At 37.7% G+C, this 72089-nt stretch overlaps 1 non-coding gene across 1 annotated transcript; it reads right to left on the reverse strand.

Annotated features, from left to right (window-relative positions):
• Window positions 1-22302: 22302 nt before the first annotated feature.
• LOC112718504 (small nucleolar RNA R71) lies at window positions 22303-22411 on the reverse strand. Its single transcript, XR_003160842.1, has one exon. It is a non-coding gene; the product is annotated as a small nucleolar RNA R71 (small nucleolar RNA).
• Between the last annotated feature and the right edge of the window lie 49678 nt (window positions 22412-72089).

Consider the following 72089-nt stretch of genomic DNA (forward strand, 5'->3'; position numbering starts at 1 on the left):
TCTGGAGTTAAACGCCAGAAAAACGTCATGATCCGGAGTTGAACGCCCAAAACACGTCATAACCTGAAGTTTGACGCCAAGAAAGGCCTTTGCACGTGGAAAGCTTTAGTCTCAGCCCCAGCACACACCAAGTGGGCCCCAGAAGTGGATTTCTGCACCAATTATCTTAGTTTATTCATTTTCTGTAGCCCTAGGTTATTAGTTTACTATTTAAACAACTTTTACAGACATTTCTTGTACCGGATGACATTTTCAGATCTGAATTACATACTTTGTGACGGCATGAGTCTCTAAACTCCATTGTTGGGGGTGAGGAGCTCTGCAGCGTCTCGATGATTTAATACAATTCCTTTGTTTTCCATTCAAACACGCTTGTTCTTATCTAAGATGTTTATTCGCGCCTAACTGTGGAGAAGGTGATGATCCGTGACACTCATCACCTTCCTCAATCCATGAACGTGTGCCTGACAACCACCTCCGTTCTACATCAGACTGAATGAATATCTCTTAGATTCCCCAACAGAATCTTCGTGGTATAAGCTAGATGGATGGCGGCATTCATGAGAATCCGGAAAGTCTAAACCTTGTCTGTGGTATTCCGAGTAGGATTCCGGGATTGAATGACTGTGACGTGCTTCAAACTTTAACCTGCTGGGCGTTAGTGACAGACGCAAAAGAGTGATTCTATTCCAGTAGGAGCGGGAACCAACCGGTGATTAGCCGTACTGTGACAGAGTGCGTGCATAGTTTTCACTGCGAGGATGGGAAGTAGCCATTGACAACGGTGACACCCTACATAGAGCTTGCCATGGAAGGAACCTGCGTGTGAGAAGAAGATCTCAAGGAAGAGTTGAAATCAGAGGACAAAGCATCTCCAAAACTCCAACATATTTCCTAGTGCTGCAAATCAAAGTAACATTGTTCCCTCTTTTATCAATTTCAGTAATTTCACTTTTAATCCAATTAATCCTATTGATATCCTGACTAAGATCAATAAAATAAATCTTGATTGCTTCAAACCAATAATCTCTGTGGATTCGACCCTTACTCACGTAAGGTATTACTTGGACGACCCAGTACACTTGCTGGTCAGTTGAACGGATTTGTGAGCTTCTCTAATCAGTTAGTTAAATTAGTTCTCCTTGGCACATGCCAAGGAGCCATTAATTAAAGATCACAATTTCGTCCACCAAGTTTTTGGCGCCGTTGCCGGGGATTATTGCGTTTGGACAATTGAAGGTTTATTTTATTTCTTAGATTAGGAATAATTTATTTTTATTTTTATTTTTATTGTTATAGAGTCATTAAATTTTGATAGGATAGTTTCTTTTCAAGAACATCTGCATCAAGTGTCATATTTATTCCCAATTGGCTAAAGCATTGGCTTATATTCTTGATAAGGGAGCACCAGTACTTTTGAAAATCTTTTTCAAAAATAATTTTTCTTGATTTAATCTTGTGCCAAACTCTAAGTTTGGTGTTTTCTTGTTGATCTTTCTTTAATTTTCGAAAACTTGTCTTGATTTTCTAAAAATTCTAAGTTTGGTGTTCTTTCTTGTGTTCTTGGTGTTCTTGTGAATCTTCAAGGTGTTCTTGAGTTTTTCTTGTGTTTTGATCTTAAAATTTTTAAGTTTGGTGTTCCTTGGTGTTTTCCCTCCAAAATTTTCGAAAATTAAGGAGCATTAGATCTAAAAATTTTAAGTCTTGTGTCTTTTGTGTGTTTTTCTCTTTCATCATAAAATTCAAAATTCAAAAATTTTTATTTTTCTAACTAATTTTGAACAATTTTTTTTTTTCGAAAATCTTTTATAAAAATTCAATTTTCAATTTCAAAATATTTTCACTTTCTTTTATTTATTTCGTTTTTATTTTATTAAAAAAAAATTTAATTTTTATAAAATAAATAATATCAACATATATACCCTTTCTTTTGGTCCAACACGGAAGCACCTATGAATGAACAGTCCAAGAGGACTTTGGGGTCATATGCCAACCCCACTACTGCTTCATATGGGAGTAGTATCTGTATACCCTCCATTGGAGTTAGTAACTTTGAGCTGAATCCTCAGCTCATTATCATGGTGCAGCAAAACTGCCAGTATTCTGGTCTTCCACATGAAGAACCTACAGAGTTTCTGGCACAATTTCTGCAAATTGCTGATACAGTACATGATAAGGAAGTGGATCAGGATGTCTACAGATTACTACTGTTTCCATTTGCTGTAAAAGATCAAGCTAAGAGGTGGTTAAATAACCAGCCTAAGAACAGCATAAAAACATGGAAACAGCTGTCAGAAAAATTCCTGAATCACTATTTCCCTCCCAAACGGATGACACAGCTAAGGCTAAGCATCCAAGGCTTCAAACAAGGAGATAATGAATCCCTTTACGATGCATGGGAGAGATACAGAGAGTTGCTAAGAAAATGCCCCTCTGAAATGTTTTCGGAATGGGTGCAATTAGACATCTTCTACTATGGGCTTACAGAAAAAGCTCAGATTTCTCTAGACCACTCAGCTGGTGGATCTATACATATGAGAAAAACAATTGAAGAGGCTCAAGAGCTTATTGATACAGTTGCCAGAAATCAACATCTGTACTTAAGCAATGAATCTTTCATGAAAGAAGAAGCTAAAACAGTAACTGCAGAACTCAGTCCAGTGGATCAGGCTAATGAATTCAATCAGCAATTGGACTTTCTAACTCAACAGCTAGCCGAATTCAAGGAAATATTACAGGAAACAAGAATGGCTAACAGGAACATGGAAGTACAATTAAAGCAGACAGAAAAACAACTGTCAAGACAAATAACAGAAGAATGTCAAGCAGTTCAATTAAGAAGTGGGAAAACATTAAATACCTCACTTCAAAGCAGCAGGAAACCAAGAAATGAACAAGTGGATACTCAAAATCCTCCCGAAGACAGTCCGAGCCCAGAAAGGGACAAAGCTGGCGTTGAACGCCCAGACCATGCTCATTCCTGGCATTCAACGCCAGAAACAAGCATGAATCCGGCGTTGAACGCCCAAGGGGAACATGGTTCTGGCGTTCAAACGCCAGTAACAAACAAGGAAGGGGCGTCTAACGCCACTCCAGCTCCCACCACTGGCATTCAAATACCAGTGGGGAATCAGTCACATACAAGTGCTGATAACAACCCTTCTAAAAAGGCTTCCCAACCCACTTCTGTAGGTAATAAACCTGCAGCAACTAAGGTTGAGGAATACAAAGCCAAAATGCCTTATCCTCAAAAACTCCGCCAAGCGGAACAGGATAAGCAATTTGCCCGCTTTGCAGACTATCTCAGGACTCTTGAAATAAAGATTCCGTTTGCAGAAGCACTTGAGCAAATACCCTCTTATGCTAAGTTCATGAAAGAGATCTTAAGTCATAAGAAGGATTGGAGGGAAACTGAAAAAGTTTACCTCACTGAAGAATGCAGTGCAGTCATTCTGAAAAGCTTACCTGAGAAGCTTAAAGATCCTGGGAGCTTTATGATACCATGCACATTAGAGGGCACTTGCACCAAACAAGCTTTGTGTGATCTTGGAGCAAGTATCAACCTAATGCCTGCATCTACTATCAGAAAGCTTGGTTTAACTGAAGAAATCAAACCAACCAGGATATGTCTTCAACTTGCTGATGGCTCCATTAAATACCCATCAGGCGTGATTGAGGACATGATAGTCAAGGTTGGGCCATTTGCCTTTCCTACTGACTTTGTGGTGCTGGAAATGGAGGAGCACAAGAGTGCAACTCTCATTCTAGGAAGACCTTTCCTAGCAACTGGCCGAACCCTCATTGATGTCCAAAAAGGGGAAGTAACCTTGAGAGTCAATGAGGAAGAGTTCAAGCTGAATGTTGTTAAAGCCATGCAACATCCAGACACCCCAAATGACTGCATGAGTGTTGATATTATTGACTCTCTGGTAAGAGAGGTCAATATGGCTGAGAGTCTCGAATCAGAGCTAGAGGAATTTAGACTCAATGCTTTCGAAAATGCAAAGATTTACAAAGAGAAAGCGAAAAGATGGCATGATAAGAAATTGTCATCCAGAGTCTTTGATCCGGGGCAGAAAGTTCTGCTATTCAATTCTAGGCTCAGATTATTCCCTGGGAAATTAAAATCCCGGTGGAGAAGTCCATATGTCATTACAAACGTATCACCATATGGATATATAGAGCTTCAGGATAATGACTCTAACAAAAAGTTCATTGTTAATGGACAAAGAGTCAAACATTATCTTGAGGGCAATTTTGAGCAAGAATGCTCAAAACTGAGACTTGATTAAAACTCAGTCCAGCTAATGACATTAAAGAAGCGCTTGCTGGGAGGCAACCCAGCCACTCACAAAATATAATTTTATTTGATCTAGTTTTACAGGTAGATGCTAGAGTATCTTCAAAAGGTGAAATAGCAATTGATTGAAGTCACAGAGTTACAAGGAAAATTGGAAGCTCACTGGCGTGAAAAAGCCAGTAAGAAACAATTTGGGCGTTGAACGCCCATGAGAAGCACCCACTGGGCGTTTAACGCCAGTAAGGGTAGCATCTGGGCGTTAAACGCCAGAAAGATGCATCAGCTGGGCGTTGAACGCCCAGAAGAAGCAGCATTTGGGCGTTAAACGCCCAAACCATGCAGCAGTTGGGCGTTTAACGCCAGGATGGTGGGGAGGAGGTAAAAATTCGTTTTTCTCCATAATTTTTCTAATTTTTTATGTTTCAATTCATGTTTTCTTGCATAAACATGTTTCAAATTATCATTCCTCAAATCAAATTAGTGTTCTAAAAATCCTAATTTCTAAAATCCCTTTTTCAAAAATTATCACATGTATCTTAATCCATAAAAACAAATTAATTTTCAATCCAATCAAACTCTTTTAAGTTTGTTCTAAAAACTCAATTATCTTTTTAAAATCTTTTTCAAATCTTTTTCAACTCATCTTATCTTTATTTGACAATGCCTTTCCTTCTACTCCTCTCCTTTCCTTTCTTTTGCTTGAGGACAAGCAAACCTCTAAGTTTGGTGTGATTTGCCATGATCACTGAGCTAAAACTCAGTAAGACCATGGCACCTAAGAGAACAGGAAGAGCAAGGATGTGAACTTAAGGGAGCTGAAGCGTCAGAAATTAATTCTTGAAGGCACCCCACAGACTAGAGGAACATCCACTTCCCAAAATACAGGTTGTTAAGTTCTAATTCTAGCTTTAACTCTGTGATAGTATTATTATAGGATTTTACCTTAGAAGTTATATAGGAGTAGTAGTAATTAGCATATCTATTTTGGTTTTATTTCCAACTAAGTTATAATTTATTTTTCCCATCATCATCAAACATGAATAAAATAGTAGATTTGTAGAATAAAGAGGCAATTTAATTTTTTTTTCGAGTTCTTAATAAGGAAAATTCTAATTATTTATATGTGGTGGCAATACTTTTTGTCTTCTGAATGAATGCTTGAACAGTGCATATTTTTGATCTTGTTGTTTATGAATGTTAAAATTGTTGGCTCTTGAAAGAATGATGAACAAAGAGAAATGTTATTGATGATCTGAAAAATCATGAAATTGATTCTTGAAGCAAGAAAAAGCAGTGAAAAAAGCAAAAGCTTGTGAAAAAAAAAAAAAAAAAGTGGCGAAAAAAAATAGAAAGAAAAAAGAAAAAGCAAGCAAAAAAAAGCCAATAGCCCTTAAAACCAAAAGGCAAGGGTAAAAAGGATCCAAGGCTTTGAGCATCAATGGATAGGAGGGCCCAAGGAAATAAAATCCAGGCCTAAGCGGCTAAATCAAGCTGTCCCTAACCATGTGCTTGTGTCATGAAGGTCCAAGTGAAAAGCTTGAGACTGAGTGGTTAAAGTCGTGATCCAAGGCAAAAAGAGTGTGCTTAAGAGCTCTGGACACCTCTAACTGGGGACTCTAGCAAAGCTGAGTCACAATCTGAAAAGGTTCACCCAGTTATGTGTCTGTGGCATTTGTGTATCCGGTGGTAATACTGGAAAACAAAGTGCTTAGGGCCACGGCCAAGACTCATAAAAGTAGCTGTGTTCAAGAATCAACATACTAAACTAGGAGAGTCAATAACACTATCTGAATTCTGAGTTCCTATGGATGCCAACCATTCTGAATTTCAAAGGATAAAGTGAGATGCCAAAACTATTCAGAGGCAAAAAGCTACAAGCCCCGCTCATCTAATAAGAATCTGAGCTTCACTTAAAACTCTGAGATATTATTGCTTCTTTATTTCTGTTAAAACCTATTTTATTTATCTAGTTGCTTGAGGACAAGCAACAGTTTAAGTTTGGTGTTGTGATGAGCGGATATTTTATACGCTTTTTGGGGGTAATTTCATGTAGATTTTAGCATGTTTCAGTTAATTTTTAGTAAAATAATATTAGTTTTTAGGCAAAAATCATATTTCTGGACTTTACTATGAGTTTGTGTGTTTTTCTGTGATTTCAGGTATTTTCTGGCTGAAATTGAGGGAGCTGAGCAAAAATCTGACTTAGGCTGAAAAAGGACTGCTGATGCTGTTGGATCCTGACCTCCCTGCACTCGAAATGGATTTTCTGGAGCTACAGGAGTCCAATTGGCGCGCTCTCAACGGCGTTGGAAATTAGACATCCAGGGCTTTCCAGCAATATATAATAGTTCATACTTTGAGCGAGGATAGACGACGTAACTTGGCGTTGAACGCCAAGTTCATGCTGCTGTCTGGAGTTAAACGCCAGAAAAACGTCATGATCCGGAGTTGAACGCCCAAAACACGTCATAACCTGAAGTTTGACGCCAAGAAAGGCCTTTGCACGTGGAAAGCTTTAGTCTCAGCCCCAGCACACACCAAGTGGGCCCCAGAAGTGGATTTCTGCACCAATTATCTTAGTTTATTCATTTTCTGTAGCCCTAGGTTATTAGTTTACTATTTAAACAACTTTTACAGACATTTCTTGTACCGGATGACATTTTCAGATCTGAATTATATACTTTGTGACGGCATGAGTCTCTAAACTCCATTGTTGGGGGTGAGGAGCTCTGCAGCGTCTCGATGATTTAATACAATTCCTTTGTTTTCCATTCAAACACGCTTGTTCTTATCTAAGATGTTTATTCGCGCCTAACTGTGGAGAAGGTGATGATCCGTGACACTCATCACCTTCCTCAATCCATGAACGTGTGCCTGACAACCACCTCCGTTCTACATCAGACTGAATGAATATCTCTTAGATTCCCCAACAGAATCTTCGTGGTATAAGCTAGATGGATGGCGGCATTCATGAGAATCCGGAAAGTCTAAACCTTGTCTGTGGTATTCCGAGTAGGATTCCGGGATTGAATGACTGTGACGTGCTTCAAACTTTAACCTGCTGGGCGTTAGTGACAGACGCAAAAGAGTGATTCTATTCCAGTAGGAGCGGGAACCAACCGGTGATTAGCCGTACTGTGACAGAGTGCGTGCATAGTTTTCACTGCGAGGATGGGAAGTAGCCATTGACAACGGTGACACCCTACATAGAGCTTGCCATGGAAGGAACCTGCGTGTGAGAAGAAGATCTCAAGGAAGAGTTGAAATCAGAGGACAAAGCATCTCCAAAACTCCAACATATTTCCTAGTGCTGCAAATCAAAGTAACATTGTTCCCTCTTTTATCAATTTCAGTAATTTCACTTTTAATCCAATTAATCCTATTGATATCCTGACTAAGATCAATAAAATAAATCTTGATTGCTTCAAACCAATAATCTCTGTGGATTCGACCCTTACTCACGTAAGGTATTACTTGGACGACCCAGTACACTTGCTGGTCAGTTGAACGGATTTGTGAGCTTCTCTAATCAGTTAGTTAAATTAGTTCTCCTTGGCACATGCCAAGGAGCCATTAATTAAAGATCACAATTTCGTCCACCAAGTTTTTGGCGCCGTTGCCGGGGATTATTGCGTTTGGACAATTGAAGGTTTATTTTATTTCTTAGATTAGGAATAATTTATTTTTATTTTTATTTTTATTGTTATAGAGTCATTAAATTTTGATAGGATAGTTTCTTTTCAAGAACATCTGCATCAAGTGTCATATTTATTCCCAATTGGCTAAAGCATTGGCTTATATTCTTGATAAGGGAGCACCAGTACTTTTGAAAATCTTTTTCAAAAATAATTTTTCTTGATTTAATCTTGTGCCAAACTCTAAGTTTGGTGTTTTCTTGTTGATCTTTCTTTAATTTTCGAAAACTTGTCTTGATTTTCTAAAAATTCTAAGTTTGGTGTTCTTTCTTGTGTTCTTGGTGTTCTTGTGAATCTTCAAGGTGTTCTTGAGTTTTTCTTGTGTTTTGATCTTAAAATTTTTAAGTTTGGTGTTCCTTGGTGTTTTCCCTCCAAAATTTTCGAAAATTAAGGAGCATTAGATCTAAAAATTTTAAGTCTTGTGTCTTTTGTGTGTTTTTCTCTTTCATCATAAAATTCAAAATTCAAAAATTTTTATTTTTCTAACTAATTTTGAACAATTTTTTTTTTCGAAAATCTTTTATAAAAATTCAATTTTCAATTTCAAAATATTTTCACTTTCTTTTATTTATTTCGTTTTTATTTTATTAAAAAAAAATTTAATTTTTATAAAATAAATAATATCAACATATATACCCTTTCTTTTGGTCCAACACGGAAGCACCTATGAATGAACAGTCCAAGAGGACTTTGGGGTCATATGCCAACCCCACTACTGCTTCATATGGGAGTAGTATCTGTATACCCTCCATTGGAGTTAGTAACTTTGAGCTGAATCCTCAGCTCATTATCATGGTGCAGCAAAACTGCCAGTATTCTGGTCTTCCACATGAAGAACCTACAGCGTTTCTGGCACAATTTCTGCAAATTGCTGATACAGTACATGATAAGGAAGTGGATCAGGATGTCTACAGATTACTACTGTTTCCATTTGCTGTAAAAGATCAAGCTAAGAGGTGGTTAAATAACCAGCCTAAGAACAGCATAAAAACATGGAAACAGCTGTCAGAAAAATTCCTGAATCACTATTTCCCTCCCAAACGGATGACACAGCTAAGGCTAAGCATCCAAGGCTTCAAACAAGGAGATAATGAATCCCTTTATGATGCATGGGAGAGATACAGAGAGTTGCTAAGAAAATGCCCCTCTGAAATGTTTTCGGAATGGGTGCAATTAGACATCTTCTACTATGGGCTTACAGAAAAAGCTCAGATTTCTCTAGACCACTCAGCTGGTGGATCTATACATATGAGAAAAACAATTGAAGAGGCTCAAGAGCTTATTGATACAGTTGCCAGAAATCAACATCTGTACTTAAGCAATGAATCTTTCATGAAAGAAGAAGCTAAAACAGTAACTGCAGAACTCAGTCCAGTGGATCAGGCTAATGAATTCAATCAGCAATTGGACTTTCTAACTCAACAGCTAGCCGAATTCAAGGAAATATTACAGGAAACAAGAATGGCTAACAGGAACATGGAAGTACAATTAAAGCAGACAGAAAAACAACTGTCAAGACAAATAACAGAAGAATGTCAAGCAGTTCAATTAAGAAGTGGGAAAACATTAAATACCTCACTTCAAAGCAGCAGGAAACCAAGAAATGAACAAGTGGATACTCAAAATCCTCCTGAAGACAGTCCGAGCCCAGAAAGGGACAAAGCTGGCGTTGAACGCCCAGACCATGCTCATTCCTGGCATTCAACGCCAGAAACAAGCATGAATCCGGCGTTGAACGCCCAAGGGGAACATGGTTCTGGCGTTCAAACGCCAGTAACAAACAAGGAAGGGGCGTCTAACGCCACTCCAGCTCCCACCACTGGCATTCAAATACCAGTGGGGAATCAGTCACATACAAGTGCTGATAACAACCCTTCTAAAAAGGCTTCCCAACCCACTTCTGTAGGTAATAAACCTGCAGCAACTAAGGTTGAGGAATACAAAGCCAAAATGCCTTATCCTCAAAAACTCCGCCAAGCGGAACAGGATAAGCAATTTGCCCGCTTTGCAGACTATCTCAGGACTCTTGAAATAAAGATTCCGTTTGCAGAAGCACTTGAGCAAATACCCTCTTATGCTAAGTTCATGAAAGAGATCTTAAGTCATAAGAAGGATTGGAGGGAAACTGAAAAAGTTTACCTCACTGAAGAATGCAGTGCAGTCATTCTGAAAAGCTTACCTGAGAAGCTTAAAGATCCTGGGAGCTTTATGATACCATGCACATTAGAGGGCACTTGCACCAAACAAGTCAAAGATTTTCAAAATCATATCTTTTTTTTTTAGTCAAGTCAAAATTCTAATTTCAAAAAAATTGATCTTTTCAAATCTTTTTCAAAAAAATCAAATCTTTTTCAAAATAATTTTAATCATATCTTTTTAATTGATTACTTAATTTAGTTTTCAATTTGCTTTTATTTTATTCTCTTTTGGTTTTGAAATTCTTATTTTATTTTCCATTTATTTTATTTCATTATTTTCAGTTATTTAAAAAAAAACAATTTTACTTTACTTGTGAATCCATATCATATTCCCTTTCTCCATAATGGACCTAAGTGAAATTGAGCAGTCCAGAAGGACTCTGGGGTCATATGCTAACCCCATTACAGCTGCATATGGGAGTAGCATCTGTATACCTCCCATTAAAGCAAGCAGCTTTGAGCTAAATCCTCAACTCATTATCATGGTGTAGCAAAATTGCCAGTATTCCGGTCTTCCACAGGAAGAACCTACTGAGTTTCTAGCACAGTTCTTACAAATTGCTGACATAGTACGTGATAAAGAGGTGGATCAAGATGTCTACAGATTATTACTGTTTCCATTTGCTGTAAAAGATCAAGCTAAGAGGTGGTTGAATAACCAACCCACAGCAAGCATAAAAACATGGAGACAGTTATCAGACAAAGTTTTGAATCAATTTTACCCTCCAAAAAAGATGACACAGCTAAGGCTGGACATCCAAGGCTTTAAACAAGAGGATAATGAATCCCTTTTTAATGCCTGGGAGAGGTATAGAGGTATGCTAAGAAAATGCCCTTCTGAAATATTTTCAGAGTGGGTACAGTTAGACATCTTCTACTATGGGCTTATAGAAAAAGCTCAGATGTCTCTAGACCACTCAGCTGGTGGATCTATACATATGAGGAAGACGATTGAAGAAGCTCAAGAGCTTATAGATACTGTTGCTAGAAATCAACATTTGTACTCTAGCAATGAGTCCTCTACAAAAGAAGAAGTTATGGCAGTAGCCACTGATCCTACTCCTCAAGAACAGATGGTTGAGCTTAATCAGCAATTACACCTGATGACAAAATAGTTAGCAGAATTTAAAGAGATGCTCCAAGAAACTAAAATTGCTAACAAGAACATAGAATCACAATTGAATCAGGCAAAACAGCAGTTATCTAAATAGATAACAGAAGAATGCCAAGCAGTTCAACTGAGGAGTGGGAAGACATTGAATAACACTGCTCAAAGTAGCAAAAAGCCAATAAAGGAACAATTGACAGAGGATAACCAAACCACTGTCCAAAATCCCTCTGAGGACAGTAAGAGCCCAGAGAAGAATACTCTTGGCGTTCAAATGCCAGAAAGGGGGAAAAGCTGGCGTTAAACGCCCATTCCCTGCCCAGTTCTGGCGTTCAAACGCCAGAAAAGGGGGAAAAGTTGGCGTTAAACGCCCATTCTTCACCCAATCCTGGTGTTCAAACCCAATGGGGAATCAGACACCTGAGAGTGCTGGTAGTAACCCCTCTAAAAAGGCTTCTCCAACCACCTCTGTAAGGAATAAACCTGCAGCAATTAAGGTTGAAGAATATAAAGCCAAGATGCCTTATCCTCAGAAACTCCGCCAAGCGGAACAGGATAAGCAATTTGCCCGCTTTGCAAACTATCTAAGGACTCTTGAAATAAAGATTCCGTTTGCAGAGGCACTTGAGCAAATACCCTCTTATGCTAAGTTCATGAAAGAGATCTTAAGTCATAAGAAGGATTGGAGAGAAAATGAAAAAGTTTTTCTCACTGAAGAATGCAGTGCAGTCATTTTAAAGAGCTTACCAGAGAAGCTTAAAGATCCTGGAAGCTTTATGATACCATGCACATTAGAGGGTACTTGTACCAAGAAAGCTTTATGTGATCTCGGGGCAAGTATCAACCTAATACCTGTATCCACTATCAGAAAGCTTGGCTTGACTGAAGAAGTCAAACCAACCAGAATATGCCTCCAACTTGCTGATGGCTCTATTAAATATCCATCAGGCATAATTGAGGACATGATTGTCAAGGTTGGACCATTTGCCTTTCCCACTGACTTTGTAGTGTTGGAAATGGAGGAGCACAAGAGTGCAACTCTCATTCTAGGAAGACCTTTCCTAGCAACTGGACGAACCCTCGTTGAAGTCCAAAAAGGGGAATTAACCCTGAGAGTCAATGAGGATGAGTTCAAGTTGAATGTTGTCAAGGCTATGCAGCATCCAGACACATCAAATGACTGCATGAGCACTGATATTATTGACTCTTTGGTGGAGGAGGTCAATATGACTGAAAGTCTTGAATCAGAGCTAGAGGACATCTTTAAAGATGTTCAGCCTGATCTGGAGGAACTAAAGGAAATAAAAGAACCTCTGAAAATTCCTCAGGAAGAGGAGAAACCTCCTAAACCTGAGCTCAAACCACTACTACCATCCCTGAAATATGCATTTCTGGGAGAGGGTGACACTTTTCCAGTGATCATAAGCTCTGCTTTAAATCCACAGGAAGAGGAAGCACTAATTCAAGTGCTAAGGACACACAAGACAGCTCTTGGGTGATCCATAAGTAATCGTAAGGGCATTAGCCCAGCAAGATGCATGCACAAGATCCTATTGGAGGATGATGCTAAGCCAGTGGTTCAACCACAGAGGCGGCTAAATCCAACCATGAAGGAGGTGGTGCAGAAAGAGGTCACTAAGTTACTAGACGCTAGGATTATTTATCCTATTTCAGATAGCCCCTGGGTGAGCCCTGTCCACGTTGTCCCCAAGAAGGGAGGCATGACAGTGGTTCATAATGAAAAGAATAAACTAGTTCCTACAAGAACAGTTACAGGGTGGCGCATGTGTATTGACTACAGAAGGCTCAATACAGTCACCAGAAAGGATCATTTTCCTTTACCATTCATAGACCAGATGCTAGAGAGACTAGCAGGTCATGAATACTACTGCTTTTTGGATGGCTATTCAGGTTACAACCAAATTGCAGTAGACCCTCAGGACCAAGAGAAAACAACATTCACATGTCCTTATGGAGTATTTGCCTACAGAAGGATGCCTTTTGGTCTATGCAATGCACCTACAACCTTTCAGAGGTACATGCTCTCTATCTTCTCTGATATGGTAGAAACGTTCCTGGAAGTCTTCATGGATGACTTCTCAGTATTTGGAGACTCATTCAGCTCATGCCTTAACCATCTAGCACTTGTTCTGAAAAGATGCCAAGAGATCAACCTAGTTTTAAACTGGGAAAAATGTCACTTCATGGTGACTGAAGGAATTGTCCTTGGGCATAAAATTTCGAACAAAGGAATAGAGGTGGATCATGCTAAGGTGGAGGTAATTGAAAAATTACCACCACCTGCCAATGTTAAGGCAATTAGAAGCTTTCTGGGGCATGCAGGATTCTACAGAAGGTTTATAAAGGATTTTTCAAAAATTGCCAAACTTCTGAGTAATCTGCTAGCTGCTGACACGCCATTTATCTTTGATAAGGAGTGTCTGCAGGCGTTTGAGACTCTGAAAGCTAAGCTGGTCACAGCACCAGTCATCTCTGCACCAAATTGGACATTACCATTTGAACTAATGTGTGATGCCAGTGACCATGCCATTGGTGCAGTATTGGGACAAAGGCATGGTAAGCTTCTGCACGTCATTTATTATGGCAGCCGTATTCTAAATGATGCACAGAAGAACTACACAACCACAGAAAAGGAGTTACTTGCAGTGGTTTATGATTGACAAGTTCATATCTTATTTAGTAGGATCAAAAGTGATTGTGTACACTGACCATGCTGCTCTTAAATATCTACTCACAAAGCAGGATTCAAAACCCAGGCTCATAAGATGGGTGTTGCTTCTGCAAGAGTTTGATATAGAAATAAGAGACAGAAAATAGACAGAGAATCAAGTAGCTGATCACCTGTCCCGGATAGAACCAGTAGCAGGAGCATTCCTCCCTCCTACTGAGATCTCTGAAACCTTTCCGGATGAGCAATTATTTGCTATTCAGGAAGCTCCGTGGCTTACAGACAGTGTAAACTATAAGACTCAAGGTTCCCCTTCTGTAACCATGGAAAGGAAGCATGAAGAGCTTCTCTCAAAACAGAGTCAAACAGAGCCCCCACAGTCAAACTCTAAGTTTGGTGTTGGGAGGCCACAACCAACTTTTAAGTTTGGTGTTGAACCCCCACATTCAAACTCTAAGTTTGGTGTTGGGAGGTTCCAACATGGCTCTGAGTATCTGTGAGGCTCCATGAGAGCCCACTGTCAAGCTACTGACATTAAAGAAGCGCTTGTTGGGAGGCAACCCAATGATATATTTATTATTTTCCTTTGTTATTTTATGTTTTCTATAGGTTGATGATCATGGAAAGTCACAAAATCAATTGAAAAAGCAGAAATAGAATGAAAAACAGAAAGAAAAATAGCACACCCTGGAGGAAAACTTGCTGGCGTTTAAACGCCAGTAAGGGCAGCAAATGGGCGTTTAACGCCCAATCTGGCACCATTCTGGGCGTTTAACGCCAGAAAGGGGCACCAGACTGGCGTTAAACGCCAGGAATGGGCACCAAGCTAGCGTTAAATGCCAGAAATGGGCACTAGCCCGGCGTTTAACGCCAGGATTGGCAGAAGGTGCATTTTTGCTCACCACTTGGTGCAGGGATGAATTATCCTTGACACCTCAGGATCTGTGGACCCCACAGGATCCCCACCTACCCCACCACTCTCTCTCTTCTTTCTTCTTTTGCTCGAGGACGAGCAAACCTTCTAAGTTTGGTGTGGTAAAAGCGTTGCTTTTTGTTTCTCCATAACCATTTATGGCACCTAAGGCCGGAGAAACCTCTAGAAAGAGGAAAGGGAAGGCAAAAGCTTCCACCTCCGAGCCATGGGAGATGGAGAGATTCATCTCAAGGGATGCACTTTCCTCCACAAAACTATTGGGAGCAAATCAACACCTCCCTAGGAGAATTGAGTTCCAACATGGGACAACTAAGGGTGGAGCACCAAGAACATTCCATCCTCCTCCATGAAATTAAAGAAGATCATAGAATCATGAGAGAGGAGCAACAAAGGCAAGGAAGAGACATTGAGGAGCTCAAGCACTCCATAAGATCTTCAAGAGGAAGAACAAGCTGGCATCACTAAGGTGGACCCGTTCTTTAATCTCCTTGTTCTTTATTTTCTATTTTTCGAATTTTTATGCTTATGTTTATCTATGTTTGTGTCTTATTACATGATCATTGGTATCTTAGTGTCTATGCCTTAAAGCTATGAATGTCCTATGAATCCATCACCTTTCTTAAATGAAAAATGTTTTTATTACAAAAGAACAAGAAGTACAGGATTTCGAATTTATCTCTGAAACTAGTTGAACTAGTTTGATGTGGTGACAATACTTTTTGTTTTCTGAATGAATGCTTGAACAGTGCATATGTCTTTTGAATTTGTTGTTTAAAGAATGTTAAATTTGTTGGCTCTTGAAAGAATGATGGAAAAGGAGAAATGTTATTGAGGATCTAAAAAAATTATCAAATTGATTTTTGAAGCAAGAAAAAGCAAAAAAAAAATAAAAAAAAGAAAAAAAAAAGAAGAGAAGAAGAAAAAGCAAGCAGAAAAAGCCAATAGCCCTTTAAACCAAAAGGCAAGGGTAGAAATAAAAAGTGATCCAAGGCAAAAAGAGTGTTCTTAAGAACCCTGGACACCTCTAATTGGGGACTCTAGCAAAGCTGAGTCACAATCAAAAAAGGTTCACCCAGTTATGTGTCTGTGGCATGTATATATCCGGTGGTAATACTGGAAGACAGAGTGCTTTGGGCCACAGCCAAGACTCATAAAGTAGCTATGTTCAAGAATCATCATACTTAACTAGGAGAATCAATAACACTATCTGAATTCTGAGTTCCTATAGATGCCAATCATTCTAAACTTCAAAGGATAAAGTGAGATGCCAAAACTGTTCAGAAGCAAAAAGCTACTAGTCCCGCTCATCTAATTGGAGCTACGTTTCATTGATATTTTGGAGTCTATAGTATGTTCTCTTCTTTTTATCCTATTTGATTTTCAGTTGCTTGGGGACAAGTAACAATTTAAGTTTGGTGTTGTGATGAGCGGATAATTTATACGCTTTTTGGCACTATTTTTAGTATGTTTGTAGTACATTTTAGTTAGTTTTTAGTATGTTTTTATTAGTTTTTATTTAAAATTCACTTTTCTGGGCTTTACTATGAGTTTGTGTGTTTTTCTGTGATTTCAGGTATTTTCTGGCTGAAATTGAGGGACCTGAGCAAAAATCTGATTCAGAGGTTGAAAAGGACTGCAGATGCTGTTGGGATTCTGACCTCCCTGCACTCGAAGTTGATTTTCCGGAGCTACAGAAGCCCAATTGGCACGCTCTTAATTGCGTTGGAAAGTAGACATCCTGGGCTTTCCAGAAATGTATAATAGTTCATACTTTGCCCGAGATTTGATGGCCCAAACCGGCGTTGCAAATCAGCTTCAGAATTCCCGGCGTTTAACGCCGGAACTGGCACAAAAATTGGAGTTAAACGCCCAAACTGGCATAAAAGCTGGCGTTTAACTCCAGAAAAAGTTTCTACACATGAAAGCTTCAATGCTCAGCCCAAGCACACACCAAGTGGACCCCGAAAGTGGATTTTTACGTCATTTACTCATTTCTGTATACCCTAGGTTACTAGTTCACTATTAATAGGATCTTTTGACATTGTATCTTCACCTCATGACACTTTACACGTTTCTTATTGTATCTTCTATGGCATGAGTCTCTAAACCCCATGGTTGGGGGTGAGGAGCTCTGCTGTGTCTTGATGGATTAATGCAATTACTACTGTTTTTCATTCAATCACGCTTGCTTCTATTCTAAGATATCACCTGTTCCTCAACTTGATGAATATGATGATCCGTGATTCTCATCATCATTCTCACCTATGAACGTGTGCCTGACAACCACCTCCGTTCTATCTTAGATTGAGTGGATATCTCTTGGATCCCTTAATCGGAATCTTCGTGGTATAAACTAGAATTGATGGCGGCATTCAAGAGAATTGGAATGTCTAAACCTTGTCTGTAGTATTCTGAGTAGGATTCAAGGATTGAATGACTGTGACAAGCTTCAAACTCCTGAAGGCTGGCGTTAGTGACAGACGCAAAAGAATCAATGGATTCTATTCCAACCTGATTGAGAACCGACAGATGATTAGCCGTGCTGTGACAGAGCGCGTTGAACATTTTCACTGAGAGGATGGGAGGTAGCCATTAACAACGGTGAAACCCTACATACAGCTTGCCATGGAAGGAGCCTTGCGTGCTTGAAGAAGAAGACAGTAGAAAAGTAGAGATTCAGAAGATAGAGCATCTCCAAAACCTCAGTCTGTTCTCCATTACTGCAAAACAAGTATTTATTTCATGTTCTTCTACTTTTCATAATTAAACCTGAGAATTATTAATATCCTGACTAAGAGTTACAAGATAACCATAGCTTGCTTCAAGCCGACAATCTCCGTGGGATCGACCCTTACTCACGTAAGGTATTACTTGGACGACCCAGTGCACTTGCTGGTTAGTTGTGCGGGATTGCAAAAGTGTGATTGTAATTTCGTGCACCAAACTGGATCTTAAATCAATCTTGGAAAACACTCCAGCTCCATACAGTTCATCCATCAGGTCATCTATCCTTGGCAGCGGGTACTTGTTTTTCATAGTCACTTTGTTCAACTGTCGGTAATCCACACACAGTCGCATTCCTCCATCCTTCTTCTTCACGAACAAAATTGGCTCTCCCCACGGTGATACACTCGGTCGAATGAATCTCTTGTTCAGAAGCTCCTCCAACCAAGCCTTTAATTCAACCAGCTCTATCGGAGCCATTCTATACAGTGCAATCGACACTGGTCCGGCTCCCGGCACCAATTCAATCGTAAATTCAATTTCCCTCTGAGGTGGAAATTCAGGAATATTGATGAGCGGATAATTTATACGCTCTTTGGCATTGTTTTTAGGTAGTTTTTAATAGGATATAGTTACTTTTAGGGATGTTTTCATTAGTTTTTATGCTAAATTCACATTTCTGGACTTTACTATGAGTTTGTGTGTTTTTCTGTAATTTCAGGTATTTTCTGGCTAAAATTGAGGGACCTGAGCAAAACTCTGATAAAAGGCTGACAAAGGATTGCTGATGCTGTTGGATTCTGACCTCCCTGCACTCCAAATGAATTTTCTGGAGCTAAAGAAATCCAAATGGCGCGCTCTCAATGGCTTTGGAAAGTAGACATCCAGAGCTTTCCAGAAATATCTAATAGTCCATACTTTATTCGTGATTAGATGATGTAAACTGGCACTCAACGCTAGTTCCATGCTGCATTCTGGAGTCAAACACCAGAAACACGTCACGAAGCAGAGTTGAACGCCAAAAACACGTTACAACTTGCCGTTCAACTCCAAAAGAAGCCTCTGCACATGTAAAACTCAAGCTCAACCCAAGCACACACCAAGTGGGCCTCGGGAGTGGATTTCTGCATCAATTACTTACTTCTGTAAACCCTAGTAGCTAGACTAGTATAAATAGGACATTTTACTATTGTATTCAGTGTCTTTTGACCACGTTACATCTTAGGTCTCGGTTTTAATTTATTATTCATCTTAGGAGACTATTGATCACGTTTTGGGGGCTGGCCATTCGGCCATGCCTGAACCTTCATCACTTATGTATTTTCAACGGTGGAGTTTCTACACACCACAGATTGAGGGTGTGGAGCTCTGCTGTACCTCGAGTTTTAATGCAATTACTACTATCTTTTATTCAAATTCAATCTTATTCCTGTTCTAAGATACTGCTCGTACTTCAACCTGATGGATGTGATGATCCGTGACACTCATCATCATCCGTCCCTATGAACGCGTGCCTGACAACCACTTCCGTTCTACAAGCGAAAGCTAGAGTATGTATCTCTTGGATTCCTGATGCACGATGCATGGTTGCCCTCGCCTGACAACCGAGCCTTCCATTCCGTGAGATCAGAGTCTTCGTGGTATAAGCTAGAATTGATGGCGGCATTCATGAGAATCCGAAAAGTCTAAACCTTATCTGTGGTATTTCGAGTAGGATTCAGGGATTGAATGGCTGTGACGAGCTTCAAATTCGTGATTGTTGGGCGTAGTGATAGACGCAAAAGGATCAATGGATCTTATTCCGACATGATCGAGAACCGACAGATGATTAGCCATGTTGTGACAAGAGCATTTGGACCTTTTTCACTGAGAGGATGGGATGTAGCCACTGACAACGGTGATGCCCTACATACAGCTTGCCATGGAAAAGAATAAGAAGGATTGGATGAAAACAATAGAAAAGCAGAGATCCAAAAGGAACACAGCATCTCCATACACTTATTTGATATTCCCGCCAATGATTTACATGAGTAACTTTATCTTTATTTTCTGTTTATTTATTATTATTATTCGAAAATTCCATAACCTTTTATAATCTGCCTGACTGAGATTTACAAGATGACCATAGCTTGCTTCATAGCAACAATCTCCGTGGGATCGACCCTTACTCACGTAAGGTATTACTTGGACGACCCAGTGCACTTGCTGGTTAGTTGTGCGGAGTTGTGACTAAGTATGATTCACGTTTGAGAGCGCTTCCAAGTTATTAGAGCCATTGTTGATGATCACAATTTCATGCACCAAGTTTTTGGCACCGTTGCCGGGGATTGTTCGAGTTTGGACAACTGACGGTTCATCTTGTTGCTCAGATTAGGTAATTTTCTTTTTATTTTATTTTCAAAAAATTTATCCCTATTTTCGAAAAAAATTAATTAAAAATAAATTATTCGATGGCTTCAGAATTTTTAAGAATGGATTCTAGAGTTTCATGAAGCATGTTGAATCCTAGCTGGCTGAAAAGCCATATCCAAATCCTTTTGGAATGAGACTTCAACTAATCACCTCAATGCATGTAATGCCATCCTAAAGCTGGCTGGCTATTAAGCCATGTCCAACCCTTGGATTGGAGCTTTAGGTTAACATTGAAAGATTCCTGGAATTCTTCTTAAAAAATTTTGAATTTCTTATTTTCTTTTTCCTATATGTTTTTCGAAAAAATATAAAATAAAATCCAAAAAAATAAAATAAAAAAATAAAAATTTTGTGTTTTTTGTTTGAGTCTTGAGTCAATTTTTAAGTTTGGTGTCAATTGCATATTCATCTTGTTCTTGCATTTTTCAAAAATTCATGCATTCATAGTGTTCTTCATGATTTTCAAGTTGTTCTTGGTAAGTCTTCTTGTTTGATCTTTAAATTTTCTTGTTTTGCGTTGTATGATGTTTTTCATGTGCATTTTTGCATTCATAGTGTCTAAACATGAAAGATTTCTAAGTTTGGTGTCTTGCATGTTTTCTTTGCATAATTTTTTTTTTAAAAAAATATGTTCTTGATGTTCATCATGATCTTCAAAGTGTTCTTGGTGTTCATCTTGACATTCATAGTGTTCTTGCATGCATCATTGGTTTTGATCCAAAATTTCCATGTTTTGGGTCATATTTGTGTTTTTCTCTCTCATAATTAAAAATTCAAAAATAAAAAAATATCTTTTCCTTTTTTCTCTCAAAATTTTGAAAATTTGGGTTGACTTAGTCAAAAATTTTTAAAATTAGTTGTTTCTTGTAAGTCAAGTCAAATTTTCAATTTTTAAAAATCTTATCTTTTCAAAACTTTTTCAAAAATTAAATCTTATTCATTTTCCTTATTAATTTACGAAAATCCTTTAAAATATTTTTCAAAAAAAAATCTTTTCCTTAGTTTTATCTTTATTTTCAAAAATTATGCTAACAATTAATATGATTGATTCAAAAATTTGAAGTTTGTTACTTTCTTGTTAAGAAAGGTTCAATCTTTAAATTCTAGAATCATATCTTTTAGTTTCTTGTTAGTCAAGTAATTAATTTTAATTTTAAAAATTAAATCTTTTCCATCCATATCTTTTTAATCATATCTTTTTATCATATCTTTTTTAAAAATTTTATCTTTTTCAAAAATTTGATTTCAAAATATCTTCTTATCTTCTTATCTTTTCAAATTTAATTTTCAAATCTTTTTCAAACTAACCAATTAACTGTTGTTTATTTTTTTATCTTTTTCAAAACCACCTAACAACTTTTCTCTCTCCAATTTTCGAAAATACCTCCCTCTTTTTCAAAAATTCTTTTTAATTAATTAATTATTTTAAATTTTAATTTTAATTTTATTTCTTATCTTAATTTTTGAAAATCATTAACTCCTTTTCAAAAATTATTTTCGAAAATTTCTCCATCTCTCATCTTATTCTATTTATTTATTCATTTACTAACACTTCTCTTCATCTCAAATCTATGCCCCTATCCTCAACCTTGTGTTTGGATTATTCATTCTTCTTCGCTCTTATTCCCTTTCTTCTTCTACTAACATAAAGGAATCTCTATACTGTGACATAGAGGATTCCTCTTCTTTTTCTGTTCTCTTCTTTCTCATATGAGCAGGAATAAGGAAAAAGGCATTCTTGTTGAAGCTGATCCTGAACCTGAGAGGACTCTGAAGAGGAAACTAAGAGAAGCTAAATTACAACAATTCAGAGACAACCTTACTGAAATTTTTGAACAAGGATATGGCAGCCGAACCCAACAACAACAATGCAAGGAGGATGCTTGGTGATTATACTACACCTACTTCCAAGTTTGATGGAAGAAGCATCTCAATTCCTGCCATTGGAACAAACAATTTTGAGCTGAAACATCAACTAGTTGCTCTAATGCAACAAAACTGTAAGTTTCATGGACTTCCATCAGAAGATCCCTACCAGTTTTTAACTGAGTTCTTGCAGATCTGTGAGACTGTTGAGACTAATAGAGTAGATCCTTAAGTCTACAGGCTCATGCTTTTCCCTTTTGTTGTAAGAGACAGAGCTAGAACTTGGTTGGACTCACAACCTAAGGATAGCCTGGACTCTTGGGATAAGCTGGTCACGGCCTTCTTGGTTAAATTCTTTCCTCCTCAAAAGCTGAGCAAGCTTAGAGTGGATGTTCAGACCTTCAAGCAAAAAGATGGTGAATCCCTCTATGAAGCTTGGGAAAGATACAAGCAGATGACCAAAAAGTGTCCTTCTGACATAATTTCAGAATGGACCATGATAGATATATTCTATTATGGTCTGTCTGAGTTCTCTAAGATGTCACTGGACCACTCTGCAGGTGGATCCATTTACCTAAAGAAAATGCATGCAGAAGCTCAGGAACTTATTGAAATGGTTGCAAATAACCAATTCATGTACACTTCTGAGAGGAATTCCGTGAATAATGGGACCCCTCAGAGGAAGGGAGTTATTGAAATTGATGCTCTGAATACCATATTGGCTGAGAACAAAATGTTGACTCAGCAAGTCAACATGATTTCTCAAAGTCTGAATGGATGGCAAAATGCATCCAACAATACTAAAGAGGCATCTTCTGAAGAAGAAGCTTATGATCCTAAAAACCCTGCAATGGCAGAGGTAAATTACATGGGTGAACCTTATGGAAACACCTATAATTCTTCATGGAGAAATCATCCAAATTTCTCATGGAAGGATCAACAAAAGCCTTAACAAGGCTTTAATAATGGTGGAAGAAACAGGTTTAGCAATGGCAAGCCTTTTCCATCATCTTCTCAGCAACAGACAAAGAATTCTGAGTATAGCACCTCTAACTTGGCAAATATAGTCTCTAATCTGTCTAAGGCCACTTTAAGCTTTATGAGTGAAACATGGTCCTCCATTAGAAATTTGGAGGCACAAGTGGGCCAGCTGAGCAAGAAAGTCACTGAAACTCCTCCTAATACTCTCCCAAGCAATATTGAAGAGAATCCAAAAAGAGAGTGCAAGGCTATTGATATAATCAATATGGCCGAACCTAGAGAGGAAGGGGAGGACGTGAATCCCAATGAGGAAGACCTCATGGGACGTCTCCCAACCAAGAAGGAGTTCCCTATTGAGAACCCAAAGGAATCTGAGGCTCATATAAAGACCATAGAGATTCCATTAAACCTCCTTCTACCATTCATGAGCTCTGAAGACTATTCTTCCTCTGAAGAGGATGAAAATGTAACCGGAGAGCAAGTTGCTCAATATTTAGGAGCTATCATGAAGTTGAATGCCAAGTTATTTGGTGATGATACTTGGGAAGGTGAACCTCCCTTGCTCATTAGTGAACTAGATACCTGGGTTCAGTAAACTTTACCTCAAAAGAGACAAGATCCTGGAAAATTTGTAATACCCTGCACCATAGGCACCATGACCTTTGAAATAGCTCTGTGTGACCTAGGGTCAGGTATAAATCTTATGCCACTCTCTGTAATGGAGAAACTGGGGATCATTGAGGTATAGCCTGCTATATTCTCATTACAAATGGCAGACAAGTCAGTAAGACAAGCTTATGGATTGGTAGAGGACGTGTTAGTAAAGGTTAAAGGCCTTTACATCCCTACTGATTTCATAATCTTAGACACTAGGAAGGAGGAGGATGATGCATTCTGACCACAGCCAAACACTAAGTTTGGTATTGAATCCCCACATCCAAACTCTAAGTTTGGTGTTGGGAGTCTACAACATTGACCTGATCACCTGTGTGGCTCCATGAGAGCCCACTGTCAAGCTATTGACATTAAAGAAATGCTTATTGGGAGGCAACCCAATTTTTATTTATCTAATTTTATTTTTCTTTTTATTATTCTTTTATCTTTTATTAGGTTCATGATCATGTGGAGTCATGAAAAAATACTAAAATTAAAAACAGAATGAAAAACGGCAGAAGAAAAATCACACCCTGGATGAAAGACTTACTGGCGTTCAAACGCCAGTAAGGAGCATCTGGCTGGCGTTCAATGCCAGAACAGAGCATGGATCTGGCGTTGAACGCCAGACACAAGTAGCATCCTGGCATTTGAACGCCAGGAATATACCCTAAGGAGAGCTGGCGCTGAACGCCAGAAACAAGCATGGAACTGGCGTTCAACGCCAGAAACATGCTGCAATTGGGTGTTGAACGCCCAAAATAAGCATCACTTCGGCGTTTAAATGCCAGAATTGTATTCAAAGAAGTTTTACATGCCTAATTGGTGCAGGGGTGTAAATCCTTGACATCTTAGGATCTGTGGACCCCACAGGATCCCCACCTACCTCAACTCACCTTCTCTCCACTTCTTTGCATAAACTCTCTTCCCCATAAACACTCTTTCCCAAAAACCCTTCACCAATCACCTCAATCTCTCTTTCCAATTACCCCCTTCACCACTCACATCCATCCACTCTTTCCCATAAACCCCACATACCTTCAAAATTCAAAATTTCTTTCCCACCCAAACCTACCCTAAATAGTCGAACCTACCCCCTCTCCCCTCACTATATAAACCCCTCCATCCTTCTTCATTTTCACACAAAACAACCCACTCTTCTACACCTTGGCCGAATACACCTTCCCCCCTCTCCTCCATATTTTCTCTTCCTCTTCTTCTTTTCTTTCTTCTTTTGCTCGAGGGCGAGCAATATTCTAAGTTTGGTGTGGTAAAAGCATAGCTTTTTGTTTTTCTATAACCACCTATGGCAACTAAGACCGAAGAAACCTCTAAGAAAGGGAAAGGAAAGACAAAAGCGTCCACCTCCGAGTCATGGAAGATGGAGAGATTCATCTTCAAAGCCCATCAAGACCACTTCTATGATGTTGTAGCCAAGAAGAAGGTGATCCCTGAGGTCCCTTTCAAGCTCAAGAAAAATGAGTATCTGGAGATCCGACATGAGATCCAAAGAAGAAGTTGGGAAGTTCTGACCAACCCAATCAATAAGTCAGAATCTTAATAGTTCAAGAGTTCTATGCCAATGAATGGATCACTAGGAACCATGATCAAAGTATGAACCCGAATCCAAAGAACTATCTTACAATGGTTCGGGGGAAATACTTAGATTTTAGTCCGGAAAATGTGAGGTTGGCATCAACTTGCCCATGATGCAAGGAGATGCACGCCCCTACACAAGAAGGGTCAACTTTGATCAAAGGTTGGACCAAGTCCTTATGGACATATGTGTTGAAGGAGCTCAATGGAAAAGAGACTCCAAAGGCAAGCCGGTTCAATTAAGAAGACTGGACCTCAAGCCTGTGGCTAGAGGATGGTTGGAGTTTATCCAACGCTCCATCATCCCCACTAGCAACCGATGCGAAGTTACTGTGGATCGGGCTATCATGATTCATAGCAACATGAATGAAGAGGAAGTAGAAGTTCATGAAGTCATCTCCCTTGAATTCTACAAAATATCCAAAAAGTCCTCCACCATGGCAAGGCTAGCTTTTCCTCATCTTATTTGCCATTTATGTTACTCAGCTGGAGTTATCATAGAAGGAGACATCCCCATTGAGGAGGATAAGCCCATCACTAAGAAGAGGATAGAACAAACAAGAGAGCCCACTCATGGATCCCAAGAGACGCATGAGGAAGCTCATCACCAAGAAATCCCAGAGATGCCTCAAGGGATGCACTTTCCTCCCAACAACTATTGGGAACAACTCAATACTTCTCTAGAAGATTTGAGTTACAATATGGATCAATTAAGGGTAGAACATCAAGAGTACTCCATCATTCTCCATGAAATTAGAGAAGATCAAAGAGCAATGAGGGAGGAGCAACAAAGGCAAGGAAGAGACATAGAAGAACTCAAGGACATCATTGGTTCTTCAAGAAGAAATCGCCACCATCACTAAGGTGGACTCATTCCTTGTTCTTATTTTTTCTGTTTTTTAGTTTTTATGCTATATGTCTGTTTATGTTTTGTGTCTCTACTTCATGATCATTAGTATGTAGTAACTATGACTTAAGGCTATAAATAATTCCATGAATCCTTCACCTCTCTTAAATGAAAAATGTTTTAATACAAAAGAACAAGAAGTACAAGAATTTTGAAATTATCCTTGAATTTAGTTTAATTATATTGATGTGGTGACAATACTTTTTGTTTTCTGAATGAATGCTTGAACAGTGCATAATTTTGATCTTGTTGTTAATGAATGTTAAAATTGTTGGCTCTTGAAAGAATGATGAACAAAGAGAATGTTATTGACAATTTGAAAAATCATGAAAATTGATTCTTGAAGCAAGAAAAAGCAAAAGCTTGCAAAAAAAATGGCGAAAAAAATTAGAGAGAAAAAGAAAAAGCAAGCAGAAAAAGCCAATAGCCCTTAAAACCAAAAGGCAATGGTAAAAAGGATCCAAGGCTTTGAGCATCAATGGATAGGAGGGCCCAAGGAAATAAAATCCAGGCCTAAGCGGCTAAATCAACCTATTCCTAACCATGTGCTTGTGGCATGCAGGTCCAAGTGAAAAGCTTGAGACTGAGTGGTAAATGTCGTGATCCAAAGCAAAAAGGGTGTGCTTAAGAACTCTGGACACCTCTAACTGGGGACTTTAGCAAAGCTGAGTCACAATCTGAAAAGGTTCACCCAGCTATGTGTCTGTGGCATTTATGTATTTGGTAGTAATACTGGAAAACAAAGTGCTTAGGGCCACGGCCAAGACTCATAAAAGTAGCTGTGTTCAAGAATCAACAAACTTAACTAGGAGAATCAATAACACTATCTGAAATTCTAAAGTTCCTATAGATGCCAATCATTCTAAACTTCAAAGGAGAAAGTGAGATGCCAAAACTGTTCAGAAGCAAAAAGCTACAAGTCCCGCTCATCTAATTAGAACTAATATTCATTGATATTTTGGGATTTATAGTATATTCTCTTCTTTTTATCCTAATTGATTTTTAGTTGCTTGGGGACATGCAAGAATTTAAGTTTGGTGTTGTGATGAGCGGATAATTTATACGCTTTTTGGCATTGTTTTTAGGTAGTTTTTAATAGGATGTAGTTACTTTTAGGGATGTTTTCATTAGTTTTTATGCTAAATTCACATTTCTGGACTTTACTATGAGTTTGTGTGTTTTTCTGTGATTTCAGGTATTTTCTGGCTGAAATTGAGGGACCTGAGCAAAACTCTGATAAAAGGCTGACAAAAGGACTGCTGATGCTGTTGGATTCTGACCTCCCTGCACTCGAAATGAATTTTCTGGAGCTAAAGAAATCCAAATGATGGCAGCATTCATGAGAATCCAGAAAGTCTAAACCTTGTCTGTGGTATTCCGAGTAGGATTCAGGGATTGAATGGCTGTGACGAGCTTCAAACTCGCGATTGTTGGGCGTAGTGACAGATGCAAAAGGATCAATGGATCTTATTCCGACATGATCGAGAACCGACAGATGATTAGCCGTGCTGTGACAAAAGCATTTGGACCTTTTTCACTGAGAGGATATGATGTAGCCACTGACAACGGTGATGCCCTACATACAGCTTGCCATGGAAAACAATAAGAAGGATTGGATGAAAACAGTAGAAAAGCAGAGATCCAAAAGGAACACAGCATCTCCATACACTTATCTGAAATTCTCGCCAATGATTTACATGAGTAACTTTATCTGAAATTCTCGAAAATTCCATAACCTTTTATAATCTGCCTGACTGAGATTTACAAGATGACCATTGATGCCAAGTCATCTTAGCCTAGTTTCACTAGTCTTTTTCTTTGTTTTCATTAGGTTTTATGCACTTTCCTGCATTCTAAGTAAGTAATTTGGAATGAAAATGCATGACTTCTTTGAATCAAACAACCACCATCTAATTGATGCTAAATCATGAGGTTTAGGCTAATTTAATTGATTTTTAATGATTTATAAACCTTGTGAATTTGGTGATACTTTGATTGGTTGTTTTGATTAATTGTAGGTGAAGAAAAGAAGAAAAGAAGAAAGCATGGCCTAAGAAACGTGGCCCAAGGAAGAAAAAGTGTGGCCAAGGAAGGAAGAAGTGTGGCACAACAATGAAGGAAAACCATGAAGTTCTCTCCAAGAGCACTATGCTCACCAAGGGAGCGCTACATTTTCCCTCAAGGGACCAAGGCACAATGCTCAGCTTACCAAGTGAGCATTATCGAGCTCTCACAAGAAATAAATCAAAGAAAATAAGTTGCCAATGCTTGCTCCAAGGATTGAACCCATGACCAAAGAGGGTTGGGGGAGCGCTACTCACAAGGGGAAATGAGCCAAAAATGGCCAAATGCACCCTCTAAGGTTCGAACCAAGCACCTAGAGGAAGCAAGGAGCAAGGCGCCACTTCCTTCACCAAGAGAAAAGCTTCAGCGCATGCTTCCCTCAAGTTTCGAACCAAGGACCTTCCCTTGGATGCCTTAATGCTCAACTCACTTGGTGAGCAGAGCACTACACTTGGTGCATCACTCAACACAAGACACGGACCAAGGGAGGGCAGCGCGCAACAAATGACACGGTCCAAGGAAGGAATATGTGCACAAGGCCTCAATGCTCAGCTCAACTTGTGAGCTGAGCATTCCCGTGATACCCCCCTCAACATTGCACGCTACAAGGGAATCCACACAAGGCCTCAATGCTCAGCTCAACTTGTGAGCTGAGCATCCTCTTGGAACCAAATTCTTCATGGGCTGAAAATTGAATTAAAAATCCAACTTAATTCATTTCTTCACCAAATCAAAAGCCCATCCAAATTCCAAAATCCAAGAATAGAAAGTGTATAAATAGGAGCTAGTTTGATGTAATTAGGATCTTTAGAATCACTTTTGAATTTTCTTTTAACTTCCATTTTCATTTTTGAGCTTTTACTTTGGAATTGAGTTCTTAGAGAATTGGGGAGGAGAATTGATTTCTCTTCTTCCTTGTTCTTGCTTGAGCACTCTTTACTTTTTATTTTGGATCTTGGGTGAAGAATTGAAGAACTTGTGTTTCAATTTCACCTTGAGATCCCTTGCTTGAATTTTCTGCATAATTGAATTTCAATTTCCATTCACTGCTTCATCTTCTACTCTTTCTGCAATTTACTTTCCTTTATTTCTTTTGCAATTGTTCTTGTTGGATCAAGGAAGGATTTGAGATCTAGACTTGTTATCTAGTCTCTTCCACTCCTGAGATCTTCAACCTCTTTTAAATTGCTGCAAATTAAGCATCGCTCACTTTCTGTTCTTAAATTTTCAAAGCATTTTTACTCTTCTGTTTGAGGTCTACCTTAATTCAATTCATCGTCTACTTGTCTGTTTATTGCAATTCACTTGTTCTTGTTTAATTTCTGCAATCCCAGTTCCCAATCCCTTTTATAATTAAAGCAAATTTACATTTCTTGCACTTTAAGCTTCAGCCATTTATATTTCTTGCAAGCTAAGTTTCTGAAATTTTATTTACTTGTTCTTTAAGATTCAGCTTATTTACTTCATTTGCTCTTTAATTTACTGCAATTGCCCCTCTCCCTTTACATTTCAAGCAATTTAGCTTCTGTCAATTACAAACCACTCAACCAACATTTGATTCGCTTGACTAAATCAACCACTAAACTAAAATTGCTCAATCCTTCAATCCCTGTGGGATCGACCTCACTTATGTGAGTTATTATTACTTGATGCGACCCGGTACACTTGCCGGTGAGTTTTGTGTTGGATCATTGATGATTGGATTTTTGACGGTTTAGAATTTCACAAATGAAATCTCGTTGAAGTATAGTCTCTAAACCAACAATAATCCTTTCATGCAAAAATTTGTTTGTCACAAGTACAAACCCCTAAAATCTATAAACCAAAGTATTTAAACCTTGGGTCGTTCTCCCTAGGATTTACAATAAAGTGTCTTGTTATTGGTTGTGAGTCATTTTTGGGGTTTTGATAAGAAGCATGAAAGATAAATGGTAAGAAAGTAAACTAAGGCCTAAAAAGGTCTTGGCAAGGGTTGGTGGTCAAGGATCTCTATCCTAATCAGTAACCACAATATGAGAATTGGCAAGGATTAATCTCATTAAATCATCCTCTAACTAGTAGTAAAGAAAAGTCAAATGAGCTATATCAATCCTAGTCCATAAGTCCTAACTCTCCACTAATTCAATTAGTGAGAACTAGAGTCAATGGATCCCAATCATCAATTACTTGGACATTAGTAACTCAAGAGTTCCTAAGTTACCTTTCCAAGCCAAGAACATAAAACTCTACTCTGAAATCCAACCAAGCATTTCATCAAACACTTGGAAGGCATAAAAGGAAAGCATAGTAAAATTGCAAGAAAAGTAAATCTACACTACTCAATTGCAAGGAATTAAACAACAACAAATCAAATGAACACAATTATTATGAATTACCTCTAATTGAATTGAAAGAGAATAGGAGGAACAAAAGTAGATCTACAACAAAGTACAAGAACAACATAAAGGAAATTACAACAAAAGAATAGAGGAAGATGAATGTAACAACAAAGAATTGAAAGGTAGAAGTAGAAGAAGATGAATCTAAATCTAGATCTAAGAACTAAACATAATCCTAATCCTAATCCTAGAGAGAAGTGAGAGCTTCTCTCTCTAGAAACTAACTCTAACTACTACACTAAGCTAATGATTAAAAGTATGTAAAAGTATGTTGATTTCCCTTCAATCCTTGGCTTAAATAGCATCAGAAATGAGTTGGATTAGGCCCACAAGGCTTTAGAATTCGCTGGCCACGTTTTGCTTTAAGTGGGTCATGTGCCACCATCGGCGCGTCTGCGTACCGTGCGCGCCCCTATGCGCGATGCAACTATGGCAAATCTTATATCATTTTGAAGCCCCGGATGTTAGCTTTCCAACTCAACTGGAACCGCATCAATTGGACCTCTGTAGCTCAAGTTATGGTTATTTAAGTGTGAGGAGGTCGACTTGACAGCTTTCCAGTTCTTTCATTTCTTCATGAGTTCTCCAACCTTTCATGCTTTCTTTCTTCATTCCCTTGATCCAATCTTTGCCTCCTAACCTTAAATCACTTAGAAAACATATCAAGGCATCTACTAGAATCAAGATGAATTAAATTTAGCTATTTTGAGTCCTAAAAAGCATGTTTTCACTCTTAAGCACAATTAAAGGAGAATATACAAAACCATGCTATTTCATTGAATAAATGTCGGTAAAAGGTGATAAAATCCCCTAAAATCAATACAAGATAAACCCTACAAATAGGGTTTATCAATCATTTTCCACACATCAAGTTTTTGGCACCGTTGCCGGGGATTGAAATAGATTGACAATGATTAAGTGAAGTGTAGGTCTAGATCAAGCACTTTTTCTTTTCTATTTCTTTAATTTTTAATTAACCCACTAACTGTTTGAAGATTTGCCTCTATTAACACACTAACTGTTTGAAATTTTGTCTCAACTAACTGCACTCAATTTTCAAAAAGTATCACTGTGTGTTCCTTGTATTGGTTTGCATGTCACAGGAAAGAAGAGAGGTTCCAAATTCTGAGGGTCAAGACGAACAGACTATGAGAAGGTTGAAAAGAGAAGTCAAAGGGAAGGCTATTATTGAAGAAGAAATCTATGCGGAAGAAGAATATCATGATATGAAGCCACAACTCATTACACTAATCAAGAATAATTGTTCCTATGGTGGAAATCCATTGGAGGATCCTAAGCAGCACATATCCACTTTTCTGAAGACTTGTGGTGCTGACAAACCCAATGGTATAGATCAGGACACCTATAAGCTCTTGTTATTCCCCTTCTCACTAAGGGATGAAGCTACACAATGGCTTGAAACCTTTTCCCAAGGATGTATCACTAGTTGGGACGATTTGGTTACCAAATATCTAGCCAAATTTTCCTCATCCCAACAGATTATCAAGCTGAAAGAGGGGGTACATCCATTCATACAAGGAGGGGAAGAACCACTCTTCAAAGCATGGGAAAGATACAAGAAAGCAAGTGACAAAGTGGGTCTCCAAGCTTTCTATGAAGGATTAACCCCAGAAATAAGAGAAGTGGTGGACTACTTCTCAGATGGCCTACTCAAAGCGACAACAACCGCCCAAGGAACTGCAAGTTTCAATGATAAAGGAATCAACAATCAACACTCGTTTGAGAAACCACAGAATGCAATTTCAGAAAAGGAAGAGATGAATCTTGAAGGAGTGAAGGCAGTCATGAATCAAAACAAGCAACTACACCATCAAACTCAGCAACAACTGGAGCTGGTAGCTAGAAAAATTGATTGTCTACATTCTGCTACAGTGAATGCATAATTTCCACCATGGAAGTCACATTCTTATCTAAGAATGGAGGAGTACCAACATCAAGAACAAGGAAGTTTCAACCATGGCAAATTCATGAACACAAACAACCAAAATCACCCATCCAATAATGCCAATCAAAACCAATGCTCACAAAACATGCACCCTCAGTCTCATAACAACTCACAAAACCAACAGAATACCTCTGCAACACACACATTTTACCCACACAATACATGTGGAATTCCTTCGCAAGGTTTTCTACAGCCACCAGTCCATCTCATACATTTAAACCACTCTCAGAGGATCACTAACTTGGAGATCTTAATAGAGAGAATGATGAAGCACCAAGAGGTGACAACAAAGAACCAGGAAGCTTCAATCAAAAGAATTGAGAGGCAGATGGAACAACTAGCTAAGCGCTTTGCAGAAACGGGTGAGAAGAGGGCAAACACTTTCCCAAGAGCCACTGAAAACAACCTGAAAGATAATGAAAAAGTTGCTAGGTGGGAGAAATGGAAAGCAATCATAGAAGGAAGTGAGAAGGCTATGGAAAAAAAAACAACCATCAAAGAGAAGCACCATAGAGAAGTTCCTCAAGAAGAAATAGAGGAAAGAAAGCCCACAGTAAGAGGAGAAACTCAAAGGCAACAGAGTTCTCAACTTCCATGATCAGAGGATGGAAAATGTCAAGCTAGTGACAATAAAGAAGCGCTTGTTAGGAGGCAACCCAACCTGAGGTATTTTTCTTTTCATAGCTATTTTAATAAAAAGGTTAATTAGCTTTATCTATATTGCAAGAAGTTACGTTTGGTGTTGCACACCAAAACAATATAAGGGAGAATGAAGGATTCTAAGTTTGGTGTTCCACCAAAATCTCATCATAAAACATATTCTCACCTCCTGCATAATGCTAGCTTCAAGCATTTAGTTAAACTAGTTAACTATTTTGCTATTTCCTAGTTTTCAGTTTTGTTACTTTTAGCAAAGAAAAAAGAGTTCACATATGATTGATTTGATGCATGAGAACCACTGGCAAGGTACTAAGTTTGGTGTTCCCACACCAAAGTAAATTCAAAAGCCCACAAATAATTAATGCATGCTAACCATTTTTTTTAAGTGCTTGGGGAACAAGCAACTTCCAATATCACTGCAGAGCCTCGTACAAGTCTTTGGAAAAATTAAGCATCATCAATCAAAGAGATGAAAGAGGAATGTGAAGACTAGCAATGATGATGATGAGGACGGGGAAAGCAAGTAAACTCCAAAAGGTTGTATTATTAAGTGATTATTTTACATCAGATATTGTTGTGATTGAGAGTGATTTTACACCCTTGTCTGTCTGCATAGTATAGTTTTTCTGTAATTCAATAATTGAGATGCTTGAATAATCACAACCCTATACTCTCCAAACTTGCTTGCACTCAATGTCTCAAGAAGACATCACATGACAGTTCTTTGAAAAGAAGGATTGAGGAATTAAACAATTTTGAGGCAAGCAAAAGATTAGGAGAAGTGGTGGTTCTAGTTGTATAATTATGTATTGAGGTTGCATGCTTATGAAAACTTGCATGGGAGCTCATAGGCAGGGCGTAGAGTTCAAAGAAGTATTGTGAAGATTCTCAAACATTTATTGATCCAAGAAGCAGCAAACAAAAGAAAGAAAACACAAAAATGAAAGAACATGGCCCAAGGCTCTGAGCATCAATTACTAAGCAGAAAAAAAAAGGGAAGAAACTTATCCTAGTAAATGCTTGTGGTCGAATTGTGTCAAAGAGAGAGGCTTGAGCAAATAAATCCTTAGGGGTGCTTTAACACCTAATACCTTAAAACCAATTGGTTTAGGAGTATTGATTGAAAGCTTACCTAAAGAGCCACTTTGAGACATGACACTTAGAGTCAAGGCCAAAGCACATAAACTATAAGCTGCTTCAAGGTGATTACCTATAGAGAGATCTCCATGATACCATTTGGATGAAAGTCCTAAGACATAAGACTTCCAAAATGTGGGGACTAGTAAGCACTGAAACCCTTGCATGAGCATATAATTTAGAGTTCACCCCACTGTCACTTAATCACTTCACTCACACGATAGCACATGTTATTCATGGAATCTATTCTGATTGAAAGAACCTTTGAGCATAATTCTTTTCTTGCTTGGGGACAAGCAAGTTTTAAGTTTGGTGTTGTGATGACAAGTCATCTTAGCCTAGTTTCACTAGTCTTTTTCTTTGTTTTCATTAGGTTTTATGCACTTTCTTGCATTCTAAGTAAGTAATTTGGAATGGAAATGCATGACTTCTTTGAATCAAACAACCACCATCGAATTGATTCTAAATCATGAGGTTTAGGCTAAATTTAATTGATTTTTAATGATTTATAAACCTTGTGAATTTGGTGATACTTTGATTGGTTGTTTGATTAATTGTAGGTGAAGAAAAGAAGAAAAGAAGAAAGCATGGCCTAAGAAACGTGGCCCAAGGAAGAAAACGTGTGGCCAAGGAAGGAAGAAGTATGGCACAACAATGAAGGAAAACCATGAAGCTCTCTCCAAGAGCACCATGCTCACCAAGGGAGCGCTACATTTTCCCTCAAGGGACCAAGGCACAATGCTCAGCTCACCAAGTGAGCATTATCGGGCTCTCACAAGAAATAAATCAAAGAAAATAAGTTGCCAATGCTTGCTCCAAGGATTGAACCCATGGCCAAAGGGGGTTGGGGAGCGCTACTCACAAGGGAAAATGAGCCAAAAATAGCCAAATGCATCCTCTAAGGTTCGAACCAAGCACCTAGAGGAAGCAAGGAGCAAGGCGCCACTTCCTTTACCAAGAGAAAAGCTTCAGCGCATGCTTCCCTCAAGTTTCGAACCAAGGACCTTCCCTTGGATGCCTCAATGCTCAGCTCACTTGGTGAGCAAAGCACTACACTTGGTGCATCACTCAACACAAGACACGGACCAAGGGAGGGCAGCGCGCAACAAATGACACGGTCCAAGGAAGGAACGTGCGCACAAGGCCTCAATGCTCAGCTCAACTTGTGATCTGAGCATTCCCCTGATACCCCCCCTCAACATTGAACGCTACAAGGGAATCCACACAAGGCCTCAATGCTCAGCTCAACTTGTGAGCTGAGCATCCTCTTGGAACCAAATTCTTCATGGGCTGAAAATTGAATTAAAAATCCAACTTAATTCATTTCTTCACCAAATCAAAAGCCCATCCAAATTCCAAAATCCAAGAATAGAAAGTGTATAAATAGGAGCTAGTTTGATGTAATTAGGATCTTTAGAATCACTTTTGAATTTTCCTTTAACTTCCATTTTCATTTTTGAGCTTTTACTTTGGAATTGAGTTCTTAGAGAATTGGGGAGGAGAATTGATCTCTCTTCTTCCTTGTTCTTGCTTGAGCACTCTTTACATTTTATTTTGGATCTTGGGTGAAGAATTGAAGAACTTGTGTTTCAATTTCACCTTGAGATCCCTTGCTTGAATTTTCTGCATAATTGAATTTCAATTTCCATTCACTGCTTCATCTTCTACTCTTTCTACAATTTACTTTTCTTTATTTCTTTTGCAATTGTTCTTGTTGGATCAAGGAAGGATTTGAGATCTAGACTTGTTATCCAGTCTCTTCCACTCCTGAGATCTTCAACCTCTTTTAAATTGCTGCAAATTAAGCATTGCTCACTTTCTGTTCTTAAATTTTCAAAGCATTTTTACTCTTCTGTTTGAGGTCTACCTTAATTCAATTCATCTTCTACTTGTCTGTTTATTGCAATTCACTTGTTCTTGTTTAATTTCTGCAATTCCAGTTCCCAATCCCTTTTATAATTAAAGCAAATTTACATTTCTTGCACTTTAAGCTTCAGCCATTTATATTTCTTGCAATCTAAGTTTCTGAAATATCATTTACTTGTTCTTTAAGATTCAGCTTCTTTACTTCATTTGCTCTTTAATTTACTGCAATTGCCCCTCTCCCTTTACATCTCAAGCAATTTAGCTTCTCTCAGTTACAAACCACTCAACCAACATTTGATTCGCTTGACTAAATCAACCACTAAACTAAAATTGCTCAATCCTTCAATCCCTGTGGGATTGACCTCACTCATGTGAGTTATTATTACTTGATGCGACCCGGTACACTTGCCGGTGAGTTTTGTGTTGGATCATTTTCCACACATCAACCATAGCTTGCTTCATACCAACAATCTCCGTGGGATTGACCCTTACTCACGTAAGGTATTACTTGGACGACCCAGTGCACTTGCTGGTTAGTTGTGCGGAGTTGTGATTAAGTGTGATTCACGTTTGAAAGCACTACCAAGTTATTGGAGCCATTGTTGATAATCACAATTTTGTGCACCAAATATCCTCCGGGAATACCTCCGGAAAGTCTCTAACTACCGGAATCTAATCTAAGTTCTGAGTATCGCCCAAAGCATTAGCAGTTAACAAGATGTAACCCTGACATTCTTCCCTACAGGTTGTATATCCTCGTTGGATATGCGTGCGCACCAGCTGTGCTAGCGCTCAAAACAGGAAGCCTTCCCCTGCGTGTGTATATGCACAGGTCTGTGTGTGCGCACAGGTTTAAAAATTTTGCAGAGTTGTGCGTACGCACAAGGCTGTGCATGCGCACATATCGGATATCACAAAATTTTGCAACTTTGCAGAATTTTAGATTTTGACACCAAACTTTGAATGATCATAACTTCCTCTAAAAAAACTCCAAATTTTACAAACCTTATATCGATTCAAATAATTTTCAATAAACTTTAATTCTAAACCAATTCCAACAAATTTTGAAAACTGAGGCAAAAGTTATGATCAGACAAAGTTCACCAAAAACTAACTTTTACCAAAAGTCTCACAACCTCAATTTTACCAAAACTTCTAATTCAAAACCAAATCAATCACAACCCAAGCAATAGCAAAACAACATAAAATTCCATACCCTTCCTTTTTCCAACTCAATACCATCAAATTCCTTACTCATCAACATCCAAAACCATCATAAATACTCATAACCATCTTCAACCAACAACAAACATCAACAACCACTACAAATTCTCATTACTTAACCTCAACATTATCAACCATTATCCACATTCATATTACCACACTCAACATACACACTCACCATCATCAACCGATATCAGAATTTCTAATTAACACCAACAACATCAATATTCATCATCAATCATCAACTATATCAACAAACCCTCATTAACAATAATAAATCACTCATTCATCTTTAACCTTCATAATAATTAAAATACCAACAATCATCATTGAACTCATATATTTCTCATACCAAAACTCCATATCATCATCACTATCATACAAGTTACCCCCAATATCAATATCACATACAATTAAGCATACACCCAAAACATTCAACCCTATCTTAGTAGTCAACCAGCCTAAGTTTCCAGAAACATTACATATTACATAAAGGAAACTGAAACCATAGTTTGGCTGATTTCCAAACACACCAAACACCAAAATGAAGCCACCAAGCTTGATCCAAAGCCTCAACCAACTCCAACAAACACCAAAACTCAATCTAACAACACATATATCACAAAAATCAAAACATAAGATACACAAAATAACTAAACACAAGGGTTTAGTGAAACCTTACCTTAACCAACGGGATTAGGGGTAAAATCCAACAATTATCCGCTACTAGAGATCACCTAAACAAGCAAAACCACAAAATCTCCTCAAAAACCAAACCACAAAAATGCAAAAACTTGGGGCCCGAAACTGGAGCATGAAGAGAGAGATCTTACCATATTTCTTAGATAGAAAGGAAGAGCACATCAAGAACTTCTCGTGGCCGTAAACGACTTGTCAATTAGTGCTCCGGATCAAAAGTTATGGAGCTTTGAAGGAGGAGGTGAATAGTAATTGATGACAAGTCATCATATACCTATTTTTCTATGTTTTTTCATACAAGAAATTGATGATTAGTGCTTAAATATTGCATTCTTGTGTACTTAATTGGAAGATTTCCTTGATCTTTTAATTTTATAAATCTTGTAGGAAATAAGAAGAAAAAGAAGCAAAGAAGCACAAAAAAAGGAGAAAAAAGAGCTTTGGGGTACACTTTGAAGTTGGGGTACACTTTGGAGCCTTAGGCCACGCTTTTAAAAGCGTGGCCCATGACAAAATCAAAGAGGAAAACACCCAGCACGCACACTGCCCTGCCCTTGCCAAGGGCAGGGCAGAATCATAATGAAGCAAAGTGAGGATGAAGCAAATTTTGGCTAAGTTAAAATCTGGGCGCTCACAGCATGACCATGCCAACTTCAAAGGGCTATAACTTGAGCTACAGACGTCCGATTGATGTGCGTCCAGTTGCGTTGGAAAGCTGACATTCAGAGCTTTCCAACGATATATAGAAATCCATATTTGGCGTCCAATTGAGGCAGGAAAGAAAGGCATCTTTAAGGGCCAAAAATAAGCAAAAATAAACCAAGGAAAAGGAGTAGCGTGTGCATCCACCAAGTTTCGAACTTGGAACTTCATCTTTTGGAAACACTGCCCTACCCTCCGCGAGGGCAGGGCAGCATTTTGTGATGCACACACACGCACCAGATTGGCGCACCAAAGAAGGCTTCGGCAGCACCAGCAGCACACACAAGCACCAAATTGGTGCACCAGATTTTTCTGCCCTGCCCTCCGCAAGGGCAGGGCAGCATCTTCACACTCCAAGCCCACACCACGCTCGCACCAAGGACGCACGCACCAAATCCTGCCCTGCCCTCCACAAGGGCAGGGCAGCCTCCTGGAAGTGTCATGGGCCAAAAATCAACCAAAATTCAATTTAATTCAATTCCTCACCAAATTGAATCAAGGCCAACCAAACCCATTTCTCCTCAAATCCAAAGCAAGCAAAGCCCACTCAACATGACTCAAAGGCACATGGATCAATTAAATTAGGATTTTCATTTTTGTAATTTGTTTTAATTTCATTTTCATTTTTCACTTTGAAAAGCCTATATAAAGGCATCACTCTCATTTCAGAGAGGGGGGAGCTCCACTAAGGAATATTAGGATTTGATAGCTCTCTCTTTTAATTTTCCTTTCTGCTTGAATCTTGGATTGAGATTTGAAGGAATTCTGTTTCATTCTTGATCTAAGATTGCTCTTTGTTGATTTTCTGCATAATTCAGTGGATTGAGTTTTGGATCCAAGTTTTTCTCTACGGCTTTCATCTTTCTTTCTTCTTCAATTTGCTTTCTACTTTGATCAAGGAAGGGATTGAGATCTAGACTTGTTTTCTAGTCTCCTCCACCCCTGAGATCTTCAACCTTCCTTTAGCTATTGAAATTGAGCTGCATTTTACTTTCTGTTTCATTCCTCTTCTGCTACATTTACTTTTCTGCAATTTCCTTTCCTGCATTCTCCACTTTCACATCTTTATTCACATTGAGCTTGATTTAATTTCCTGCACATTTACATTTTCTGCAATTTAAATTTCTAGTTACTTAATCTATTGCTCTCTTTAATTTCCAGCACCCACTCTCCTTTATATTTGATGCAATTTACATTTCTTGTCATTTAAGAGTCTTGCAATTTTACTTTCTTGCTCTTTAAGTTACTTGCAATTTTACTTTCTGCACTTTAATTTTCCTTGCTATTTACTTTCTGTTGGCTACACTTCATCCAAATTCACTTCAATGTTAGCTTGACTAAACTAATCACCCACTAAAGTTGCTTGATCCATCAATCCCTGTGGGATCGACCTCACTCTAAGTGAGTTATTACTACTTGATGCGACCCGGTACACTTGCCGGTTGGATATGTGTGTTGGAAATTCATTTTTCCACAAAAACACCATCAGTAATAATGGCTTCTTCTCCTCTCTTCTTCTAAACCGTGCCCCTCACTCTATTTTTACATCAAATGAGCTGAAATGCTTATTAATGAGCTTATATATGTTGGGCCTTGGGCCCGGTTTGGCCCCGGTCTAACCCGTTAGCATTTTTAGCCCGTTTGGCCCACTTTGGGCCAAAACCTTTAAGATTAGTACCTGGTTTTCAATTTTAAATTATTTTTGTCCTTTTAAAACAATAAATCAATTTTCATAATCTTATTTTTCTCAAAACATAGTACCGGACAGGCTTGAACCGGTTTGACCGGTTCGGCTGCCGATTCTCGGTCTTTCGCAGAAAATACATTTTCTGACTCAGAAAAAATTCGTTGAAACCAAATTTCACCTTTATATTTTCAAATTAAAACTTCTAATTTTGAATCCATCTCGGGCACTTAAAATGATTATTTTTATAAAAATAGTTTTGTCGGCTCTTACAAATCTAGCCACGGCTCGCGGAGTTTAAGCCGGCTAGCTATATACAGACCATATGGAAACCAGACAGTAAAAAGAGCATATACAAGTTTTGTTCTCTCAATACATGCCTCTAGGCTAAAACAAAATACAAAATGAGAGATGTATAAACAAAATAAACCAAAAAGAGTCCAAGAGTAACAGGATCCTCCGCTTTTGTCACCATCCAAGCAACTCACCGAGGTGGGTTGCGATCTGCATCTGAAAAACACAACAAAAATATGGTATGAGAATCGGAGGTTCTGAGTATGGTAACATTGCCCAGTAATGTAGGATATAAGACCTCGGGACGCCAAAGATACTCCTAGACTTCATATCCATCACAAGATCTCATCTTAAGGCATACTAAAATAATAAAGCATATATATATATATATATATATATATATATATATATATATATATATATATATATATATATATATATATATATATATATATAAGTCCTAACATAAATAAACAGGGTACTCTATCTTAGGAGATTTCTATTCTAACCAAACACCGCTGTCCGACAGCTTTCACCAACCGATCCTCCATGCGATCCCATCCCCACCGCCTTCCGAACTTCCTCAATCTCAGTAGAAATTACAATTATATACAATGCAAGTAAATCAGAAGTAGAAGCATATAAAGCAAGTAACTCAGATAGCAATTAAACATGTTATACAAATAGGCATACAGTTACAAGTCGGCAAAGCAAGCAAACAGATAGAATATGCACATGATGAATGCCTGTCTTACTGGCTGTGATATCACATTGTCGGTTTAACTGTCAACCCAACACATCTCCATGGAGATGTAGCCCTTTGGAATCATCATTGGAAACCCCGAGATATAGTGCTTGGATCACTGTCCAGGGTTTTGCACCTGCACGCTCTATTAATCCGAAGGAATGTGAGCAGGATACTCTTGCCACAGACCTTACATCTCAACGCAAGTGGGATGAACCACCGCCCTTACACCGCTGCCGCTACCTCGACAAGCGGGATCCAACCGCCGTCCTTGCCAGGTGCATAGCGTCTCATAATTTCAATATAAAACAATAGCTCAGTGGTTTTTCAGAAAACATTTTCAATACCTCAATGATTCATCATTGCACATTCGAGTTCTTGACTCATCTCAACCACTCTCACATCAAAATTTCCATTCTGAGTCCTCGCCTCAGCTCAACTACTGTCAATTCACAATTCAATTCTGAAGTCAACAGTTCATCAGTTCTCATCTCATATACCAATCCTTCTTTACACATCATCAAACCATCCTTAGTGCACCAGAAACCTAAGCCTCTGTTTTCTAATTTTTCCAAATAATATCATCTAAAACCCTTAAGTTCTTTCCCATGTTTTAAATGACCAAATCTAGGCCCAAGAGTCTTAAAATGGTGTTATAGAAGCTTACAATCTTGTTGGGAAGGTGGAATAGTTGAAAACAAAATTAAAATTTAAGAAACAGGGTGTGTGCATACGCACAGGGGTGTGCGTGCGCACGCCCAGGAGAAGTTTTAAAACGTGTGGGTACGCATAAAGGTGTGCGTATGCACAGGTACCAAAATTCACAATGTCTGTTCACTCGTACACCCTGTGCTAGAGCCCTCAACAGACTAGCCTTCCCAACGTGTGCGTGCGCATAGGGCTGTGTGTACTGGTGGATGAAATTGTAATCATCAACAATGGCTCCAAAGACTTGGTAGCACTCTCAAACGTGAATCACACTTAGTCACAACTCCGCACAACTAACCAGCAAGTGCACTGGGTCGTCCAAGTAATACCTTACGTGAGTAAAGGTCGATCCCACGGAGATTGTTGGTATGAAGCAAGCTATGGTCATCTTGTAAATCCCAGTCAGGCGGATTCAAATGTGATTGGATTAGATAATTAAAAGATAAATAAATTAAACAGGAAATAAAGATAAAGTTACTCATGTAATCCAATGGTGGGAATTTCAGATAGGTGCATAGAGGTGTTGTGTTCCTTCCGAATATCTACTTTCTTATTACATTCATTCAATCCATCTTACTCCTTTCCATGGCAAGTTGTATGTAGGGCATCACTGTTGTCAATGGCTACATCCCATCCTCTCAGTGAAAATGGTCTAAATGCTCTGTCACAGTACGGCTAATCATCTGTCGGTTCTCAATCAGGTTGGAATAGAATCCCTTGATTCTTTTGTGTCTGTCACTAACGCCCAGCCTTTAGGAGTTTGAAGCTCATCACAGTCATTCAATCCCAGAATCCTACTCGGAATACCACAGACAAGGTTTAGACTTTCCAGATTCCCATGAATGCCGCCATCAATTCTAGCTTATACCACGAAGATTCTGATTAAGGAATCCAAGAGATATGCGCCCGGTCTAAGGTAGAACGGAAGTGGTTGTCAGTCACGCGCGTTCATAGGTGAGAATGATGATGAGTGTCACGGATCATCACATTCATCAAGTTGAAGTGCAACGAATATCTTAGAACAGGAATAAATCGAATTGGATAGAAAATAATAGTAATTGCATTGAAACTTGAGGTACAGCAGAGCTCCACACCCTTAATCTATGGTGTGTAGAAACTCTACCATTGAAAATACATAAGTGAAAGGTCCAGGCATGGACAAATGGCCAGCCCCCATGATCTGAGAACTAAACGTCCCAAGATATCTAATAACTAGTAAAAAGTTCTATTTATACTAAACTAGCTACTAGGGTTTACAGAGGTAAGTAATTGATGCATAAATTCACTTCCAGGGCCCACTTGGTGTGTGCTTGGGCTGAGCTTGATCTATTCACGAGATGAGGCTTCTCTTGGAGTTGAATGCCAAGTTGTAACATGTTTTGGGCGTTCAACTCTGGTTCGTGACGTGTTTCTGGCGTTCGACTCCAGAATGCAGCATGGAACTGGCGTTGAGAGCCAGTTTACGTCATCAAATTCCAAATAAAGTACTTTCCAACGCCATTAAGAGCGCGTCATTTGAAGTTTTGTAGCTTAAGAAAATCTATTTTGAGTGCAAGGATGTCAGATTCCAACAGCATCAGCAGTCCTTTGTCAGCCTCCTTATCAGAGTTTTGCTCAGGTCCCTCAATTTCAGCCAGAAATTACCTGAAATCACAAAAAAACATACAAACTCATAGTAAAGTCCAGAAATGTGAATTTAACCTAAAAACCAATGAAAACATCCCTAAAAATAACTAGATCATACTAAAAACTACCTAAAAACAATGCCAAAAAGCGTATAAATTATCCGCTCATCATGTACGCACAGGTTGCAATTCCTCATTGGTATGTGCATGCACAAGGTGTGCTAGCGCTGTAAACAGATTTCCTGCCTCTGCGTGTGCATACGCACAGGTGTGTGAGTGTGCCCAGGTTAAAATTTTTGCAGAGGTGTGCGTGTGCACATATACCAGATTTTTACACCAATCTTTGAATGATCATAAGTTCCTCCACAAAACTCCAAATTTCACAAACTTTATATCGAATTAAAGGGTTTTTGATAAGCTTTAATTTCAAACAAATTCCAATCAATTTTAAAATATCAGGCATAAGTTATGATCAGACAAAGTTCACCAAATTTTCCTTTTTATCGAAAAACCACAAGTACTCAAATTTTCCAATTTTTCAAGCCATATACAACCAAATCATTGCCAAACTTCCATTTACAGCCTAAATTACCCTCTTGGGTCACAATTCACCATTCTCAATCATCAAACATCAATTATATGACTCTAAAATTAATCATCCACCAACACATTCACCAATCATCAATTTATCTCTATCAATTCTCATTATCAACCTCATTCATGCTTTATATCAATATCCAACTATATACAATCATTCAAAAATCATCAAACATCAAATCTCAACATCATTATTTCTCAATATAACGATATGAATTCAACATACAACATCAATCAACCATCATCAACAACCACATAAATCCAAACCTATCCTACGGGTCACTAGCCTAAGTGTCCATGAATATTATATACTACATAGAAAAAATCGAAACCATACCTTGGCCAATTCCCAATATGTCCTCAACACCAAATTGAGCACAAGCAAGCTCTCAACCACAATCCAAGCTTTCAATTCCACTTCAACAAGCACCAATAAGCTCTAATAGCTCCCAAACTCACAATAATCAAGCTATATATACATAAATCATCACAAATCAACTTAGGACTCATCATAATTAAAATTTTAACAAGATTTCAATGCCTCTTACCTTGTCCAATAGTTTTAGTAGCCAAAACCCAATGCTAAGCAAGGATTAGAGTGAACCTAAACACCCAAAATTACAAAATCTCACTTTATTCAAAAGCCCTAAACTAAAAAATTTGTAGAGAAGAACTGAGAAGGATTCGAGCTTTCCTTACCAGTTTCTTGTATGAGTCTTGTATATCTCTTCACAAGAAACGCGTAGCCGTAAACGGTGCGGCGATCGGAGCTTCGTAGCTCAAGATATGAGCTTGTGAAGTTGGCAACGAATAGTAACTATGGGGGGTTTCTCTTCTTCCCCTTTTCAGCTGCGTGAGTGTGTTTGTTAGTGTGCTATACTGAAATGGGTTCACTTATGAACCTATTTATATGTTGGGCTTGGGCCCAACTTGGGCCCGGTCTAACTCGTTAGCATTTTTAGCTCGTTTGACCCAACTTCGGGCCAAACTTTTAAAATTAACGCCCGATTTTCCATTTCTAATATTTTTCTAAGGTTTTTGAATGTTTTCAATTTTTCTTGCGAAGCACCGGGCAGACTTGAACCGGTTCAACTACCGGTTTGCAGTTTTTTACGATTTTTTTGCAGAAAACACATTTTCCAACTCAAAAAAATCTACTGAGTCCAAAAATTATATTTAAATCCTCAAATTCTCACTCTAATTATTCGGAACCTAATATGGGCAATATTAATTACTTAATTAAATGGGTAATTAAGCTCGGTTCTTACAGTGAATACCTTGTTTAAATATCAGTTAACACCCTACTAATGAACCACTATTTTATGGCTTATTTTGGATCGAATCGAGTAGATTTTATCAACTTTACTCACACTTATCCATATAATTTGCATGTTTTTAAGTTTCCTTCCGAATTTTGTGCTATAGCTAAGAACACGTTTACTAGGCCTTAAAAACACTAATATTTAATCCTCTCTTATTATCATTCGATGCAGTGACGTGTTTGTTAAGTGATTAAAGGATTTATAGAGCAGGAATAGCATAGAGGATGAAGAGGATGCATGTTAAAGTGGAAGGTACACAAGAAATTAAATATTTGAGACACTGGAACCGACGCCTGCGCGTGGCAGAAGTGTATACGTGATCACGCCATCATCCAACCGACTGATGCGTGCGCGTGGCTGAAGCGTACTCGTAATCATGCCATCTTCCAACCAACACGTACGCATGACTAGTGTGTACCCGTGACCAGGAGCTTCGTCCAAGCGACACGTACGCGTGGCTGATGCGTACGCGTGATGAGCGTCACGTGCTGCAATAAAAGGAATACGCTGGGGGCAATTTCCGGACTGCTTTTGGCCCAGTTTCAATCCCGAAAATGAAGACAAGAGGCTAGGCATAGAGCGGGAAAGACACAAGTAGTCATATTTGGTTTTAGCATGTTTTAGGTTAGGTTTTCTAGAGAGAGAAGCTCTCTATTCTCTCTAGGATAAGGGTAGAAATAGGATAATTTCTCTTAGGATTAGGTTTAATTCTTGTCTTGGTTTAGTTTTCATTTTACTTTCTTGTTGCTACATCTTTGCTCTTTTAGTATATATGGTTAATTTTCCTTTTATGTCATTTTTATGTTTTTGAGCACTTTGTTAATTTTCATTTCCATTAATGCAATTTGATGTTTCTTTGTTTATTGTTGCTTGATTTAATTGTTATTATTGTTTTCTTGCATTTGGTAGCCATAGATTTTATATTCTTGTTAATTTTCAATGCATTTATTTTATGCCTTCCAAGTGTTTGATAAAATGCTTGGGTTGGTTTTAGTGTAGAATTTTGTACTCTTGGTTTGGGATGAGTAATTGGAGACTCTTGAGGTATCAAACTCTTTTGTTGATTGGTGATTGATGATTGCTAGTTGGCTTGAATTCCACGAAAGCTAATCCTTGATTAGGACTTGTGGACTAGAGTCAATTTTGCTCGCTTGACTTTCCTTCATTTGTTAGAGGTTGACTAAGTGAAAGCAAGAGACAATTACCATCACAATTATGGATGATAATAAGGATAGGACTTCTAATTCTCTTTCCTTGCTATTAGCTTTCTTAATTATTAGTTTATTTTCTTGTCATTTTACTTTCTTGCCTCTTATTATAAGACCCCAAAATACATTCCCTCATAGCCAATAATTGAGCACTTGATTGCAATTCCTAGGGAGAACGACCTAGGATTAATACTCCCAGTTATTTTGATTTGTATTGTGACAAACCTTTTCAAACTTTGATTGGAAGATAATTTTTTGGTTTGGAACTATACTTGCAACGGAATTATTTTAGTGAAATTCTTAACCAACATTTATCCCCCATCACCTACTAAGCTAATAAATAGCTCATTCATGTCCTTCATCATCATCTTGAGCCAACATACATCCAATAGTATTCATTGATGCTGTAATATATAATTTCAAAGGCTCACAAGGATGAACAGTCGCCATTACTGACGCCTTGGACAAATAAGCTTTAATCGACTCGAAAGCCTCCTGATGCTCTTCTGTCCATATAAACTATGTTTCATCTTTAAGTTTTACTAGGGGTGCAAAGATTCGAGTTTGACCTGAAAGGTTTGATATAAAACTTCTAAGATAATTAACCTTTCCAAGAAAAGATTACATTTCCTGTTTTGACTTAGGAGGAGGTAACTCTAGAATTGCGTTAGCCTTGTTTTTATCAATGGCAATCCCCTTCTTGTGAACTACAAACCCTAAAAAGTTTCCTGCAAACACAACAAATGCACATGTCAAAGGATTCGTCTTTAATCTTTTTTTCTGCATTATTTCAAACGCCTGCCTCAAATGATCGAAATGTTGATTTATGGAACTTGACTTAACCATAACATCATCGATGTAAACCTCCATAGACTTTCCAATAAACTCATGGAAAATAGTATTCATGGCACGTTGATATGTCGCACCAACATTCTTTAGACCGAATAGCATAACCACCCATTCATATGTCCCCAATGCTCCAGGGCATCGAAAAACAGTTTTGGACACATCATCTTCTGTAATAAAAATCTGGTTATATTCTGAGTAACCGCCCATAAAACTCAGGATTTCATTACCTGCAGCAGAATCGGTTAACATATCTGCTATGGGCATAAAATATTCATCCTTTGGAGTAGCACTGTTCAAATCTCGAAAATCAATGCATCCTCTCAATTTTTCATTCTTCTTCATTACGGGAACAATATTCGAAACCCATTCCACATAACATGCAGTTCAAATGAATTTTGCTTTAGTCAAACGCTTAATTTCTTCTTTAATCTTTTGATTAATTTCAGGAGCAAATCGTCGAGGCGATTACTTTACTGGTCGAGCAAGTGGTTTTAATGCTAATCAATGTTCTACAAGAGAACGATCGAGACCAGGCATCTCATGATAATTCTAAGAAAGGTAATCTTTAAATTCATGTAAAAGATTAAATAAATCGGTTTGACATGGTTCTATAAGGTTCTTACATATATAAGTGATTCGAACATTATCAAAAGATCCCAAATGAACCTCTTCCAAAGGATCTTGTGACTCAAAACCTTTTGTAACCTCATTATCTTTTATTGAATATTTTTCGAAACCCAAAAGATCCAAATCATAGATGAAATCAAAAGATAAATCAACAGATTCATTGGAACTGAAACCACTTTATTATCAACCAATTTAACAACTAAGTTCTTTTCGATACAATGTACTTCTTCTATGTCGACAGTAGTTTGATTGATAATGTTATTAAAACTAGGTAAGTAAAAAGAACCTAAGCCATGACTAAATTCGATCGAAGTAATCAAATCTGTACTACAAATTGGAAAAAATGAAACTACATTCCCAGATGACTCAACTTCATTAGAAGAATCATTTTTATTTTCAATAGAAGAAAAACTACTTAAATAATTTCTTAAAATTACCAGGTAATTCGAGATGTCTTGCTCATCAGCCATGTAAGGACGTCTTCAAATCACCTCTTACGCCGTGCAGTTCCAACCAGTGGGAGGAGCATCAAGTTGTGGACGTCGAAGCTTTACATTCAAACCCTCTAACGTCAAGAAACAGCCTTCACAATTGAAGGAATTAAGTACCCTATCAACATTCAAAGGCTTCAACTTAGGACTATACACCCTAAAATCGACATGCAATTGTTCCACATAAAGATTCGAATTAGTCTTGACCACTTCAGGTTTCCCTTCGTCTGTCCATAAAAGGATACTTTGATGCACAGTAGATGGTACAGCCCTAACTCCATGGATCCAATCACGCCCCAACAAGGCATTATAGCTAGCCTTCGATGACACAACCACAAAGACAGTGTTTCGATTAGAGGACCCAACTTTTACCCCAAGGATTACTAGTCCATTTGCAAGAGTAGAAATTCCACTATAATCAGTCACAGAGATATTAGTGGGAATTAAATCATCAGGATGCTTTTCCACTTCTATCAACGTCCTTTCCGGTAATAAACAAATCGCCGCTCCTCCGTCGACCAAGACTTTGTTAACTTTAATTCCACTCATCACTGTTGTAACCTGCAAAGAACAGAAATGAGATTTTTGCTTCTCAAAAGGTCTCTGGAAATAACCTGGCTCATCCTCATATCAAATAAATGAGAAAGCCTCCTCATCATCCACATCATAATCCTCATTAGGATTCCCCTCGTCACGGACAGATCCAGGGGGCAAGCATAGGCCTTGGCCCCAACTTTTTTAAACAAAGTTAACAATTATAAAGATATAAAGTTATTATATGTTATATAATTTATTTGAAAAATAGAATAAGTATTTATCTTAGATAAATAATTAAATTATTAAACTCAAAAATAGATAACAATACTTAAATTGAAAAAAATATTATTACCAATCACTTTTCGATTAAATAAATTTCTAAATCTTTAAACATTTAAACTTTTTTTCTCTTTTTAAATATTTTTTCTCTAAATTTTCCTCCTATTATCATATAAAAAATACTTTAATATTTATAATAACTAAAAAAATCTTTATATATTATAGTACATAATGAAAGTAAATTATTTTAAATTTTATTTATTTTTCTCATGATATTATATTAATAACATACATATTAAGTAAATTCATTAAAACAATTATATTTTATATATTTTATTCATGAATATATTTTAAATGCATATAACAAAGTTGTTAGAATAACTTATTTATATTATTTTATTGTATATATTTTTATGATATGAAGTATAAAAATATAATTTACTGTCATAGTAATACTCAACAAAGTATGCTAATAAAAAATAAATAATTTTTATATTTTATTGAATTTAAAATAAAAAATATATGTAAGAACTAAGATAAATTTTTTATATAACAAGCACTTATTAGTATTTTTTAATTAAAAAAGTATTAATTATAATTATATATATTAATGAATATATAATATCATATTTGATTATATAATATTTTAATTTTTAACCCATCCTCTACCAAATTTCTGGATCCGTCCCTGCCCCTCGTACTCACCTAAATATTCAGTCAGAATTATCAAAATGGTACTCACCATTTCATCATCACCCTCTTTAAAATACTCTTCGTCTAGATCAGCCTCCTCCTTAGCATCTTCTTAAGTGACTACCACAGCCTTTTCTTTATCAAGTTTAGCAGGTGATGGAATTTTCTTCGAGTACATCTCTCCATCAGCAGGGAATACTACCCTTAAATGCACAAAAGGAGTTGGCCTCTTGACCTTGTCACCCTGAGATACCTTTGGTAACTGGCGTCCATTTCTTTCTCTTCCCCTTTAATTCCCTCTGGCTCGGCCACGAAAATAAGGGTGACGACCTCGAGGGGTCCACGATGGTTAATGAACAGATATTTTGATGAACATATAGTTTTTAGCATGTTTTGTTTAATTTTTATTAAGTTTTCATATGTTTTAGTGTTAAATTCACATTTTTGGATTCTACTTTGAGCTTTTGTGTTTTTGTGCAATTTCAAGTATTTTCAGGATGAAATTGAGGAGTTGGAGCAAAAATCTGAGTTAGAGACAGAAAAAGCACTGCAGATGCTGTCCGGATCTAACCTCCTTGCACTCGCAAGAGCTTTTCTGGAGCTATAAAAGTTTAAATAGAAAGTTCACAATGGCTATGGAAAGATGACTTCTAGAGCTTTTCAACAATATATAATACTCTATACTTTGCTTTAGAATTGAAGGCCCAAAACTGGCATCTAACGCCAGCCTTCTACCCTAGTTGAGGCGTCCAGCGCCCAAAGGAGGAGACCAGCGTCCAAACGCCCAAAGAGGACCCCCTACCCAGTGTTCAACACCCTAAAGGCCTCCTAGCACGTGGATCTCATCAAAGTTCAGTACAAACACTCACCAAGTGGGCCCCAAAAGTGGATTTTAGCAGTGAAAAGACTATTTTACCCTTCTTTTGTAATCCTTAGTCATATGTTTAGTATTTAAGTGATATTTTACATAATCATACAGAAATTTTAAGCCATATTTTCATGTATCATTGTATTTTCTATCAGTATAAGTTTCTAAACCTCCTACATTGAGGGGAGGAGCCCTGCTGAGTTTTATGGATTAATAAAAGTATTACTGTTCTTTCTTGATTCGTGTTTGATTCTCTATTCTAAGATGTATCTTCATTCTTCATCAATATGAATTCGTTGAACTGGCATAAGGTTATCACATTCTACATGGGTTCAGAGTGAGTCTTTCATCAGATAATGATGAACTACCAGCTTGATTATACATCTCTTAGAGGGGTAATCCACGACTTCGTTGGTGACTTCTCGAGACACCAGTTCAGCCGAAGTTTGGGGAGATTAGGGTCGCTGTGGTAGAGGCTAGAATTCAAAGGCACAACATTCTTTGATCCAAAAGATCTGACCTTGTTTGTGGTGATTTGAGTGGGATCATTAGGGAGAATGGACTGTAGGAACTTCACCCTCAATTAGAATGGATCCGCACTAACCCTGGGGTTCATATCTGGAGGAGTATTGGCGGCTGCTCAAACGAGCGTCAATCACATACATCCTACCATAGAAGAAATCATTCACAATTGAAGAAGACAGTAAGACCAGAGTTAATCCAGAAGGACAAAGTATCGCCAAGTCTTAACCACCTTCTTATCATAGTTTACACGACTTCTGAGTTTTGAGTAACCTTTTCTCATCATTCCTTTTATACAATCACAAACAAACCTACATCTCCTATTCGCCTGACTAAGATCTGCAAGATAACCATAGCTTGCTTCAAACCACAATCCTCGTGGGATCGACCCTGACTTGCTCAGGTATTACTTGGATGACCCAGTGCACTTGCTAGTATAGTTATACGAAGTGTGGGGATTTGTGCACCAAGTTTTTGACGCTGTTGCCGGGGATTGTTCGAGTTTGGACAACTGACGGATTATCTTGTTCCTTAGATTAGGTATTGTTCAAGTTTGTTCAAGTTTTTTTTCTTTTGTTTATTCAATCTTTATCTTTGGTTTGAGTCTTTTGTTTTTGTTCTTGTTGAAATTTTCGAATTCTTTGAGTCTCTTTTTAAAAAAAAATTTGAAATTAGTGTCTTTTGTTTAAGTCTTGTGTCAATCTTTAAGTTTGGTGTCTTCTTGTGTCTTTTCTTTAAATTTTCGAAAATTGTGTGTGTGGTTTTCAAAAATTTTAAGTTTGGTATTTTTTGCATGTTCTTGTGCTCTTTGAATTCTTTGAGTTTTGTTCTTGGTGTTCTTCTTGATCTTCAAAGTGTTCTTGTTTCTCTTCTTGTTTTGATCTTTAAATTTTCAGGTTTGGTGTCTTTTTGGTGCTTGTCTACAAATTTTTGAAAACTTAGGGTCCTAGATCTAAAAAGTTTTAAGTTTGGTGTTTTTATGTTGTTTTTCTCTTTCTTCATTAAATTCAAAAATCAAAAATAAAATATCTTTTCTTATCTTTCATTGAAATTTTTGAAAATCACAAGCAATTTTTTAAATTTTAATTTCAAAATCATTATCTTATCTTATCTTAGTTTTAAATTTCAAAATTCAAATCTTTTCAAAATCAAACCTTTTTCAAAAATCAAATCTTTTTCAAATCTTTATCTTATCTTGTTTCACATTCAAAATTTAAAATTTAAAATTTTATTAAAATTCAAAATTTAATTTTCAAATTTTAAATTCAAATCTTTTTAATTTTAAAACTTATCTTTTCTTAACTTTCTTATCTTATCTTTCTTATCCTTTCTATCTTATCTTCTTTTAAATTTTAAAATTAAGTCTTTTTCAAATCTTTTTAATTCTTATCTTATCTTGTTGAGTTTTTCAAATATTTTTAAAATCAAATCTTTTCTAAACTTCTATCTTATCTTGTTTTCAAATCTTTCTTAATTAGTTACTTATCTTCTCTCTCTTCTTTTTCAAACTTCCTAACTAATTCTCCTTTCTCCTAATTTTCGAAAATCCTTCCTCTATTTCTCTATCTTCTTTTTCGAAATTCATAATTAAATTTTCAATTTTTTAATTAATTAACTTTTATTTTTTGAAATAAATAAATAAATAAAATAAAATCAAAAATATTTTAATTCTTGTTTATCTCTCTACTCCTATTTATTCGAATTCTTCTTCTCTTGTTCTATCTTTATTCTTCTTCCTCTTATTTCTTCACGTCTCACATGGAGTCCTCTGTTCTTAAACATAGAGCTCACATTCTCCTCTGTCCTTAATTTCTTCTTTTCTTGTTTATGACCAGGAACAGGGATAAGGAACCTCCCTTTAATCTTGATCCTGAACCTGAGAGGACTTTAAGGATGAGCTTACAACAAGTTAAAGCACAACACTCCAGAAGAAACCTCTCAGAAAATTTCAAATAAGAAACAAGAAATACAGACATGGCAGACAATGCTAATGATGAAGGGGATGCAAGAAAGGTTCTTGGTGACTACTCTCATGATTTCTATGGAGGAAGTATCAATGTACCTTCTATCAGAGCAAGAAGCTTTGAGTTCAACCCAAAACTGATCGCCTTAGAGTTGCAGAAGTTCCAGTTTCATGGACACCCACAGGAAGACCCCAGTAGGTTCATCACTGACTTCCTGCAGTTTTGTGACGCTGTAGAGACCAATGGAATGGACCCTGAATTCCACAAGCTAAAACTATTCCCACTTGCTCTGAGAGAACGAGCAAAAGATTGGTGGTATATTGTACCCAAAGGAAGTGTGAACACCTGGGATAAGGTTGTTAACAAATTCTTGAACAGGTTCTCTCCCTCGCAGAGATTGGCTAAGTTAGCGACAGATGTTAAGACCACCAGTCAGGACAGAAGTTCTAGACAAGGAGACTGTAGCCACACCCCCTTCTGAGAGTTATAGTGCTCCTAGCACTTTGAATGGTGATCACCCTCAAGGAGACACTAACACCTACAACCAATGGACACCTAAGCTGGTTAATACTTCTCCTAATGAGTTGTTTGAGGACGTGCATCCCTATAGGGCCCTCACAGAAAGCCTGATGCTCTCTGGGAAGGAGACCTTAAAAGAAGGTGAGACAGTAGTCTTCACCAAAGAGGCTGAACCTCAGGAGTCTGCTACTGAGGGGCTTAAGGCAATCGAGGACCAGAAAGATCCTGAGAATGTCATTGAGCACGCCCCTACAGATGAGAAGGAACCTCAAGTTGATTCTTCTCTGGGCGTGCAAGAGAAGCTTGTGATTACCACAGAGCTCGCCCTTGCAGAGGTAAAAGAGCCTCAAGAGCCACTTTTCATTAGTGTGCAGAGAGAGCTTGAAGATGAGCAACTAGCCCATCTCGTAGTAGCCCCCAAGAAGCTGTAGCTCAATATCTCTTTTGTAGAGGTATTGGAGAATAAAACTCCCTATGTGGCCTGTCTAAAAGGCTGCAATTCTGAAAAGAAGGCTCTCAAAGGAAGCACCTGCAAAAAGGATTCAGCATTCATACCTCCCCCTTTGATTGAAACCGTTTCAATCCCTCCTAAGACCAAACGTAAGCTTGGTGTTGGATGAACACTATCCACTAAGGAGGAAGGCCCCACAAGGAAGATGCCTAGGGGTTGGAAATAAAAAGTATACCTACTGAAGGCTTTCCACCTTAGAAGAAAGAAGTTTTTAAAGTTGATACTCTAAATGCCATATTAGCTCAGAACAAGATCTTGACCCAGCAGGTCAATATGATATCTCAGCATTTGACTGGAATGCAAGCTGTAGCTGGCAGTACTCAGGAAGCTACTTCTGAAGTAGAAGCTTATGATCCTAATCAACCCACCATAGAGGAGGTGAATTACATGGGAGAACCCTATGGAAACACCTACAATCCTTCATGGAGGAATCATCCTAACCTTTCATGGAAGGATCACCAGAGGCCTCACTGAGGCTTCAATGATAATCAAGGTGGAAGGAACCAGAATAAGTTCAACAATAGACCACCATTTCCATCTTCTCAGGAACATATGGAAACCCCTAAGTAGAACTTTTCTGACTTAGTCACTCTAGTCCCAGACTCTCTAGGACCACTCATAGTTTCATAACTGAAACAAGATCCTCCATTAGAAATTTGGAGTTACAGATTGGTCAACTGAGCAAGAGAATCCCCGAGACTCCTCCTCACACTCTTCCTAGTAACACTGAAGTAAACCCAAGAGAATAGTGCAAGGCCACCACCATAGAGGTAGAGGCCGAATCTGGAGAGACTCGGAAGGCATTGAACGCCAGTGAGAATGACTTCACTGGGCGTTCAATGCCCAAATTGGCTAAGAGCCTGGTGCTGAACGCTAGTGAGGAAGCCCTCACTGGGGATTCAACGCCCATACTGGCACCAGAGTTGGCACTGAACGCCAGTAAGAAAGCCCTCACTAGGCATTCAATGCCCAAACAGACAGGGAAGCTGGCGTTGAATGCCAGCCAGGACATCCCTGCTGGGTGTTCAATGCCCAAAATGGTAAAAAAATTCGCGTTTAACACCAGTAAGGGTATACAGCATGGGCGTTCAACGCCCAAAGAGCCATCAGAGATAGCGTTGAATGCCAGTAAAAGCAAACCCTCTGAGTGCTTAATACCCACTCAAGAAATCCCTTTCCAAGAACTAAAGGAAGCCAAGGCTCATATAGAGACCATAGAGGTTCTTTTGCATGCACTCCTGCAGTGCATGAGTTCTGATAAATACTCGTCCTCTAATGAGGATCAAGACACTAGGGAAGAGCAAGTTCCTCAGTACCTAAGAGCTCTCACAAAGCTAAATGCCAAGCTATTTGGTACAAAGCCTACGGAGGAAGAACCTCCAATACTTACCAAAGAACTCAATGCTTTGGTTCAGCAGAAGCTACCTCAGAAGCTTCCAGATCCTGGACACTTCCTGATTCCTTGCATCATAGGCACCATGACCATTGAGAAGGCTCTTTGTGACCTAGGGTCAAGTATAAACCTCAAGCCACTCTTTGTAATGGAGAAGCTGGGAATCTTTGAGGTATTAGATGCAAACATCTCACTAGAAATGGCAGACAAGTCAATGAAGAAGCCATATGGCTTAGTAGAGGATGTCTTAGTAAAGGTTGACCACTACATCCTTGTAAACTTTATAGTCTTGGATACTGGGAAAGATGAGGATGAATCCATCATGTTTGAAAGACCTTTCCTAGCCACTGCCAATACTATCATTGATGTAGTTAAGGGAGAATTGATTCTACAACTTGGGAAAGATCACATCTTGTTCAAGATGCTTCACCCCAACTCTCCCTCTGAGATAACTGTGCAACACTTAGTGTTACAACCATCTTTTTCAGTGTAGAGCTGTACTAAACCCCCAAACATCAATTATAATATTGGTGTTGGGCAGCCATTAACAAGCACTGAGAACAAAGGTACTCGAAAGAAAGTACCTAAAGGCTGGAGGAGAAAAGAGTGTCTCCACTGAAGGCCTCTCACCTAGCATGAGAGTTGTCTTCACCAAAAAATCATTCATACCACATACAGTCATTTGTATTCTATCTCTAGAGCATGTGGAGCTCATTCATGACAAGACAGGAAGAAAGTTCACTGTAAGGGGCAAAATTCTGAGCCCATACTCACCTCTGTTAGGAGCTAATCGTCAAGCTAGTGACGTTAAACAAGCACTTGTTGGGAGGCAACCCAACCTTAACTAATTATTTATATTTTCCTTAATCTTTTTTCTTTAATTTATTCATTTAGCTTCATGATCATGTGCAGCAGTCAGAACAGAGACAGGAAAAAATTCAGCAGTAACAATAGAACACTCTAGATGGAGTGTTGTTGGAGTTGAATGCCAGCCAGAGAGCAGACCCTGGGCGTTCAACGCCAATGCAGAGGACAGTGATTTTTATATTCTTAGCCTCTTAGGACCAGTGGGTCCCACAACATCTTTTCCTACCCCACTTCATCCTTCTTACTTTCACACTTCTCCATACATTCTTCCCTATAAACCCTAGTCCAATCAGATCCATATCACTTCTCCAAATCCATTATAACTCCCACCAACCCTCACCCACTTTAAAATCAACTTTCCCTCCCATTTACCCCACCCATAACCTAACCTAACCTATCCCACTCCTATAAATACCTCTCATTATAACCCTTCATACACACACCTCTCATACACTCTATAGCCCCCTTGGCCGAATTGCCTTTTACCCTCTTCTCCCTCTATTTTCTTCTTCTTCTACTCCATTATTCTCTTTTCATTATTTTTGCTTGAGGACGAGTAAATCTTTTAAGTTTGGTGTGGGAAAAGCGTTACTTTTTGCTTTCCATTACCATTTATGGCACCCAAGGTTGGAGAATCCTCTAGAAAGAGGAAAGGAAAGGCAGTAGCTACCACCTCTGAATCTTGGGAGATGGAGAGATTCATCACCAAAGCCCACTGATGCGTGAGCATCTTTCCTACCGTTTCCTAGTGAATTTACATTTAATTTGCTGAGTTTAATCAAGAATTAATTATCTTTTAGCCACTATGGATGCTACTTTGAGTCGTGTGCAATTCTGTTTATTTTAGGTAGCATTCGGATGGATTTGATGGAGTTTCCGCAGAAAAAGAGAAGAAGGTGAATGATGTTGTCAACCCTGACCTCTCTGCACTCAAACCTGAATAAATCAAGCTACAGAGGTCCAATTGATATGATTCTAGTGGCGTTGGAAAGCTAACTTCCAAGCTTTCCAACGATATATGATAGTCCATACTTCTTCTCCATCAATTCGGCAAAGGCTGTGCCTAACTTGAGATTTCTCAAGTTAGGCGTGGATTATTAACGAATCAAGTGGTCCCCAACTTTCCAAGAAGCAAGCACGCAATCTCCTATAAATTCTGATTTAAACTTTATTTTATTTAAAAATAGAAAAAGATATTATTTAGTCTTAGGAAATATATTTTACATTAATTAGGATTAGATATAAAAGGGAAAAGAATCTCTTCTCTTCTCTTGAACCTCATTCCGCAATTTACAGTTTACCTGAATCCTAGTTTTCTCTCAGAACTATGAGCAACTAAACCTCCACTGTTAAGGTTACGAGCTCTGTCTATTGTATGGATTGATTCTATTATTTTTCTATTTAATCCATGTACTGATTTATATTTCAAGAGTTGTTTTCATTCTTTATCTTATAATTTGGATGGAACGGAAGTATGACCCTTGTTCTAACTGAGTTCTTGTATAACTTGGAAAAGCTCTTTACTTGAACAACAGATTGAAAATATTTTCTCCTAAATTTCTAATTATCTGAACTTAATGGGATACGTGACATATAATCCTCTTATATTTGGGTAATTAGGATTTTTGTGGCATATAAACTAGAATTGAACTTCACCCTCTAATTGGAATTAAGTGACCAAGGAATTGGTGGTTGATGAATTTTAGAGGAGATTAAAAAGGTCTAAGAAATTAGGGTTTAGTCACATATAGTTTTCCATGAATTAAATCTTGCATGATTAAAATAGTTAGTAAGAAAAGTCAATCCGGAAGATACACATCTCTGAAACCTTAACTATTTCTCATATATTATTCACTTCCATTTACTGTTTGTTTTTAATTCTCTGAAATTACTGTTTAATGCAATTGAAATCCAAACGTCATTTTCTGCTTGTCTAACTAAGTAAATTAATCAACCATTGTTGCTTAGTCCATCAATCCTCGTGGGATCGACCCTCACTCACCTGAGGTATTACTTGGTATGACCCAATGCACTTGCCGGTTAGTTTGTGGGTTATAAATTCCGCACCAAGTTTTTGCCACCAAGACCACTTCTCTGAAGTAGTGGCAGAGAAGAAGGTGATCCCTGAGGTCCCTTTTAGGCTCAAGAAGAATGAGTATCTGGAAATCCGAAGAGATATTCGGAGAAGAGGTTGGGAAGTCCTAACCAACCCCATCCAAGAGGTTGGGATCATAATGGTGCAAGCGTTCTATGCTAATACATCGGTCACGAAAAACCATTACATTAGTGTGAACCCAAATCCCAAGAATTGGAACACCATGGTCTGAGAGAGAATCATAGATTTTAGCCTGAAAAGTATGAGGTTGGTGTTCAACTTGCCTTTGATGCAAGGAGATCCACATCCTTACACTAGGAGAGTCAACTTTGATCAAAGACTGGATCAAGTGCTCTCAGACATCTGTGTGGAAGGAGTACAGTGAAAAAGGGATTCCCAAGGCAAGCCCATTCAACTAAGAAGACTTGACCTCAAGCCCATAGCTAGAGGATGGTTGGAATTCATTTAACGCTCTATCATCCCTACTAGCAATCGGTCAACAGTGCCTATAAAAAGAGACATCATGATCCATTGTATCATGATTGAAAGTGAGGTAGAAGTACCTGAGGTGATTCCTCAAGAATTATACAAGATGGCTGAAAAGCCATCCACCAAAGCAAGGTTGGCATTCTCTCACCTCATCTGTCATCTATGCAATTCAACTGGAATTGTCAGAGGGAGATATATCCATTGAGGAGGACAAGCCCATCACTAAGAAGAGGATGGAGCAAACTAGAGAGCATGCACAAGAGCCTGTGCAGCTGCCTCAGTATGAGATCCCTGAGATACCTCAAGGGATGTATTTTCCTCCTCAAAACTATTGGGATCAATGGCATACTTCCATGGGAGAATTGAGCTCTAACATGAAACAGTTAAGGATGGAGTATCAAGAGCATTCAACCATCCTTAGTGAAATTAGAGAAGACCAAAGGGCTATGAGGGAAGAACAACAAAGGCAAAGGAGTGACATTGAAGAGATCAAGCACTACATTGGATCCTCAAGGAGAAGCACTAGCCGCCACCATTAAACGTGGATTTGTTCTCTTAATCACCTCTCCTTATGTTATTTTTCTATTATGTTGTATTATCTGTTCTCTTGTTCTTATTGCATGATCATTTCTGTCTATGTCATAAAGCTATAAAATGTTCCATATGTCTCTCACCTTGCTTAAAAAAATTTAATTGAAAGGAATTGAGAGGTACATGAATTTCAAGTTTATAATAAGAATAGTTCAATTATCCTGATGTGGTGGCATTGCTTTTGTTTTCTGAATGTATGAATAAACAGTACATATTTGAAGTTGAAATTAAGAATATTGTCTCTTGAAAGAATGATGATAAAAGTGAAGCATTATTCATAATCTGAAAAATCCAAAAATTGATTCTTGAAGTAAGAAAAAGTAGCAAAAAGAAAAAGAAAAAGCATGTTGCAAAAGAAAAAAAATTATATATGCATGCAAAAAAAATAATAAAATGGCAAAAAAATATGAAAAAAATAAACAGAAAAAGCCAATAGCTCTTTAAACCAAAAGGCCAGTAAGCCTTTAAACCAAAAGGCAAGGGTAAAAGGATCCAAAGATCCTAAGAGTGTGCTTAAGAACTCTGGACACTTCTATCTAGGGATTCTAGCAAAGCTAAATCCCAATCCAAAAGGGTTCACCCAGTTAAAGTGTCTATGGCATTTATTTATCCGGTGGTAATACTGGAAAACAAAGCCCTTAGGGTCACGACCGAGACTCTAAAAGCTATATTCAAGAATAAAAAAGAACTGAACTAGGAGAGTCAATGATATCATCTGGATTCAAAGTTCCTAAAGAAACCAACATTTCTGAGTTTCAATGGATAGTGAGATTCCAACACTATTCAGAAGCAAAAAGCTACTAAGTCCTGCTCATCTAATTAAAACTGAGCTTCATTGAAAACTCTGAGATTTATTGTATCTTACTCTTCTTTTTATCCTACTTTGTTTTTAGTTGCTTGGGTACAAGCAACAGTTTAAGTTTGGTGTTGTGATGAGCGGATATTTTATACGCTTTTTGCCATCATTTTCATATAGTTTTTAGTATGTTTTGTTTAATTTTTATTAAGTTTTCATAGGTTTTAGGGTGAAATTGAGATTTTTTTATTCTACTTTGAGTTTTTGTATTTTTGTGCAATTTCAGGTATTTTCTGGATGAAATTGAGGAGCTGGAGCAAAAGTCTGATTCAGAGACAGAGAAAGCACTGCACATGTTGTCCTGATCTGACCTCCTTGCACTCGAAAGTGATTTGCTAGAGCTACAAAAATCCAAATGGAGCTTTCTCATTAGGTATAGAAAGTAACTTCCAGATCTTTCTAGTAATGTATAATAGTCTATAATTTGCTTCAGAATTGAGGCCCAAAACTGGCATCCAACGCCAGCCTCCTATCCTAGTCCAGGCGTCGAGCGCCCAAAGAAGGAGACCAGCGTCCAAACGCCCAAAGAGGACCCTCGAGCTAGCGTTCAATGCCCTAGAGGCCTCCTAGCACGTGGATCTCATTAAAGCTCAACCCAAACACTCACCAATTGAGCGCCAGAAGTGGAATTTAGCACTAAAAAGACTGTTTTACCCTTCTTATATAATCCTTAGTCATTAGTTTAGTATTTAAGGGATATTTTACATAATCATACATAACTTTTAAGCCATATTTTCGTATTTCATTATATTTTCTATTAGTATAAGTTTCTAAACCTCCTAGGTTGAGGGGAAGAGCCCTACTGAGTTTTATGAATTAATAAAAGTATTACTGTTCTTTCTCAATTCGTGTTTGATTCTCTATTCTAAGATGTATCTTCGTTCTTCATCAATACGAATGAGTTGAATTGGCATAAGTTATCACATTCTACATGGGTTCAGAGTGAGTCTTTCATCGGACAATGATGAACCACCAGCTTAATTATACATCTCTTAGACGGCTAATCTACGACTTCGTTGGGGACTTCTCGAGACACCAGTTCAGCTGAAGTATGGGGAGATTAGGGTCTCTGTGGTAGACGCTAGAATCCAAAGGCACAATATTCTTTGATCTGGAAGATCCGACCTTGTCTGGGCGTTTTAAGTAGGATCATTAAGGAGAATGGACTGCAGGAACTTCACCCTCAATCAGAATGGATCCGCACTAACATTGGGGTTCAGATTATGGCCTTTAGCAACGCCAAATTTTGAAATGCCTTAAAATCGTTCTCTTAGATAGTTTTAGACAACGGTTTTTTGTAGTGTTACTGTTGAATTCAATTTGTCATTATTTTATAGCAACAAATTAAAACTGTTCTCTTTGACTATTTTAAAGAACGGTTTTATAACCGTTACCATGAATTATTTTTAAGCAACATTTTTTTGTTGTTTAAAGAATTGTACAAAAGAAACGCATTAAAACCGTTGCTGAAATGCTACGCTTTAAAACCGTTCTATTAGATTGTCTTAGACAACGGTTTTTAGAGTGTTGTGGTTGAAGTTCATTTTTTCATTACGCTAAAGTAACAAAATAAAACCGTTCTCTTTGACTATTTTAAAGAACGATTTTACAACCATTACAACAATTATTTATGAAACAACCATTTTCTAATAAACAATGTTTTCAAAATATAATATTTTTATAATTTATAATAATAATATATAATATTTATTATAAATTTATTTTAATTTTATTTTTTAAATAATATTTGTTATTTATTTATAATAATAGTTTTTGAGTATTATATAAATTCAGTATTTATAGAAAAAATAATTTAAATTTATATAATTGTCTAAAATTATAATGACTGATATATCATTTGCCTTGCAAATTGAAAATAACCTTGAAAAGTATAAAGTATAAGGTTACATGGCTTTTGATGCATCCATTTATTAATTTTTTTTATTTTTCATTCGATTAATCGGGAATGCAAAATTTCAAATGACTTAAAAAATCACTGCAGGAACCCTTTATTTGAAGGGAATTAAGAAAAATCGTGAATCTGATTCCTGTGCGTTGCATCTATTGTTAATATATAACAAATATTAGAATAATTAAAATAAATATATAACAAATATTAATATAAAAAATAAAACTAAAATAAGAAAGAATATTAGAATAGACGCGCGATATTCCTCTTCTCTTCGAAACCAAGGGTGAAGAACGCTACTCTTCCTCCCTCCACCGCCCTAACGCACGCCTTCATAATCAGAGACGTCATCGAATCGCCGTTCACTAGGAAGCCCCAAATCGCACCATCATTGCAAATCACCAGGAAGTCTTAAATCGAAACTTACCATCATCGCTGCTTCTTTGTTTATTTCTATCCAATGGCTGTTTAGTGGGTTTGCATATAAAATCTATGGGTAATGATAACTCTGCTGTGCCACCATCTGCTATATGCATGCAATGCAATTGAAGTATTTTCTTTTTCTTCTTTGATTCATTGTGCTATTAAATTATAGAGATATGCTTAGCAGCTTAGCTATGGTTTTTTGTTTTAATTTATTAACCCAATTTTGGCTAGTTGGGTACTGTTTGATTTTTTAGTTATATATCACTTTTGAAAATAATATTTCTAAAAACTGGTTTTAAAAGTTAACTTTTTTGTTAAAAAATATGGTTATGAATTACTTATATTTTTATTCTTTGTTGCTGTTGTAGTTTATCTCTTTAAAACCAGAAAAAGGGAATCAAATAGTGGGTCCCTCTGTAGTTGCGATTACCCTAGACATTGAGCTACACTACAGGTGAATCATTTAATATATTATCTTTTTAAATTTGTTTGAACATTTAATTGTTAAGAATATTTAGTGATTAATTGATTGCTGAAGCTTCTTTGCATAATTTGTTAGATACAAATTGTTAGTCTCGTGATTGGTTGATTTTTCTATTTAGTGTTGCTTTATCCTTGTTAATGGATGATTTCATGCCTTGTTTTGATTGAGCAATAATGCTGATGGAACACCTAAGGGTGGAACACCATGAACACGCCCTCACTCTCCAAGAAATAAGAGAAGATCAAAGAGCAATGAGGGAGGAGCAACAAAGGCAAGGAAGGGACATAGAAGAGTTGAAGAACATCATTGGTCCTTCAAGAAGAAGACGCCACTAGAGGTGGATTCATTCCTTGTTCTTTATTTTCTTTCTGTTTTCGGTTTTTAATACTATGTTTATTTATGTTTTGTGTCTTTACTTCATGATCATTAGTGTGTAACCATGCCTTAAAGCTATGAATAAAATCCATTAGTCTTTCACCTCTCTTAAAAGAAAAATGTTTTAATTCAAAAGAACAAGAAGTACATAGATTTCAAAATTATTATGGAATTTAATTTAATTATATTGATGTGGTGGCAATAATTTTTGCTTTCTGAATGAATGCTTGAACAGTGCATATTTTTGATCTTGTTGTTTATGAGTGTTAAAATTGTTGGCTCTTGAAAGAATGATGAACAAAGAGAAATGTTATTGATGAACTGAAAAAATTCATGAATTGATTCTTGAAGCAAGAAAAAGCAGTGAAAAAGTAAGCTTGCGAAAAAAAAATGGCGAAAAAAAAAATTAGAAAGAAAAAGCCAATAGCCCTTAAAAGCAAAAGGCAAGGGTAAAAAGGATCCAAGGCTTTGAGCATCAATGGATAGGAGGGCCCAAGGAAATTAAATCCAGGCCTAAGCGGCTAAATCAAGCTGTCCCTAACCATGTGCTTGTGTCATGAAGGTCCAAGTGAAAAGCTTGAGACTGAGTGGTTAAAGTCATGATCCAAAGCAAAAGAGTGTGCTTAAGAGCTCTGGACACCACTAACTGGGGACTCTAGCAAAGCTGAGTCACAATCTGAAAAGGTTCACCCAGTCATGTGTCTGTGGCATTTGTGTATCCGGTGGTAATACTGGAAGACAAAGTGCTTAGGGCCACAGCCAAGACTCATAAGTAGCTGTGTTCAAGAATCAACATGCTTAACTAGGAAAGTCAATAACACTATCTGAAATTCTAAGTTCCTAGAGAAGCCAATCACTCTAAACTTCAAAGGAAAAAGTGAGATGCCAAAACTGTTCAGAAGCAAAAAGCTACAAGTCCCGCTCATCTAATTAAATTAATATTCATTGATATTCTGGAATTTATAGTATATTCTCTTCTTTTATCCTATTTGATTTTCAGTTGCTTGGGGACAAGCAACAATTTAAGTTTGGTGTTGTGATGAGCGGATAATTTATACGCTTTTTGGCATTGTTTTTATATAGTTTTTAGTGAGTTTGAGCTACTTTTAGGGATGTTTTCTTTAGTTTTTATGTTAAATTCACATTTCTGGACTTTACTATGAGTTTGTGTGTTTTTCTGTGATTTCAGGTAAATTCTGACTGAAATTGAGGGATTTGAGCAAAACTCTGAAGAAGGCTGACAAAAGGACTGCTGATGCTGTTGGAATCTGACCTCCCTGCACTCGAAATGGATTTTCTAGAGCTACAGAACTCCAATTGGCGCGCTCTTAACGGCGTTGGAAAGAAGACATCTAGGGCTTTCCAGAAATATATAATAGTCCATACTTTATTCGAAGAATGACGACGTAACTTGGCGTTGAACGCCAAGTACATGCTGCTGTCTGGAGTTAAACGCCAGAAAAACGTCATTATCCGGAGTTGAACGCCCAAAACACGTCATAACTCAGAGTTCAACTCCAAGAGATGCCTCAGCTCGTGAATTAATCAAGCTCAGCCCAAGCATACACCAAGTGGGCCCCGGAAGTGGATTTATGCATCAATTACTTACTTATGTAAACCCTAGTAGCTAGTCTAGTATAAATAGGACATTTAACTATTGTATTAGACATCTTTGATCTCAGTTTTGTTTTATTCTTCATCTTAGGGGATCATTGATCACGTTTAGGGAGGCTGGCCATTCGGCCATGCCTGAACCCTTTGCTTATGTATTTTCAACGGTGGAGTTTCTGCACACCATAGATTAAGGGTGTGGAGCTCTGCTGTACCTCAAGTATTAATGAAATTCTATCTTCTTTTATTCAAATCTCTCTTATTCTTATTCCAAGATATTCATTCGTACCCAAGAACATGATGAATGTAATGAGTTCAATTACCCTCATTATTATTCTCACTTATGAATGTACGTGATTGACAACCACTTCCGTTCTACATGCAACAGAGCTTGAATGTATATCTCTTAGATTCCCCAACAGAATCTTCGTGGTATAAGCTAGATAGATGGCGGCATTTATGAGGGTCCGGAAAGTCTCACCTTGTCTGTGGTATTCCGAGTAGGATCCTGGGAATCCGGAAAGTCCAACCTTGTCTGTGGTGTTCCGAGTAGGATTCCGGTAATGAATGACCGTGACGTGCTTCAAACTTTAACCTGCTGGGCGTTAGTGACAGACGCAAAAGAGGGATTCTATTCCAGTAGGAGCGGGAACCAACCGGTGATTAGCCGTACTGTGACAGAGTGCGTTAGCATAGTTTTCACTGCGAGGATGGGATGTAGCCATCAGCCATGGGTGATGCCTCCAGACTGGTTAGCTGTGCGAGTGACAGCCGCACAGGATATTTCCCCGTGAGGAATGAAAGTAGCCACAGTTGATGGTGAACCCCTATACAAAGCTTGCCATGGAAAGGAGTAAGAAGGACTGAGTAGAAGGAGTAGGAGAACAGGCGTCCAAGAGCTCTACAGCATCTCCATCCGCTTATCCGAAATTCCCACCAATAAATCAGCATAAGTGTTCTATCCCTTTCATTATTTCTTCTTTTTATTATTAATTATTCGAAAACCCATAAACCATTTTTTAATCTGCCTAACTGAGATTTGCAAGGTGACCATAGCTTGCTTCATACCAACAATCTCTGTGGATTCGACCCTTACTCACGTAAGGTTTATTACTTGGACGACCCAGTACACTTGCTGGTTAGTTGAATGGAGTTGTGTCCACTAGTGCCAATTTCTAAAATCCAATTACAAGAAAATAGGAATCACAATTTCGTCCACCAATAACCATAGCTTGCTTCAAACCATAATCCTCGTGGGATCGACCCTGACTCGCTCAGGTATTACTTGGACGATACAGTGCACTTGCTAGTACAGTTCTACGAACTGTAGGGATTCGTGCTCCAATGAGCATCCCTATTGTGAAATTCTTGACAATTTTGAATCCACTACACTCCCAGGCCTTGTGAATGACTCAAAGGCGTAGAGGTATTTGTTTGAGGGCCTCCAAAACTTTGCCCTGCTACACTTCGAATTGGATGTTTCTGTCAAGCTTGCTCCTCTTTATGAGCCAACTCATTTTTCATTCTCTTCTTCTCAAAGAGTGCTGTAGCTTCAGCATCGGAAACTTCATTACATTGAGGCACAAAGATACGTCCCAATCCCTCAATTTTTGTTGCATTAAGAATTCTAGCAATCCATCTCCTACAGGCTAGACTGATTGAACATTAGATTTGAAGTCTCCCAAAGTCATATCGAAGTCATATGGCATCCCGACCATATTCACGCCGAAATCTGGTTCAGCAAAACTAGCTCTACTATCAAAGGGATCAGAATCAACCTTCATTTCTTTCTTTGCATCATCGAATTTCAACTGACACTTCATGATCGCCTATTGTATCAAGTCCCTGAAATAGACACAATTGTTAGTCAAATGGCTAGCTGCTTGATGAAACTTACAATAAGGTTCCCTTTTAAATCTTTTACCGAAAGCAAGATTCTGCCTTCAGGTAAAACTAATTGTTTATCTCTAAGCAACACATCGAATATCTGATACTTCTCTTTTTCTTTCTTAAGAATTTCAACCTGGCGTACTCTTTCAGCTAAATTAGGTACATGCACATTAAGTAACTTCCGACGCATATAAAATTCTAACCCCACAATTGCTACTTTCACCACTTCACTTTCAGGAAGAGACACGTAGCAACGACTCCTAGCATTTTTGAAACAGATCATATAATGATCAATGGTTTCACCATCTTCATGTTTCAAAACCACTAAGTTAGTAACAGCCACGTTCAGTTCTCCCCGATAAAATTGGGCATGAAAAACATTTTCTAACTGTGCCCATGTTGTTATCGAATTGCGTCTAAGATTCATAAACCAAGTAAATGCATTCTTTGTTAACAAAGAAGGAAAAAACTTCATTTTCAAATTTTCATCATTAGCCAAGTTTCTAATCTCGACCAAATATCGAGCAGCATGTTCAGTAGTTGATTCCCCAACTTCTCCAGCAAAATTTGTGACTATCTTAGGATTTTTTACTCCTCTTTCCACTTCATCCATTTGAATAGTAGGAGGAATGGTTGACACAAAATGGGGTCAATTCATGAATCCTACATTGAATCCAACCTTATTGAGGATATTTTCCATAATCCTCATGACCTAATAACGTTCACCGACTTGATTAGCACGTAATCGAGCCAATACATCATCATCATTTTGGCCACGAGGAATTAACTGAGGATTTTCCCTGCCCTTAAGAGCATCATTTTCATTTTGACACAAATTTTCAAAATCCTCATAATTTCCTCTTGTGTTTTGCCTTTTGCCTTCATCATAATCAACAATTTGAGCGATTCGCTCTACCTGTCTTGCAAGACAATCAAACTTTGTCGCATGATCTGCCGTCATGGGATTCATAATTGTAACCATTTGTTGAGTCAACAAATTAACCAAATTATGATGACTTTTTTCTACATGTTGTCGAAATGTTGACACTGAATTAGAACCATTCCATATAGAACCCACATTATAATCTCAAGAAAACTCAGGATATTTGATAAACCACAATTTTATGGTTTATCTTGTATTGAATTTGGTGGATTTTATCAACTTTTCCTACATTTATACAATGAAATAGCATAGTTTTGTGAATCTCTCCTAATTTGTGCTTAAGAGTGAAAACATGATTTTTAGACCCTTAATTTTCCAAATTTAATTCACTTTAATTCCATTTGATGCATTGATATGTTTGTTGAGTGATTCCAAGTTTAGGAGGCAAGGATTAGATCAAAAAAGTGAAGAAAAAGCATGTAAAGTAGAGAATTCATGAAGAAATGAAGTTTTGGAAATTTGCCATGCTTCGTGTCCGTATGACCTGAAAAATCACAATATGGCGTGTACGCGTGGCCCACGCGTATGCGTGACAAGCAGCACGTGACCTCATTAAAGGAAACACACTGGGTGCCATTTTTGAGCCCATCCAAGCCCAGATCCAACTCATTTCTGAAGTATTTGAGGCTAAATTCAAGAAGTTACAAGGGAAGAGCAATTAGGTTGAGAATAGAAACATGTTTTAGGTTATATTCTAGAGAAAGAAACTCTATCTTCTCTCTAGAATTAGGGTAGATTTAGGTTAAATTCCTCTTAGATTTAGATTTTAATTCTTGTTTCAATCAAGTTTCAATTATATTTCCTTGTTTATTTACCTTGTTTCTCTTTGTTTACTTTACTAATTTCTCATTTGTGTCATTTTTTTCTTATGAACCTTCTTGTTACTTTTGATTTTCTATTAATGTAATTTGATGTTTCTTTGTTTATTGTTGTTTAATTGAGTTGTTATTATTGTTTCCTTGCATTGGGTAGTTGTAGATTTTATATTTCTTGCTAATTTACTATGATTTCCTTTTATGCCTTCCAAGTGTTTGATAAAATGTTTGGTTGGATTTTAGAGTAGATTTTTATACTCTTGGCTTGTGATTGAGGATTTAGGTCCCTTGAGATTAGTGATGTCCAGTTTCATTGGTGATTTAGGGTTGTTAGTTGGTTTTAGGATCAACTATGTCCACTTGACTTCACCCTCCAACGTTAGAGGAAAACTAAGTGGAATTAACCCTTTTGTAATTACCATGTTGTGGTCAATGATACAAGATGGGAAACCTTGACACTTGATTCTTGCCATGAGTAGCCTTTTAGCATTTATATTATCTTAGTTGTTATCTTTATTTTCTTGTCATTTACATTTCTTGCTCATCATTCCAAAAACCCCCTAAAAATACCTCAAAATTAATAACATGCACACTTCCCTGCAATTTCTTGAGAGACAATCCGAGGTTTAAATACTCTCGATTTTTATTGGTTTACACTTGTGACAAACAAATTAAACTTTGATTGAGGATTGTCTATCGATTTGGATCTATACTTCGACGGAATTATTTTGTGAAAATTCCTAATCGACGATTTTTCTGCATCAATATTGTTGTGGCATTTGAACATTATTCACTCCACCCGCGCCTCCAAATCGAACTGGAGGGAAAAAACCACTAACAGGTGGCGTATAACCTAGAGGAAGGCCATAAGGAGGCCAACCAGCAGTTACTTGGGGCTGTGTTGGTATTGGATTACTAGTTAGGCAAGTATTACGCCCACTATTCCCTGCCTGGACATTGGTAACCACTACACTTTCACTTACTACGACACCTTCCGAACGTGAAGTAACGTCGGAAGACTGTGCAACTACTGGTGCACTATTATTTGTGGATGAACCACCATTAACATTTGAAACTTCATCCGCGATGTGTAGAATCCTTCCACTTCTTCATCGCATACACTATAACCACACAAAATCATTTGACACACTTAATTTTAAAATTGTCCCACCGGGCGTGCCAATTTGTTTTGTTGATTTTCAGCAAATTGAGAGTGATTCGACATCTAATGGTCTGGGAGCGAGACCTACTCCGCTTTGCGAATACCAGTTTTTCAAAGTGCATCAAAGACCTTTCGATCGGACAGAAACTTAAGAAAATCTAAAAACAGTAAATAAAACTTTGAAAATAACTTGACTGAATTTAAAATGATTTGCGTTGAAATTAAATAAAGCAGTAAAATACCTTCAATTAGATCAAAGGACTTTTGAAACTGAAATTAGAGTACTGAAACTTAAAATTGAACAAAGAAATTAAATGTTGCTTGAAAGATAAATTTGCAAGGAAATTAAAATTTGCAGAAAATGTAAATGAAAAGTAAAAACAAGTGGAAGGAACTCTATAGAAAATTTACTCAAAGAAGACTCAGAAATTTGTTGGGATGTGAGTGTGCGTGAGTAATTTCTGAAGCAAAGTTCCAACCACTGTGCCTTTGAGTCTTCTTCGATTTATAAAAGTCTTCAACTAATCAAATTGAAGTGTAACTCCCACGTTCATTAATCCATAGGTAACCGTTTCCTCTTCTTTCGCTAGAGAAAAGGTAACGTTCGAAAGCAACCCTCAAACTTTGGGACCTTCGATTCGGCATGTCGATCAGCTTGTTGACTGGTCATGACAAATTCTTGCTCGATCTTCCTTACCAAAGGGCTTTCTTTTAATATTGACTTTTCTTCAAAGACACATGTTTACTGGCTCTCGAATGCTCCCTTTTTTTGAAATAAATTATTTTCGACTAACAGAAAATAATCGTAGAAATCACAAATTGTAAAGAGATCTGTCAAAGTGAATCTGAAGAGAGGAGTGAAAATAAATCTGTATTTTATTCACTCGATTAGTCTTTTTATATAGAAAAGTAAAAATTAATTATTTTAATTATTTTTTCTGCAAAATAATTAATTTTGTTCAACAATAATATTAAAATACGATTATTTTGCACACAACTAGAGACTGAATTTATTGGATTGATTTGATAAAGTAAACTTCTCGCTCTCCACGAATTATGAAAAATATCATGTCAAAACATTGTTTATTCAATTTATCACAAATAAAAACATTTTACACTAAGCGAGATGCATTAGAAGAAGCTCTTTTAGCAGGAGCTTCTCGTATTGTGAGAGATGACGAAAAGAATTTTTTAAAATTTTACCAAATCTTCTCGAATAGTACGAAAAGCCAAAGATCCACCCCACCAAAAAATAATACCTCCGAACTTCTTCTTCGAGCACATCTCCAATAATATTTTCATATTAAAATTTTTTGACCACTATTAAAAGGTGCATCATTTTTTCTTTTTCTTCTATCCATAATTCATGTAACTAGTTAA

This window comes from Arachis hypogaea, chromosome 10, assembly GCF_003086295.3.
Source record: "Arachis hypogaea cultivar Tifrunner chromosome 10, arahy.Tifrunner.gnm2.J5K5, whole genome shotgun sequence".
Classification (NCBI taxonomy): domain Eukaryota; kingdom Viridiplantae; phylum Streptophyta; class Magnoliopsida; order Fabales; family Fabaceae; genus Arachis; species Arachis hypogaea.